This window comes from Furipterus horrens, unplaced genomic scaffold (assembly GCF_987537825.1).
Source record: "Furipterus horrens unplaced genomic scaffold, mFurHor1.1.pri manual_scaffold_7, whole genome shotgun sequence".
NCBI lineage: Eukaryota > Metazoa > Chordata > Mammalia > Chiroptera > Furipteridae > Furipterus > Furipterus horrens.
In genome coordinates this window covers 57,472,794-57,544,882 of record NW_028327177.1, presented here as the reverse complement: position 1 = coordinate 57,544,882, position 72,089 = coordinate 57,472,794, and the positions used below count along the sequence as shown (strand labels likewise).

Genomic DNA, 72,089 nt, shown 5'->3' with positions numbered 1-72,089 from the left:
CTTCTGAAATAAATGTAAGGTTTGAACTCATTCATCAGGGTAAGAATATTATTTTTAAAGAATCAATACATATGTTATATAGCTATAATGCTTAATAGGAAATTTTTTTCAGTAGAAAATTACCCCAGGGGCAAATTATTGGAAGTTTAGATAATGGCTTTTATTTCTACTGAGAACTACTATACTACACATATCAAAAATTATAGCAAGAAACTTTCACCAGGCCATTGACATACTAAATAAAATAATGATGGCAACTGGAATGTTGATAAGATGATGGTTTTCTCTTGCTGTGTAACAAACCATCTCCAACCTTAATGAGTTAAAAAATAAGTCATTTGTTTATCTCATGAACTTGCAATTTGAACTTACAAGGACAGGTCTTGCTTCCCCTCTCTCTCTTTCTCTCTGCCATGTGAGAACATAAACAAGGAAGAGGGCTCTCACCCAGGACTGAACTGGATAGCACCTTAATCTCGCACTCCCAGCCTTCAGAACTGTGAGAAATAAATTTCTGCGGTTTAGCTACCCAGGCTCTGGTATCTTCTTATAGCAGCCTGAACTGACTAAAGCAACTTAAAGTATACACTTCTTTTTCTTGGCATTTTGTGTGCCAATTATTAAAATTATTCCAGAACTGTGATGTCATCCCTGGCACTAGAGAATTCTCACATTATTTGCTCTTATTTAAAAGGATGCTTCACTTTGAATTCACCATCTTGACAATTTTGTTGAACCTCATTTGTATAAAGCAATACTCAAGATGTAAGTTCCTAATCCAATTAAAATAAATTATCCTCATTATAATCCAAGGAATTGGGCAATTTACTTTCACTCAGCCCAAATTCATGATGCATAGACATAACATCTTTTCATCAAACTTTTGCTAATTTTTGGAGCTGCTTAATTCCCTTTCTGTGCTTTTCCTGCCATATCACCTCAGTGAAACCTCTCACTCTGTTCTGTGGAAATTAACACACTATTAACATTGATAGACTAGAGAAAGCACACATCAACATTTTTGTGTGCTTTCTCTAGTTTATCACTGTTGCTGTTGTGCAGCACCAGAATAAAGCAAGTATCTTAGATGCTTATCTTCATATTGATTGGAAGTCTGAAGTTTTAAAACTCCTAGTTTAAGCCCTGACAGATGGTTGGGCATCATCGTGCAAAGTGAAAGGTCATTGGTTCGATTCCTGGTCAGGGCACATGTCTGGGCTGTGGGTTCAGTTCCCAGTCGGGGCACATATGAGAGGCACAACTGATCAATGTTTCTCTCTCACATTGATGTGTCTCTCTTTCTCTTTTTCTCTCTCTTCCCTTCTCTCCAAAAATAAATAAATAAAATCTTTTTAAAAAATCCTAGTTTAAGAAGCAATTGGAAGGAGCAATTTTGTTTTTTAAAGCAGAGCTTAAAGCTTTACCCCAAAATATTTTAAATTATCATTTAGAGGTAGTCCCTCCTACAGCTCTATCACATAAAAAATGTCCTAGACCATTTCCTCTTGACTCCTCCAGTACCACCATGACAACTCCTGGAAGGTTTGGAGGATTATGGAATGTGGGTTTTTCGTTCTCAGTTTCATCTTTATAAAAAAATTTTTAAAGGATATGACTTCATTTAAAAACTTGTAAAGACTTTTCATAAAAACAAATTTTGTGCCTTTGAAAAATAAGGCTAACATTTACTGAGTATATTCTGTGTAGATTATTTCATTGAATGCTCACAACAACTCACTGGGTACTTATAATTATCCCTATGGAACAAACAAGGAAACTTGCCTTCCGTTGCTCATTTTGTCAGTGGAAGAGCCCCAATGAACTATGGGCAGTGCAATTTTAGAGCCCGTGCACCTGACCTATGCGTATACTTAGAGATTATGCAGCTGCTCTATGCCTCCAGCAGTCAAATGGAGTTGGAACCTTGACCACACTGCCAGGCTACCCTTATCCTATGTGCTTGGACTTAGAACTGGGGTGGGAAGCCTGGGAGACCCAGACCAGATGAACTAGCCAAGAGCCAGGTAGGTGAGTAGTTTTTTCTCATTGTTCCTTGCTACACAGAATGCCACCCCAAAACTTAGTGGCTTAAAACACCCACAGCTATTTCTCATGATTCCACGGTTTATAACCAGGGCAGTCCTTCCTGAGCTTACTCATGTGTTCACAGTCATCTGCTGAGAGAGAGATCTAGATAGCTTCACTCACATTTCTGGCTGGAGTACCTCGGCTGTTCTCCACGTGCCTCTCACCCTCTACTGATTTAGACTAGGTTTTTCCAGTATGGAAACCTAGGTTTCCAGGTTCCAAAAGAGTGAGAATTGAAGCTGTAATGTCTCTTATGGCCTAGGCTTTGGAACTTGCAGAGTTTCTTCTGTCACATTCTTTTGTTCAAGGAAGTCACAGGCCTCCATCTCTTGATGGGAGGTATAGTAATAGCACATTGCAAGGGGTCATAAACATAGGATAGGGTGATGTTTTCAGGGCCATTATCATAATCATCGTTACAGTATTTATGTATCAGCTGTATATTACTGTATAAAACATCACCCTTAACTCACGGGCTGACAACAATAACCATTGTATTGCTCACAAATCAGTCTTGAACTTAGGCATGTCTTGATGGGGTAGCTTTTCTCTGCTATACATGGTGCTGATTGGGGCAGCCAGCCAGGCCTGGAGGCCCCAAAAGAGCCTCAGTTGCATGTCTGATACTGTTGGGGACCCCATAACCCGCAGAGATCCCCTGGTGTCACAGATGAAATGAAGACTGCTCAGGGCAGCTTGTGCTAGTGGAGAGAAGGCCGGCAAATGTCTGAGAGACAAATGCTACAATTGCCTTCCTTCAAGGTCTTTTATTGAGTGCAGTAAGCTTAAGGGCTATAGCATGCATGGAAAGCTCATCAATCAATGTTAAACAGTGAGGATTACAGAAAACAGGTATTGTTCAGGGATAACAATTGAAGGAACATTGAGCTCTCCCTCAGGTCAGTGTGTGTTGGACACAAAGACTTCAGATGGCCATAAAATAGGGAGGGTGAGTTCATTTTGAGTTAAAGTTAAAACCTCTGCTGCTGGTACAGTAAAGCAATCAAGAGAGGTAAAAGAACAGGACAAGCTTCAAAAGACATAAAGCATTTCTCATGGCTTGATTCCAACCAGGGCCCACTGGCTATAACATCGAGGCATGTATGCACCCATTTTTCCAGTCAGGTCTCACAGGCTTTGTTTCCTTTGCCTGAACTGCATGGGGCTCCAAGTCTCGATACTTTCCCAGGGGGACCATGGAATGGTCCTTATCAGGGATGGCTGAAAACACTGGGGTCTGGTGGGCTGGCTAGACCTATTTTTTCTCATGATGTCAGATGGACCCATGCATGTATCTAGGTCATTAGTTTTTGTGTGGTCTCTTCTCCCACAGGGTGTCCAGAGCCTGTCTTCATGGCTTCTCTCATGTGGGATATGTTGGAATTCTTTCCAGGCAGGGAGAAAAGAGGCAAAGCAGATACTCTCAGGACTTTGAAGGCCCAGGACCAGACTAGCACAATGACACTTTTTTCATGCCCTTTCCATCAAAGCAAGCCATAAGATCATTCTAGATCCAAAAGTGGATAAGTAGACTTCATCTCTTCGTAGGAAGGGGAACATGTGTGGACAGGAATGAGAAGAACCGTTGAGAGATATCTCTGTGAACAGTGTACCAGAGTGTTGGACTGAATATGGAAAAATGAGAAGCTCGGGTCAAGGGTTAGTCTGGGCTGGTGGCCACCCAAACAGGGTTGTACCTAATAGCCAAATATAAGAGAAGACAGCTATATATGGGAGTAATTCAAAGGTTTCTATCAAGTAGCAAATCAATAGGGGACAACGTATGGACAGTGGTTGAGAAAGTAGGTAGAATCTGTTCTGCATATGGCATTTTCATGCTAGCTGGCTGTAAGATGATCAAATAAAACCTCTGCAGCCAGTGGCAATGTTTAGCTGTGACACAGAAAGCACCATGAGGAGTCCACGTGTCTTCCCCAAAGACATTTTATTGTGGTGAAACTTATGTGGAATTTATCCTCCCACTAAAAAGATATCACAAAATACCCCTTCCATCACCACTTGGGCAGAACCCAGAAACAGATGGCCCAACAATATGGAGGCTCTAATTAGGGAGAGAAAGCTGTAGGGCCACCAAGATAGAAGGAGACATCTTCTCTTGCTAGTAACTAAGCAGTTACAAGCAATTTGCAGAGTAGAAGGAAAATAAAGGCTTTTTTTTTTTTTTGGCCTTGGTGTGTTTTACAATGTCCAGGTGAAACTAGATTACACCAAACACTTTTTTTTAAACCATCCATTCCGTATGAAAGTGTTACAGAACCCCTGGGCTGCTCCAATTGAAAACAAACCCACGGGCTCTTTAGTTAGGGGTCCGATTGCCCGCCGCCAAAATTACAACTCTGAATATTTTATTTGAGTGAAAAGAAAAATTGTTTATTTAACAGTTACACATATCCTTGCCTCCCCTCTACCTAACCAGTTTTTTTGGGGGGGGGTCAGAAACACCGTTTCCCTACTTCCTAGGCACAGTTCAGCTTTACCAGCAGCTGCCAATCACTCAATCTGATTGGCGAGGTCCTTTCTGTGCTGTGGTGTCCTCCAGCTCTCAATGCAGGACCACCTGGATTCTCAGCCTCCTTGCAAACTGTCTTCTTTCTGTAAACCGTGTGGATCTCCTCTCCTTCTCCAGAGCACCTCTGCGAACACTCACCAGCGAGGGAGCCAGCCCCAGAGGGTGCCCCCCCTAAAGTGTTCGCAGCTGCCTATATATCCTTGACTGAGTCCTCTGACGCAGTGGGTGTTGCCAATAGTTCTGACCATTCACAGAAACCTCCGTGTGCTCTCCATACCATCACCTGGTTCAAGACTCCTCCCATCCACCTGAGGCTTTGGATGCATTAAAGCAATTTACATAATGAAAGACACCGGCCATCAGCCTCAGGCATGTGGAGGCATTCTGAAAGCTGCTTCCTTCTCCCCATCCCCCAGCCACAAACTCCGGGGATTTTTGGACTCTCCTGTTTCTGTAACAGTTTCCCCCCTCTCAGACTTAGACCCTTTATAATCTTATAAAGGACAATGGGCGAAGGTCTCATGCTCTTCTAACTGCTTCCTGCTGGATGTGGTCATCGTCCTACCTACCCTTGGGTCTAGAGATCCCTAATAAGAGTGGGGATGTAGGGGAGGGTGGCCTTTCCACATGGGGAAAGATCCTGCAGAGTCCAGGTCAGTTGACTGTTTCTGGGTAGTGGTATGCTTAGTTTCCAAGGGCTGGCACTGCTGGACAAGCTGGCATCCTTGTCGTATTCTGGAGGCAATAGATTTAAAAGGCAACAGGGTTAAAAAAAAAAGAAAAACAATTCAACCTACAACCACTATATACAAAAGGCATCATTAAAACCATAATCACTGGATGACAAAAAAAGCAGGGATTTATCTCTCAATGCCTCACATTACAAAAAGAAATGGCTTCTTTGGAGGAAGGTGTGCAGGGCATGTCACACCTGTCCAAAGCCCTTTTGCCCACTTCACTTAGCTTGGGCTGAGGGGTATACTTTAAGATTTTCCCCCCTCAGACCTCTGGGCCCTTTCTGTCCAAACCACTATGACAGAAAAGACAGACCAGTTTTAAGGTGAAGCCCACAAACCACCCCATACTTCACCAACTCAACCACTCAGTTCAGCCAAGCCGTTGAGTCTCAGGAGGTGGGAATGCAGATGGGCTTCTTAAGTGAGGCCTATATATATGGACAATCACTCAGGTAGAGATCATAGGTTTATGCCCTATGAAAACAGGAAAAAAACAACAAAACAAAACACACACGTTAATCCACACAACACAATTCACAAACCAATCTCTAAATTTGCGAGACTGTCTTATTGGGAAGATCTCCAGTTGCAAGGCACCTGCTATTCTTCTTGCCTGTAAATAAAACGTCCTTTATAATGTCACAGACCTGGTCCAACTTTTTAAATGAAAACAACCTTTAAATGAAAATAAACTTTAGGGACAGTTAGCTGCACTAGTTTATGGCCTACCACTGAGCATTATGATTTTCCTTGAGTCTTGATTTTTCTCCCTAAGATCACCCTCCTTGTCAGTAAAGGGACTGCATTAAGTCCATTTATAATTTAGCCTGTTCATTTGCATAAAAACAACAAGAGCAGTGATTGATCACATATGATCTTTAAGTTTACTTTGCTGGAACTTACAGTAGGAACCTTCATGTTGACTTTTAGTTTGCCCTTCAGGGAACAGGAACTGAGCCACACACCTGCCATTCAGCCTTGTTTTTAAGCACCTGCTTTCCCAAATCCTTCAGGTTTTCCATTATGCCTTAAGGTTCCTTCTAGCCACCTTTCAGGAAACCAACCTTCATTCCTTCCCTGGAAAGATTGCCATGAACCGCACAACCAACCAAGGTGCCAGGCTTTTTCTTCTGGGCTTTCCTTAGCTTCAAAAGTCAAGTCTGGTTCCTCAGGGCTTTCTGGTGACAACCAGAGCCCAAGCATGCCTTCCTCAGGCATGTCATTCCAGCCAAAGTCTTGGTAAAAACCTCTATTAACAACTGGTCTTGTTAGTTTTATGCAAAGAAACCTAATGTCATTACCTAATTCTCCAAAATTGCCAAACTCTGGAGGGATCAGGTAAGGAGAAAAATACACAGTGTGGAGGAAAATCCTTGTCCTTCTATATATGGCCAGTACCAATACAGAGAATTCCAGACCTCTCCTAGGTCTCAGAAAATTCTAACCAATACAGAGAATTCCAGACCTTTCCTAGGTCTGAGAATTCTAGACCTTTCATAGGTCTCAATGGCCAATACCAATACAGAGAATTCCAGACCTCTCCTAGGTCTCAGAATTCTAGACCTTTCATAGGTCTCAATGGCCAATACCAATACAGAGAATTCCAGACCTTTCCTAGGTCTGAGAATTCTAGACCTTTTGCAACATACACAAACTTTCCATATATATTTACCCATTCAGATTTAACCATAACTTATTTTCCAATTCTTGTTCTTTTCCACACTGTAAAGGACTCTACCCAAACTCAGTATTTGGCAGCTAAAATTTTTTTCTAGGTTTGCAAACACATGCCTAAAGCTAAAGAAACATTTTTATTCTGTGTTGCGGTTCACTGTCCTTTTTTGAAAGATTAATTTCAAATCTTCTTCCGGAGTACAGGTCCAGCTTTCCCTTTCGGTGTCAGTCATAGCAGCAGGGTCTGTGTTCTCCTCAGGCAGTGCACGTTTTACCCATGTGTGGTGTATCCAGGGCTTGATTCCTACTAGCTTTAGTGAAGAATGTGTTGTTAACAGAACATCATAGGGACCAGTCCATTGTTCAGCCAGCTGCTGTTCGGGACCTTGCGTCTTCCAGATCTTCAGTAAGACTCTGTCCCCAGGTCCGAATGGGTGCAAGGGTTCATCGGATGGATATACTGATCTGCAATGAGCAAACTTGTGCAAAGCGTTCAGTGTTTGCCCTAAATGTTGTACATATTGTTTAATTCTTGCCTCATGTTCCAAATCCAGAGGAGGTGTTCCTAAACCAGAGATCTGGAGGGGTCTCCCATAAACAATTTCAAAAGGGCTTAATTTAAGCCCACTTCTGGGTGCCACCCTAATTCAGAGCAGAGCAATGGAAAGTACCTGGTCCCACTGTAAATGTGTTTCTTGACATATTTTTGCCAGAGTTTTCTTTATTGTATGATTCATTTTTTCAGTCTTTCCTGTAGATTGAGTTCTCCAAGATGCATGTAATTTCCACTGTATTTGTAATGCCTGTCCAACTTTCTGGGAGATTTCCGAAGTGAACGATGGTCCATTGTCACTTTGAATGCTGCGAGGAAGTCCAAACCTAGGAATTATTTCTTTAAGCAACAGTTTTGCTACCTCAGTTGCCTTTTCAGTTCTAGTCGGGTATGCCTCTACCCATCCAGAGAAGGTATTTACAAAAACCAACAGAAATTTGAAATTGCCCCTGGTCTTAGGCATTTCTGTGAAGTCCACCTGCCAGTCTTCAAATGGGCACTTCCCTTTATATTGTATGCCCTTTTCCATTGGGACACGATCTGTCTTAGGATTGTTCTTTGCACATATTTGACAGGTGTGTGTGATCCTCTGAACAGTCCTTTGTAAATATGGGCCATTTAAATAGGGCCTAATGAAGTTCACTAAAGCATCCCTTCCATAATAGGTCCCATTCATGTAAGTGTTTAAGGACAGGATACACTAGAGCCTCCGGGAGTAAAATCATACCATGGTTGTTGACCTTCCACACAGAATTGGGGTCCATGTTAGTGAATCCCCATTCACGGGCCCGTTCCTCATCCCGTTCTGTGTAATGAGGTTTAAACTCTGACAAGTCTAGATGGGGAACTAAAGCCCCTAGGTGTGGCGGCTCTCTGGCTGCCTGCCTGGCTGCTTTATCAGCAGCTTGGTTTCCCTGGCTCATTTGGGATCCATCTCTCTGGTGTCCTGGGCAGTGCATTATGGTGACCTGGTCTGGTAAATTCACTGCCTCCAACAACTGCAAGATTTCTTCTGCATGCTTAACATCCTTGTTACCTGAGGTCAAGAGTCCCCTTTCTCTCCATATTGCTCCATGGGCATGAACTACCACGAAGGCATATCTGGAGTCTGTGTATATATTAGCCTTCTTTCCTTGGGACAGCATTAAAGCTCTGGTGAGGGCTACTAGTTCAGCCTTTTGTGCTGAGGTTCCTGGTGCAAGGGCTTCAATTACCTTGTCGGTGGTGACTACTGCATACCCAGCTTGTCGCTGGCCATTGTCCAAGAAGCTACTCCCATCTGTATACAGCTCCCAGTCTGGTGCTGCCAGCGGTTGGTTCAGCAGATCTGGCCTGCTGGAATAAACTTGCTCAATAACTTCTAAGCAATTATGCTGAAGGGCTGAGTCCTCCTCTACATCTGGAAGTAGAGTGGCTGGTTTCAGGGTTGTGGTAACCTGTAAGGTGACATTCGGATTGTCCAGCAGAATGGCCTGATATTTCCCCATGCGCCCTGCCGTCAGCCACTACCCTCCTTTTTGTTCCAACAGAGTTAATACCTGATGTGGTACCAGTACTGTAGTGGGCTGTCCCAAAGTAAATTTCTCAGCTTCCTGTAGCATGTCACAAGTAGCTGCTACTGCCCTGAGGCATGGTGGCCATCCCTTTGTTGTATGGTCCAACTTCTTTGAGAGATAAGCTATGGGTTGGGGTATACTTCCCAGAGTCTGGGTTAGTACCCCTAGTCCAATTCCCTGCCTTTCATGAACATATAACTTGAAAGGCTTCTGTAAGTTAGGCAATCCTAGTGCAGGAGACAAAACCAGCTTTTCCTTCAAGGTATCAAATGCTACCTGACAATCCCCTGTCCATCCTAGGGGTTCAGAATCCAATCCCTTCAAGGAATTATACAGTGGTTTCGCTATGAGTCCAAAGTTTGGAATCCAAATCTGACAAAACCCTGTGATTCCTAAGAACCCACGAAGCTGCCTTCTGTTTTCTGGGACTTTTAACATAGCAATGGCTTGCTTTCTGTCTGCCATAAGGCTTCTGGTACCCTGTTTCAGTTGAAATCCCAGGTATGCCATCTCCTGTTTGCAAATCTGGGCCTTGTGAGGTGATACCTTGTATCCTTTTTCTACCAAATGGTTTAGGACTGTAATGGTATTGTGCAAACAGTCCTCATAGCTGCTGCTGGTTATTAATAGGTCATCTACATATTGTAAAAGGACTCCTGACTTCAATTGAACATCACTTAGGTCCTTTGCCAACAGTTCCCCGAATATAGTTGGGGAGTTTTTAAATCCTTGTGGCAGTACTGTCCAGCAGTATTGGAATGTGGCTTTATTTTCCGGATTTTGCCATTCAAAGGCAAATAGTTGCTGAGCCTGTTCATCTATTGGGATGCAGAAGGCGGCATCCTTCAAGTCTAGGACTGAAAACCATTTGCTGTCCCCAGGCAACAGGGTGTAAGGATTAGACACTGTAGGATGGATATCCTGTACAATATCATTAATGGCTCTCAAATCCTGTACAAACCGATACTCATCAGAATGTGGCTTTTTAACTGGTAAAATGGGGGTATTGTAGGGTGACTGACATGGCCGAATTAGTCCTGATTTTAAAAACTTTTGCAACACTGGCTGGATTCCTTCTAATGCCTCCTTCTTGAGGGGGTACTGCTTCTTTCGTGGGACCTTTGCCCCTCCTTTTAGATTAATCTTAATAGGTTGCACATTAACTGCTTTACCTGGGGTTCCATCAGCCCAAACAGTTCTGTTAACCTGCTCATGGATCTCAGGTGGGAATGGTTCACCTCTGGGACCTTCTGGATAGGTCAAAACTGCCTGTAGTCGAAAAGTGTGCTCCAGCGGGACTTCTACACATAGCTGCTGTTTTTCAGGAGAGAAAGTTATTTGTGCATGCAATTTACAAAGTAAATCTCGGCCCAGTAATGGAATGGGACAATCCGGCATATAGAGAAAACTATGTGTTAATTTTTGATCCCCAAGCTGGCATTCCAAGGGTTGCAGGAATATTTGTTTTGTAACTGGCCAGTCACCCAAGTAACTGTTACTTCATCCCGACCTTTCTTAGCTAATTTTGTATTCAATACCGAATACGTTGCTCCCGTATCTACGAGAAAGTCAACTTGCTTATTCCCCACCTTCAACTTTACCCGGGGCTCCCGTGGGGAAATAGTAATAGGTCGTGAGATGTCCAATGGAGCCCCTGGGCCTCCTCATTCATCATTGTCCTTCTTTCTCCTTTCCAACATTGCTTGGCAAGGGTTTTCATTTCTACTTCCCTCCTTATGATTTGGACACTCATTTTTCCAATGGCCCTTCTTTCTGCAATAGGCACATTGGTCCTTGCCTAATGGCTCTTTCCTCCTCTCTGTAGGGTCCTGTTTCTTCCTTTTAAGATTTGGACACTTATTTTTCCAATGGCCCTTCTTTCTGCAATAGGCACATTGGTCCTTGCCCAATGGCTCTTTCCTCCTCTCTTTAGGGTCCTGTCTCTTCCTTTGGCCTCTCCAGCCTGTTTTGAAGAACATCAGGCCCTGTCTTCTCTTTCCTACTCCCCTCGCATGGTACACTTTAAATGCGATGTCCACTAACTGAGAGGTGCTCATTCCTAATACTCCATCTATACGCTGGAGTTTCCATCTAATATCTGGGGCACTCTGCCTAATAAATGTCATGTTTACCATTCTTAAATTCTCTTATGTCTGTGGATCAACATCAGTATACTTCCTATAAGCTTGGTAAATCCTTTCTAAGAACTCAGAAGGATCCTCACCTGCTTTTTGCTGAATAGTCTATACCATATTCAGGCTTTTTGGCTTGGGTACCCCTTTTCTAAGTCCTTCCAGTATACACCTCCTATAATATTTCAAATGGGCTAGGCCTCCACCATGTGGGTCCCAGTTAGGCTCTGTCCAAGGAATTGCCACAGTTGGGTCGGGGGTCCCATGGGGATCCTCTCCATGGAGACGCTGAGCCTCTTCATTAGCCTTATTTGTAACCAGCCGCTTCTCATCCCCAGTTAACAGAATACTTAGGAGAGCCTGTACATCTGCCCAGTTTGGGTTATGGGTGGCAAAAGTGGAAGCTACAAGCTCTGCCATTTTCTGAGGATCATCCCTATATGAGGGGTTAGAATTTTTCCAATTCAGCAAGTCTGAAGTGGAAAATGGAGTATGGGCCCTTTAGTAGCCAGAGGGCTGGCCTTGCTGATTTATTCCACCTATTGGGTACTGCCATAGAGGGAATTGGCCTGCTCCGAATTGGGAAGCCCCCTGACTATACTGAGTTCCTTGGCGGGTTCTGGCAGCGGAGACCCGCTCCTCCTCCTGTAAGGGTGGAGTCATTGACTTTACAGTCACTTCAGAGGCTGGCACCAAAACGGGTGGCTCAAGAGAAGTCCCTTGAGTTTGCAAAGGGGTGGGCACCGCGGAAGCCACACCCATCTCTGGAGGTGGTATGGTGGAAGCAGCCTCCACCTGCAGAGGGGGTGGAGCCACTGCCTCGGTTTCCTGAACCGCCCCCACCTGTGCCTGGTTTGGCACCAAATTAGGGCCTTCGTCTCCCGGATTTAGAGAATTAAAGAGGGCTACTTCCTCATTTTCCCTTTCTTCCGGCGCTTTACTCTCCAGTAAAGGCTTTGTGGCCTCTTTTTTCCTCTGCACCATTATTCGGCCTTCCATTTCTGCTAAGGTCTTATTATGCAACTCTGCAAATGCATTTAGATAATAAACATCTTCCCAATTTCCCGATTGCAGACAGTAACTCTTTAGTTGATTAATCATAAGGTGATTCAGAGAACCATTCACAGGCCACCTTTCCTTACCATCCAGAACATCCTTAGGCCAAACGGTGTTACAGTAATAAATTAATATTTTCCTAGTCATAGGATAACGAGAGTACTTATCCCAATTTTCCAAAATTCTCCCGAGTGGGCTGCCCTCAGGGACTTGCCCAGAACTGCTTTTATTAACCCAAACATATATGACAATAGCTATATTCAAAAAAATCTCAAGGACCAGGAAACATATATACCACTCAGGCATCCATAGTTCTATTACTTCCAGGAATTCTCCTAATCAGACAAGCAAATCTAGTATCCACGATGCCATTATTTCAGAAATGAGTTTTTTAGCAAACAATCTTACTTCTCTAATCCCTTCTCAGTTCTTTTCTTTTCACTCACCAGGTGTTTTTAGGCAGTCGGCGCCATCAGAAGATGTCTTCCAAGGGGGTCGGCCTGCCACGGGCAATTTATTAAAGTCCTATCTGGGTTGCCAAATTGTTACAGAACCGCTGGGCTGCTCCAATTGAAAACAAACCCACGGGCTCTTTAGTTAGGGGTCCAATTGCCCGCCGCCAAAATTACAACTCTGAATATTTTATTTGAGTGAAAAGAAAAATTGTTTATTTAACAGTTACACATATCCTTGCCTCCCCTCTACCTAACCAGTTTTTTTTGGGGGGGGGTCAGAAACACCGTTTCCCTACTTCCTAGGCACAGTTCAGCTTTACCAGCAGCTGCCAATCACTCAATCTGATTGGCGAGGTCCTTTCTGTGCTGTGGTGTCCTCCAGCTCTCAATGCAGGACCACCTGGATTCTCAGCCTCCTTGCAAACTGTCTTCTTTCTGTAAACCGCGTGGATCTCCTCTCCTTCTCCAGAGCACCTCTGCGAACACTCACCAGCGAGGGAGCCAGCCCCAGAGGGTGCCCCCCCCTAAAGTGTTCGCAGCTGCCTATATATCCCTGACTGTGTCCTCTGACGCAGTGGGTTTTGCCAATAGTTCTGACCATTCACAGAAACCCACATAGGCTCCGTGTGCTCTCCATACCATCACCTGGTTCAAGACTCCTCCCATCCACCTGAGGCTTTGGATGCATTAAAGCAATTTACATAATGAAAGACACCGGCCATCAGCCTCAGGCATGTGGAGGCATTCTGAAAGCTGCTTCCTTCTCCCCATCCCCCAGCCACAAACTCCGGGGATTTTTTGGACTCTCCTGTTTCTGTAACAAAAGCATTTTTGGTTTTGAGTTTTGAAGATTTTGAACAACTTCTGATATTCCCAACCTTGGCAGAACTGAAGGTGATACAAACTTTCAATTTTATGCATTTAATATTTTGTGGTCCATATAGACTCTCTCCATTCCCAAGGGCTGGTATTACTAGGACAACAACAACAATAACAATAATAATAAGAAACGTATTTAAGAGAAAGGTTTCCTTTTTAGTTTTTCAGAGCACACTCACATATATTATTTTTATCTTATTTCATCTCACTGGTGGATCTGGGTTTCCAATGGCTCACAGAACTCAGAAGCTGACAAAATGGTGTCACTCCCAGCAATTTCCTTTTAATGATTTGGGCATTTTATTATGTACTTCTGTAGTTTAAAAGTTCACTATTTTTAGTGAAAAGTGAAAGCATCCTATTTGGAAGCTGAAATTTAATTAGAAGCCGTAAATGCTAATTCTGTTTCTTAGCTCATGAGAGTCATTACTTGTATGTGTCCTCATTAACGCACAAAACGAAAAGTGGTGGAGGTATCTGTTTAATTAGGCTTAACATTTAAATTTCTATGTTCAAAGATTATTGAGGTTTGTTGGGAGCCAATGAGTACAGTGCTCTTTGGTCGGTTGTCTCATAGGGAAAGAGAGAAAGGATTGGGTTGGCCACTTCTAACTCTTCACCTACATTTTCATCAAAGTCTAAAATGTAGCTAGAGAATTGCTGCTGATCTTTTTCTATGATTATGACTATAATCCTATGCTGCTTTTATATTTTGCAAAAAATGGCAGCTGACTTCATTTGACCTCTTTGCATCTTGGTTCATCTTAACAAAGACAGCGATTCACTCCTGTTAAAGCAACATTTCCCCACAGGAATCTAAACCTGCCCCATCTTTCTGTTGATAATTAAAATACTAATAATACTTTGGGTCTTAGAATTCTTGGTCTGTTTTTAAATATCACAGCCTCAAAGACAGTGAAGACAATTTCTCAGAGCTAAAGGAACTGTCCTTTCCTGCCAGACACCCTCATTTCCTGGTCTGCTGCTTCCCTTTTTAATGGTATTGTGGTCCTTCTGAGGGCGGCTCATTTATAAAACAGCCACATTCACGAAGTTTCCCAAATGGGCTTTGGTGCTCACAAAAAGGGAATGACTCTTTGGAGAATAATGGTTGATTACTTGTTTGGTGAGAGCAAAGTTTTCCATTTCCACAGAGAATTTTTAGGCTGTTCATAAAATATCTTTCCGTACCTCAATGTCTGGGAACTTCCCAGGGCAATTTCAAATCAGTTTAAGACAAAGTCCAAGGCCCCCAAAATGTTCACAGGAGGTGTTTTTAGAGGTAACCCTGGAACAGAAAGTTCTCAGCAGGAAGGAGGAAGCAGCCAGGATTCTGCACAGTCAGGGTCAGCATGACATGAACTTGTCCCCTTACTTCCTCTGCTCATCTTCCCTTATTTTGTGAATATTTCCAGAGCCTTATTTCCCAACTGTGACCAGCAGCAAGTAGTAGCAGCACTGTGATCAGATTAAAGAAAAGGAAGTGAAGATAAGCCCAGAGTTGCCCTCCCACTTCTGTTCTGTGCGTTTTTCAGATTAGATTACTCCTCAATACCTTGCACTCCAGCTGCAGCCTCTGCTACTGAACTGAAAAATAAATCCAAATAGTACAAAAATTTTGCAGCCAAAAATCTCTCTCCTCCCCAATCCAGCCCTCAACCCCCACCCTCTTTCCCAGAGGCAGCTAAAGATACCGTTTCCTTTGTTCAGTTATATTGATGTAAGACGCGTCCAAACATATAGGACATTTTTATAAAGCTTATTTGAGCCAAACTGACAACAATTGCCAGAAAGCAAGATCTAAAATGCTCCAAGAAGGACAGTTTTGCACCTTCTTTTATGAATTTGGGATTAAGGAGGGAAGATGAGGAAGATTACATGAAGGTAGGAGAAAGCAAAGGTGGGATTGGATTACAGAACAGTTAATAAGAGCCTGGGTCCTCTTTAGGGTGATTATGCTTAGAGGGCTATAACTCCTTGCATTTCAAAGGTGTGTTAACCTAAACACACAGGAACAATGGGCAGTTTTGGCTTAAAATCTTTCACTAGTTATATGCTTGGGGCATGACTATCCACCATGACATGACCAGGTAGGAATTTATGATCAAGTCACCTGTGAGATCACTTTCCCTGAAACCCCTTTATTGCCCACACTAGGCTGTGGTGAACATGCTTGTATACACATATCTTTTTGCTTGTATGGAAACATTTCTTTAAGATAAAACCCTAAAAGATGCATCACAAGGGCAAATCTAATTTTCATTAAAAAATTTGTTTTAATTAATTTTATTGGAGTGACATTGGTTAATAAAATCAGATTTCAGGCATAAAATTCTATAACATATCATCTGGATGTTCTATTGTGTGTTTACCACCCTTAGTCAAGTCTCCTTCCATCACCATTTATCACCCCTTTACTCTCTTCTACCTCCTCCCACCCCCAAATTTTCATCTTTTAATTGATATCCTAAACTTTTCCTCCAAGGGAATGTACCAATGTGTACACTTCCATGTATATGAGAATGCCAGTTTCCTACACAATGGCCAAATGCTTTGTATTGTTATTTAAAACAAATCGTTGCTCCTGATAGGAGAAAAAATGATATTTGATTTTTCTTTTAATTCACATTACTTTTGAATGAGAGTAAGTACGTTCCAGGTTTTTGGAATTTGTTGTTGTTATTGCTTACTATTTTTTCAAGGAGTTTTCCATTTTCCTCTTGGGATGTTCATTTTTCTTACTGATTTGGAAGAGCTCTTTATAAATTAAGTAAATTAGCCCTTTGATCTTGGGATGTCATTACTTAAAGATGAGAGATAAAATGGGACTTTTCTATTTAAACCTCCAGGTTCTTTGGGAAGTGACTTTATAGTAAGCATTAAAAGGCAATTTCTTGCTAAAATCAGGTATAACATAAATGATATTTTCCTGAATTATAGTTAGAAAAAATTTGAATTCTTAAAATAGAAAAATGCCTAATGTTAGTCATTGCTTTTCTTTTTTAAATCAGTGGCATTTCAGATTAGACTATTTCTACAATGAATAAATGTTCATGAAATTACACGCATCCTAAATAAGGCATTTCATCACAAATTAATTTATTCATAAAAATTACACTGATTTGTTTGTGTGAGATTCCAGGACTTTACCTTTGCATCATGTCTAACACTTACCGTCAGATATTTTTGAGAGTAATTCTTTAAACAATATTCATGCTTCAGCACAAAATGTAGACATGTGATTAATAGACGTTTAAAAATGCCTTTTTTCAAATTGCTTGCTTTCATCCCTCCCCTTAACTAATTTGTTATCTGTGTAAGTGGATGTGGAGACACTTTAATGAACACAATTTACTGCAGAGTTTAGCAAAAAATAAATTTGATTTTGGAGCACCACAGATCTCAGAAATGAGAAGGACACTGAAAGGTCATCTGGTTTGTCCTTCTTCATTTGGACAGGTTTGCACTTTCATTAGAGCTGGGCGCAACTCCTAATTGTGAAGGCATCCTGGGAAGATCTCACAGCTCTCTCATTGTCGCTAATGTGAAACATCCATCACTTGTGGAAAATGTGTCTGAAGGACGTCTAATTTCCTCAGACTGGAGTTTATTCCATTTCCTTTAAATGAATCTTCAGTGATGACCACATAAGATTTCTGTTAACTAACCACTTTAGAGAAATTGCAGTAGGTAGTGGGTATCAAGCTCCTAGAATAGGGTCTGGCACAGAACAGGCTCTCCAGGTACATTAGCTGCCATATTATTATTTTCATGATTATCACTGTCATAGTCTTTGTCTGGTGATAAAAGAACATCAAGAAGTTGGGGAATTAGCAGCACTGACTGCATGGTTGAGGTGGGTTTGGGTATTGTATCCTGAGGCTGCATCTGGGCTTAGTGGAAGAATGCATGGTTAATGGTTGACTTGGGTGAAGAGAGGGGCATGGGAGGGATAGCTACACTTCACTTGTGTTAGCTGTTTACCATTCCGGTGGTGATAGCTGCAAGCCCTTTGTGGGTAAAGACCCCATCTCATTAGTTTTGGATCCTTAGGACTTAGCACAGTGCCCAAGCACAGAAAGACAAAATATGAATAAAATACTTAAATGCTGACACCTATAAAAATCACTTAGTAAAATATTTATGTTATCATATGAATATTATTCCTATCTTCCAATATGGTATAATAATTTTAAAAAATTTATCCTTTAACATATTGCTGTTTCTCAGGATAGCCCTTTCTTTTCATCTGTCCCATTGTTTTTTACTTAGCTAGAGAGGTTATTGTGACTTGCCTTTGAAGGTACTTGAAGTTAACCCAGGCTATTTGTGAGTTACAGAGGCTAGGATTAAACCATGTGTCTTGTTATAACCTTGAGCACTGCAATGAATGAATTCTGAGGTTTCATGCTCTGTGCTGATGCTTCCTGCCACCTCACTGGCTTTGTATGTATGTGAGCCATGATGGAGTTCAAAGTTACGTGAGGGGGTCACAGTGTTTCAAACAGTGGGAGCAAAGGCTTCTTTCTGTACAAAACTTTGCCTTGATTGGACCACTATGCAAATTGAGCTCTAAAATTCTTGTTTCGGGGACTTTATAATCTTTAGCTCATAGAAGACTGTCAGAGGAGTCATGAGGGTTAAGAAGTGAAAACTCTGGGGCTGGAGTAAGGATGTGCTCAGTTTTGGCTCTAGCACTCTCTCTGCTATTCTGCAGCTGCCTGAGCCACACTGTTAAACCCATCTGTTGGCATGAGGTTGAATATGGGAGAAGGTGGGACGGGAGGAGGAAAATCTTTTTTTAGTTCTCTTAGAGGAGATGCTATGCTATTAGCTCCCTCTCACCTCCATCTTTCTGGTGGCCTCAATCCTGAGTACACTATAGAATCTAATGGTGGAGGATGAAAAGGGCAGGCTGGAGCAGAAAGAGGGGACCATACCAAAGGGATGAGAATTTTCAGTTCAACCTGGTCAACAAAGGGAAGGATATAAAGGCTGTGCTTTTATTTCATTTCTCTTGGGTTAGATGGAGTTCAAGGAATGGGTAATTTCTCCAAATTATTTTCTCTCTGTGCTCTAAACTTTTAAAAAAGAGAGCTTGGGAAATGGGGTGTGGGAGAAGGTTTATGTCCTCTTTTGAGGCTAGATCACCCCTACCCCAGGTGCTGCCGACCCTCTGGGATGACTAGAGAATCCTATGGGCTTTTTAACAGGCATGGCTGCTCCTGGGTAATGCAGTTAAGCCTGGAAGGTGTGGGTGCCATAGACTTTAGGGGATCCTTCTTTCCTCATCTATGGCTTTTGACTTTGAGCATTAGCCTTTAGCAGAAGGGCTCTTAGAATGGACAGTAACCATGTTGCTTCTTGTGTAATTCTCAGATAGAGCACTGAATATCTCTACAACACCAGCCCCAAACTCTTATGTACATAAAAATGCATCCTTTATGTGTTTTTTTCTCTTTTATAAAAAATATTTTATTTATTTATTTTTAGAGAGGGGAATGGAGGGAGAAAGAGAGGGATAGAAACATCAATGTGTGGTTGCCTGTCATGCACCCCCAAGTGGGGACCTGGCCAGCAACCCAGGCATGTGCCCTGACTGGTATTTGAACTGGCAACCCTTTGGTTTCTAGGCTAGTGCTCAATTCACTGAGCCACATCAGCCAGAGATATGTCTTTCTTTCTCTTTTAAATGAAATGATGACCAAGATGGTGCCCGTATGCTTTAGGAAGATGCCTGGTGCTATCTGAGCTATAAAGGAAGAGAGAGCAAATGGAGAAAAGTGTCAAAGAGCCAAGAACAGCCCCTTGTCCTTGTCACTCCTTTGCCCTCTGTCATCAGTGCAGGAGTTGGGTGTAGAGAGTCCAGGCACTCTGCAGTCATATCATAACTGTGTTGGGCCACAAATACACTGGCTACATTTTACTTACTATTCATAGCCAGCTCTTATTAATTTAATTCAGGCAAATGTCCTTGGCCTGAAGAGCAGGGAACTGCTGTTAAGAGTTGCAATTTCTCTGAAGGTATCCTTGAAACTTTTCAATGACTAAGCAAAGGTCTTTAAGATAAAGACTGTAATGCACATCCCAGCACTTTATTAATGAGAGGGAGAGAGAGAGAGAGTAAGAACTTTCTTTGATGGAAAACAAGAGCCAGCATTGACCTAAATAGTTAGGTGTCCAAACTCTGTAGCCAGGCTGCCTGGGTCAAAATCCTGGCTTTACTAGCTGTGTGATCTTGGGCAAGCTACTCAACTTCTCTGTGCCTTTATTTCTTCATCTGTAAAATGGAGGATAATAACACTTGTATGAGGATTAAATGAGCAAATATGTGTGTAGGATTTGGTGCATGGTAAGTCTTGTATAAGAGTTTGTTAAATAAACAAGCCTCTCTCCTCACTATCTGCTAACCTCTTACTTTGGATAGCTTGACCAAATTGGCAATCTTCTCATTTGCCTCACTGGTCAGACAGGACTGGGCATATAATTTGTGACCTAAAGCAAACAAAAAATAATTAAGAATTTCAAGATGGTGACACCAGGGCATTAAATTAAGTACAAGCTATTCTGCACACCTGCATTTCTGTGTACCTGCACAGGTCACATATCCAAGAAGCTGGCCCTGTGTTCAGGAGTTAGGACTTGATTTACCCAACGAGGACTGTCCTGAATTGGTTTTAGGAATGACAGTGGTACACTATCTCAAAATTCTTTGATGAGCACATCCCAGAATTTTGGCAAGGTGGTCTGCACTGAATTTTTAGAAAATATAAACCAAGTGACATCCATCTGTAGGCTGGCTTAAGAGGTTCATTTAAAAAGAAGAGTACTTTGAATGATAATGAATCCAATTTTCAGTTTTTTCAGACTTAGAAGTTTTATCCTACACTTCCTCCAAAAGCTCCCTGCTCAACAGTCAATAATGCAGCATCAAGGAACAGTAGATGTTGGGTGGTGGGCACGGGTGCCATGCTTAATGTGAAGTGGCTTCATGCAGAGAACTGAAATGACACAGATGATTCACTTACACATTTATTTTCTATCTTGCTTATTCTACCAGACTGGAATGGAGAACAACACCAGCAATTTTATAGACATTTTGACATAAAGTAAACAAGTATTTTGATGTTGAACACTTATACAGACTACCACATGCATTTAAGTATGCTGATTGATACAGAAATATCGAGTTGAGCAGCAAAACTACTATTAAAAAATCACATTTTCTTTTTATGGAGTCAAAATGTGGCAGATATGGGGACATTGGTACAAACACCATTAAATTGGAGAGAAAGGCTTCGTATTAATGGTGCAGGATGGACAGCTGAACACACACCAGTATGCTAAATTGTATCCTCTTTACAAAACTGAAATAAAAACACTTTGCTTGCAAATATAATGAGATATTCAGGCAGATGAATGGGACTAGACAAGACTTACCACTTATGAACAAGCTGTAGCTTCTATTGAGGATTTGTATTGAAAGTATTTCAACATAGCGTAAGATGAAACACTAATGCTGTTATATGAGTGGTCAGGACAGGATAACTCAACTGAGAAACCTTAAAAAAATAAAATACTTATTGTGCTTCTTTTCCCCTGCAGCATTCGGAGCATTCACAGAGTAATATGAAAACCCTCTCAAACATTAATAAAAGTGAATGATACTTCATGTAACAGTACCTATAAATCTAATACAATATGTAACTTAGAAACATGAAATTATATTATTTAACATATATAGCAAGTTTAAGAGCCATTAATTTAACTTTTAATTTCTGATACTCTATATTCCCTATGTTTTAAAAATAGGCTTAAGTGCTTTTAATCTGGAAGATGTTAGGGATTTAATAGAAATTATCAAATCTCTACAACTTGAGAAAAAAATAGGTTGTATATCAACCAGTTCTATAGAGAAATCACCCATGATTATTCCCAGCAAGTCTTTTAATGTACATCAGTTACTCATAGTTTTATAGTTTCACCATAAGTTTTTGTAAAGTTTGTGAATATTCACAGAGTTTTCCTGAGTTTTACAATAAGGTTATAATTCTAAAGTTAAACATTGAATTAATGAGTTTTGGGAGTTAGGCATAATTCTTTTTAATAATACATGACTCTAGTTAACCAAAAAAGCAGATCATTCAGGCCCCCCCTCCTGATCCCAAACACACTCATGTCTGCACGCACACATACAAACATGGCCCTCCTAAGCCAATCAACTTAAAAATGCAACTTCTGTTCTCCATTTAGCTCACTTGGAAATTTGTCTTTATGAGCTTTACTTTTTCCTTTCTCTTCCCCTCTCCCTTCATCACCGCCTCCCCCCCATACACACCCCAAGTGCTAGCCTTAATATATATTAATTTTGTTGATAACCCAAGTTCAGTTTTTGGAGACCAGGATGAAAATAAGGTATAGTTTGACAACAGGACATAACTAGATGGGTCACTTCTGAGGGACATACATCCTTTGACTAGCAAACAGAGCTCATGTCAGGCAGGTAAGCATTCACCACCATACCCTGTGTGCATTTTACACAAAGTAGTGGTAAAAGAAACCACTTAAAGTAGGTCTACTCTGGCAATGGGAAATAATTTCAGCCACTATCTGGGGAAACCAGTTGCTATTTCTATGCACTTTGCTAATAAGCAACATCTTTTATATTGATTACCTGACATATTTAGATTGTAGATGTAATATAGAGCTTTGAAGTACCAGTCTGAAAAAGCAGTTAAAAAATACTATGTCTGTACTTATGGTGAAGAACACACAGATAAAAATGACCCAGAGAGTGAGCTGTCTGTGCTGAAGTTGTGACTGCACTGCCTCAGACTTCTTTGGGGGCTAGATATGACGTAAGCAGTTCATAGTCACTTTAGTACCATGGTCTATGTTAATGAATGATACCGTAACATACTATGTTGACAGTAAGATGAGATAGTGACATTGGTAGCTTTTAAATGCAGCAGACATGAACAGTCAATGTTGAATTTTCACATAAACTACATAGAGACAGGTAATAAATACATGTAGTGAGCTGGGTGAGGAGCATAATGCTTTATCTGAGTAGTATTTACTAAGTTAGGAACTTTATTTTTTTTGAGAAATTGAGTAGAAATACAGTATTTGTTAGGCTATAACTAATGGTAATAAGATCTAGACTATCATGCAATTATGCTTTAGAACACGAATTATTTTTTAAAGCAAAAGTTGATTGAAACCCCAAAATATATTATACTAGTTTTCATAAAATTCCCAAACAAAAACAAAAATAAAAAATCAAAACCCAGAAAACCCTTATTAAAATCAAAGTCTAATTTTCAGTTTACCAATGATACATACTGGATGTTGTAAAGGTAAAATTTTAGTATATCTTGGAAACTACTTTGCAGATTCAATGGAAGATCTGCCCAAAGCCAGTCTGTCTTTAATATCATAGCTAATTGCACCCCCAGGCTCCACAGTGACCTCCTAATTGGTTAAAGCAGTTGCCTTTAGTCAGTGTAAGGAGTCTACAGTGGGCTGCATTAGAGACAGTCCTGGGTCATCATCCAGTTCCAATGCTTCCTTAGGAAATAAGGCCTCTATCTAAATTTTTGTGACCTGGCATTTTACACAAATTGAAATAGGAAATGAGCCTCTTCCTTTTCTTGGTCAATAATATTTTTTTAAAAATTATGTAATCACTTAGAGAGAGGGGAAGAGAGGGAGAAAGAGAGGGGAAGAGAGGGAGAAAGAGAGGGAGAGAAAGATCAGTGTGAGAGAGAAACATTGATTCTCTGCCTTCCACATGCACCCCAACCAGGGAGGATCAGGCCCACAACATAGGCAAGCACCCTGACTGGGAATTGAAACAGTGACCTTTTTTTACTTTGCAGAATGATGCCCAATCAACTGAGCCATGCCAACCAAGGCTGGAACACTTTTAAAAAGAAAAAATACTTCCTACTTTTTAGGTGTCGTACTAGGTGCTTTACCATATAACATCTCATTTAATTTAAAAGTCCTTTAAAAAACTTACATTTATAGTAAAATGACAAATATCAGTTTCAAATTAACACCTAAAGATATTTCTATAAGAAAGAACTTAAAAAAAAACAAACTAATCCAAATGCAAATTATTCCTAACTGGATATAAAGCAAAGTACAATTTTTCAATATGACCTTCTTTTCATCACTAATATCTTTTGCTAAAGTTTTGTTTAAGTTGCTATTATAGTTTTCACCATGACCAGGCCACTTCCACAAATGATCTCCATGGTACCCCCTGGCATAGTAGATAATATTAATAAGTTGTCTAATAACTGTGTTCTCTAAACACATTCACCCACTTACCCTCACTTCTTCAAACAAAACAAAGCAAGCAAGCTGACACACAGCAATGATATAAAACAAAAAAGCTTTCAGATTGAAAGCAAGGTGTGAAGAAAAGGCATAATAATCACCCAGTTAAATGCAAGGTTATTAAGAGTGCTTTGGTGTGCTAATGGAACCTCCTATTTGCTTAATAAAACATTTTTTATACATTCACTGTTGAATTTTTAATGGTTTAATATCATACCTTTAAAATTGCAGAAGTTTGAAACTTGGTTATTGTATGACAAACCTAGTGCTTTATAAGTTGCAGATTTTCTCCCCCCCCCCCTTAACTTGGAACTAAATATGAAGAGCTTGTCGATTCTTTAGTAAGATTTTCATAGCATACATATTTGTTAATTCTGGAAATAGTGTCTTGCTGGATAGATAATTCGGGTAATATTAGTATGTATTACTTTCTGTGTATCTGTTTTCTTTATAAAAATTCTCCTAATTTCAATTAAATATTATGAATATGGTTATTATTTTCAGGTTAAAACTACAGCCTAACCTATATGCTGCAAATAAGAATGTTAGAAGCATCTTGGTTTAAAGATGGTAGAAATTCGACTTTAATAGAGTTTCTGGCTAGCACCCACAGACATCTCATGGCAGTTTAGGAACCATCTGCTGTTTGTTTGTTTTTTCCAGGGTCAATTCAGGGGCATTTCAGCTTCCACTTGTAATCTTCAGATAGAATGGAGACTGTGGGTTTCGTAGTTAATTAACCCAATAGCTTTGTTTTGACAGGTACGCGATTCTTTTTATTTTAAATCACTATTTTGAGTTCTCTTCTAGTTTCCCATTAATGGAAAGGTCAAAATAGCATATATTGTGATCCAGAGTACAGAATAGGGCACTGTTAAATATTGAGCTAAAAATGTGATTTTGTTTTAATGGAAGCAGCAGGTAGGAATATTGTGAAAGTGCTGTGTGGAGGGTAGCAATGGTTTTATTAGATATTTTGGAAAAAGAAAAAAAACGGAAATGATCACTGAAAAAAATACTCTGAGATGTATGTGTGATTTTGGCTGCATGCAGGCATAATGGGAGGTGGGAAATGGTAGAAAACTTTCAAGTTCTTGTTACCGTATCCTTTCTCGCCAGAGATTTCCACTATCTTTCAGGCTGACCACTAGAGGACGCTCAACATGGATCATAAAAACGGGATGGAGGGCTCCTGACACGGTTTCTGAATCTGTGCGTTTGCCTTTTCTCCGTTGCCACTATTCTGTGTGTGTTTTCCTGAGTCTCGACTTTGAAAGTCAATTTTTATGGGCTTGTATGCTATCGCAAATCCTTTTCAGCTTGAAACAGAGCAAAAATATAAAAAGAAACACTACGCAGCCATATCATCTGACAGCAATGCCCACAGTCGACGTGAGATAAACTGCATGGGTCAGATTGGCATTAAGCTAACAGCTGGCTGTCATGGCTTCTATCACAGCCCAGAGGCTAGAATTTTAAGAAACGCAACGCTCAGTTATGGGAGTATAAAGCGGTTATTTTCAACATCATTTTTGCTAGAATCATATTTCTTTTGGTTGAAGTCAGCAATATCTACACTGAAATAAGTGTCACTAGATTTCAGACAGCTACTGTAATTTTAAGCATGGATATTTAGAAATCTTATGTGGTGGTCATTCAAATTCTAGATTAAGGAATTAAAATAAATCAGTAGAGCCTGAGGAGGGGGAAAGAATGGTTTATAGAAATTCTCAGACAACAAACTCAAACATATTGTCATACTATTTCAGTTCACTCTGTGGAATTGGATTTCACTTTGGAATATAATCTCTTTAAATATAAAAGCTCTGTTAGATTGTAAAATTGAGGGGATGAACTGTACAGAAATTAATTTCTGGAACTTGTTAAACAAACAACAAATGTTTGCTGAATGAAATATTTTATCGCAGCAACCTAGAAGTATCTGTTAGATGACAGAAAATAATTTCTTCAGGAGAGAAATTAAAATTGGAATTATGGCCTTAGTTGTAAACTTCATATCAATAACAAGTATTTAGTCTAAATTTTAAACAAGCATATACAAATTCCTAATATGTTTCTCTGCATAACAATATGTTTAATTTACTAACATATTTTTTAGTCTTTCTTCCTTTTTTTTTTTTTTTTTTTTTTTTTACTTTTTTTGCTGGCCCCCACCCTCCTTTATTTTTAAGTATGTTTATAAGTTAAACCCTTTTACACTTTAACAAGGAAGAGATTACGTATTAATAGCAATGGCAAATAAAGATTTATGCAATTAAGTCAGACCATTTTCAAAAGGCCAGTAGAGAAAAAGGTTACTAAAACCACTAAAGGATAGCATTATATTACAATAAGCACTAACTTCAATAATATAGAATGTTCACTAAGATTCTGAAGTTGGGACCTTCCCTTTTTCTTATTAGGAATGGGACTTTAAATGTTTAAAATTTTAAACTTAGATTTTGTAAACTTCCTTTCTTCCTTTCTTCCTTTTTTGGTGAGGATGGTGGCAATGGAAAAATACCCAATATAGTTTCAAATTCACATGGATCTAATAAATAAATCCCTTGAGTCAAGCTAAATTATTTTTGGATACTGAATTTTAAACATTTTCCATTTAAAATTCAGAGGACTAAATAGAAAATAGTGTTACATTGCTAAAAGATTGCCCACAGTCAATAGCAAGTAAGAAAATCTATTAAAATGGTTTGTTTTTAACCACATAACCATCAACAGACTATTAAAATATAAAGTTTGTTATAGGGTTTCATTGGAATTAAACTTCATTCTAGTTATTAGTTATAGACTATTACTAGCTATTTGACAAGCAACATATTGAATTCAAAAATTACTTTTCAATTTATCAGAGAATAAAAAAAAAGACAACATATAATCTCATTCAGCCAGACTAACAATTTGTTATCTCAAGTGTAAATCTAAACTGTGATTCAAAAATAATTATGGATCAGACTTCTATTTACATCACCCATCGTTTTCTTAGGAAAAGTTCATTGGGAAAGCACTTCACTTAGTTCTGTTGTGTGCTTTACTGGTTTGATAATTGAGTGATTTTTTCCATACTCAGAAGAGATGTTTTTCAGTAACTGAAATGATCTTTAGGCTGGTTTTAAATGAGACAGGCAAGAAGCCCCATGAGGCTGGGGTTGTACCTTAGCACCAAGCATAATACCTTCTGTAGAATATAGGGGTGTTCACCTAGTGTTTAGTAATATAGGGGTGCTTAATACTTCCTGAGTGAATGAAGAGTGAAATGGCAAATTTGATTATTTTTGAAATTAGACTAGAAGTAGTTCTAAAGTCTACTATTTTTTTGTTTCAGAAAATCAAGTGGCTTTCTTTATTCCTCTACATAGTGTGCATGTCATGTTACATCTTGAGCTATGAATTCTCTTCTTTCAACAGTAATGTGTACCTTATGACCAGAATTCTAAAGAGGCAAACATATGTGCTAACGATGTATTTATCTTCAGTCATTACCACTTGGTCTGATCCATTGTTGCTTTAAACAAACTGTTGGACTATAAATGCACCTCTAGTTTTATTTATATAATTTCAGGTATTAATAGACAAAAAAACCTAATCAAACATACTATGGTATAGTGGAATGCGTAGCTTGAAGCCAGACGATGTGGATGAGGCTAGGTTCTACTATTTCTAAATGACCTGTGTGAACTTGAGCAAGATACATAACATCTCTTGTCCTTCATTGATAAATAATATTATATGTATTTCAGGAGGCTGTTATGAGGACTAAGAGCAACAAGAAACTGTAAAGTACTTTACAGACATAAAGCTTTTCAAATTCCAAGAGATAATAGTTGAATTGATGACTTTACCCAGCCTGTGTCTATATGTGAGACTGTTTTGACAAGAAATTAGTAGGAACAGACACTTAGACCATATTCCCATATTCCCCTTATTACTATATCTAGTGACATCAGGACAATGGTTATCTAAATGCTTGCTTCAAAGGAGTTAGTTGTGTCAGAGTGGAGACGTTTCTAGTGAAAATATTTATAGACTTACTAGGTCAACTCCAGGGACTTAGTATGTCACTCTTGTATTTGTGATCCAACCAAAGACATTTATCCATGCACTCATTTCTATCCTTTCAAGACTGATTGTAGTCTTTGAGCTAAAACAATCTTGTAGCAATTTGTACTGGTTGTTAAAACAACTGGAAGAATCAAAGTAACCATTCCTGAGACTGTATTATTTTGAGGTCATTCAAATGGTCTCTATTCATTCACATTTGTCCCTGCTCATTGATGTAAGTATTGACGAGTACAATTTTCTAGCAGCAGAAACCTTCAGCCCCTCAGGAAACCAGTCTATGTTCCCCCCATTCAGGCAGTGTTCCCCAAATTGGGGATATGATACATTTTCCATGGGGTACAAAAGAGATATATGAAGTTATGAGTATCAATTTTACTAGATGATAAGTAATATAAAACATTATTTATTTTATATTGAAACATATGCTGTAGAGCAAAAGGCAGCGTTTCCATGAATTTTTAATGTAAAACATAAGCACAGAGTTCTCTAAAAGAGCTTGGTACATTCCCAGACTGTCCCAGGCATTCACGTTCATCATCTGTGTCAGGTGCAGTTTGTAGACAAGGTTTAGGAAGCGCTGCCCTAGTGCATTCTGGGAGCCCTCAGTTCCTGAACTGCCTCCCTGTAAAACACCAAAATCAAAGTGTTTTAAGAGGAGCATTTTATTTTTTTCCTAGCTGAAGACCTTTGTCTCAGAGTGGCTAAGAATTGAAGGTTAGGCCTTCCATAGGGTATTCTTGACAATTCTTTAAAACTTAAAAAATATTAAAGGGGAATAAGTTTTCAACAAGAAATGCTTCCAGAGGGGAATGCCTAGGATTTCTAATGTAGGGAAGATTTCTAATATGAAGCATTCTGGAGGGGTTCTCAGGAGAAGGCTTAATAGACACATGAAAGATGGGCATCAGTGAATTGTCAGGGCAGTAAGACAAGTCCACTTGTGCAGACAGATACATTTTTAAAATTTGAGATACAACAGTATGACATTAGAAAATAATTGCTTCAAGAGATTTGATATAAAAACTATTTACATAACTTATTTGTGATTCCTCTAACAGCAGATATACCTGTGTAACTTGAAAAACTATATATAAAATTCAAACACTCTAGATTTACAAAAACTGACCAACATTTAGTTTTAGACACTGAAATAAGTATGAGTAATTTAAATATCAATGATTAAGGACCATAAACTCTTAATGGTTGTGGTTTGAAACAAACATGAAAGCCATTAAGAAATTCTAAGCACAGTAAAAAAAAAAAAAAAAAAATTTAAAATCCTTTTTAGCAGTAGAGCTGTTTGGATTTCAACTAGGATCAAGACTTGCTTTCTTATCTGAGATAATGACCAGATTCTATTAATAAAGAAGTGTCATTCCATAAGTTAGATTCTAAATGTTTGGGTTGTCTTTTTCTAGTGCTTTTTAAAATTTAAAAATAGAATAAATTTTACAATATCTTCTTTCTTTAAACAAAAAGTTGTGCTTTAAATTTGGCCCAGAATTTTCCCTACTGTTTCCCTGCACCACACACACACAGACACACACGCAATGCATTATAATGAGGCAACACTTGGACATTCCTGAGACATCAACGAATCATATTAATTTGAAAATTTAGGGAGCTTAGGAATAATTTTGTCTTAGTTTTTATTGGGTCAAAACTGAGACAAAAGGAGGTTTTGAGGCTCATCCAGGATTACACTTCTCGTAGTTGCATATCGGGAGCCTGAGCCTTGGTTTCCTGTGAAGCAAAGTGGATTCCAATGACCTGGGTCCTAGCACAGACTTTACCAGCAAGACAACTATCAGCAAGAGCCATACTCCTCTGAATCTCACTGTTCTCAGTAGAACATTCTGAAAGTGGTTTCCATAAGGGTAATCCTGACCTCCCTTGGAGACGTTAGAAATGTGGAGGGGTGTTTCCAGTTCCCACAATTACTGGAAGGTGCTGCTGGCATCTGTGGCTCTCCCAAAGTGGCAGTGTACCCTCCCCGCACTGGTAAAGACTGGGTGACCCATTACCAGGTCAGGGTATTTTTTATGGTAACTTTTTCAAATCCAACTCTACCTATGGGGGGAGGGAGTTGGCACTCTCACTTAAATAGCTCTTCTTTAGTTTGCTAAAAGTCATTTTTTGGGATTCTCCTGTGGCATATCTACATGCTATCTTTAGATCTTTAGATAGAAAGGATTATGTTAGACACAAGTGGAATATACAGTCATCTTTAGATGGCCAATATACAATTAAAAAAAAAAAAGAAACCAAAACTGATTTCCAAATGTGGGGTGCCATTAAAAAAGAAGTTTAGCTGTATGGTAGAACCTTTTCCATATTTTCAGGTTTTTAAAAAATGCATTTCTATAACAGGCTATGGCATGATATACAACTAATTGGCAAAATTTCAAGCTTAAATTCCAAAAGTTTTGATATCTGGTCATTAAGTCCTTCTTATGTTCATGATTTATAAATAAAACCACAAAAGCAGGAGCAGAAAATAAAAATGTGCTCTGGGAATTACAGTATACCACAAGGAAGTAAAAATACTGTATTCCTTTCAACAGATGTATTTAGAAGAGCTTTATAACCCAAAGCAAGATATGGAAGATGGTTTAAGAAGAGGTTGCAATTTTGCGACAAGAAGTCTGTACAGCTCCTCCAGGCAGTAGCTCTGAAGGAAGCACCTGCATCTCAAAAACTTCATCCCAGGCCCCAATTTTCACAAAGTTAGGCATTTTGCAAGCTCAGAGCACCTTGCTCCTCATGATTATGAATACATGCAATGACATTTCATCCTTTCATGTGCAAATTCTAAAATTCATCATAACAGAAAAGTTGAAAGTTGAAAATTTGTCTACAATTTGAAATGAAAGGATCACAAATGTCAGACATTGCAGAATACTGGTTCTTAACAGAACCTCTTTATTTGGTAACTGTTCCTCAGTCATTTTTGTTTGTTTGTTTGTTACAAAATGCAATCTTGACTCTTTGTTTAAACAGTACTTAAACTAAACTGCCCATGCCATGCAAAAATAACATTTTATGCACTTTTTGGGGGGAGGGGGAGCTTCCCGTGTTTTAATTCACAGGCATTATTAGCTGCATTTTTAATAACCAAGTTTTTTTATTTTATTGCTTTTGTAACTAGTCACATGCTGGTTTCACGTGTGGGACAGTAACCTGTATCTCCAGGGTTGGAATGAATTTCTGGGGCAAACAAGTGGTTTTCCATCTTGCACCCTTCTTGACTATTGTCTTTTTTAACTTCAGCCACAGCATGGTAAATGTCTTGCCTACAGTTGTGACTTGTGTTCTGAGGAGAAGAAGAGCCTGCACAGGCCTCTTCTCTTAAAGGGTCTCTCCCATCACTAGGCTTATCTGCAAAGCCATTGGAGCTGGAGTCAGCCTGCATGTCTTGTCTGGTTCCGTGGAGCTCTAAGAAGTCATTGTCTTCCCCAGTGTCCACTTCTGTGAAGCTCCTCCTTTCTCTTGATGAGAAAGGAAAGAGTTTCTGCTTGGGAAACCAAGGGGATGGCCCTCTGGAAGGTCCCTGACAATGTGCCAAGACCTCAGCACCCAGCAAGGGTCTGTCCCCCTGTGGGGGGGTTTCTTCTAAGAGGATAGTACTGATGAGCTGTGGGGTGGTGTTGGGAAAGTCAGCTGCCGTAACTGGCAGTGGCCTGGCTGTGCTGGGCGGGGTCTGTGGGGCACTGCCTCTGTTTTCCTTAAAATTCACTTTGAGTGACCTGGATTTCAGCGGGTGGCTGCCTTTCAGAGAGCTCTTAGGGCTCTCTGAGGCACTGTCAGACAGCCCAGGGCCATGGAGCCCACTTTGGGAACTGCTGGTATCCAGGTTTCCAGTTATATCGACTGGGGCATATTCTAGGGTCGCATCCCGGGCCACAGGGCCTTTTTCTCTGGTGAGTGTTAGAAAAGGGGGGCCCCTGGCTCTTTGGTGCTCCTCTGTCCCTGTGAGATCGGGCGGGAACTTCATCTGCAGGTGAGAAGCAGAGGGTGGTGGCAGGGGTGATCTCTCAGTCTCGGTGAAGTCGGTGGCACAGCTGGTGAAGCTGTCGATGCTAGAGGTGCTCTTCATGTCCACGATTACCTCGGTCTGTGCCACAGCCAGCTGCTCCTGCGGGCAGACCACCTGCTCCATCTCGATCTCTTCTTCGTAGGCAGACGGCCTCTCAGGCTGTTCCTGGCTGTCCGTGTTGGGGTGACAGTGAGGCTGTGTCTTGGTGATCTCATTGTATAGCATCTCCAGTTTCTGGGCACTCAGATGTTGTGGGCTGGAGGCAGAAGTGTTGTTCAGCTGCTCATGGGAGTCTTTTTGGCTAATCTCCTGGTACTTATTTTCGTAAGATTTGTTGGAGCTGGTTTCTGACAGAGCCTTCCTAGCCCATTTCCAGCGGCTGGGAGACAGGTGGTTATCATTAGCAGAGTCCTTCGTTTTGGCCGATTCTCCTGCCTTCTCTACAGCCACATCGATCAATTCCATACTTCGAGTGAAGGCATCTTTTAAGTTCATAGAGACGATGCTTCCATTCCTTTTGGCCCGCTCAAGAGCCTCTCTCCTTTTAATTGCCTTCTCCTGGCGTTTCTGCTCCTTGTAAAACTCAGAAAAATTGTTCACAATGATTGGGATGGGAAGGGCAATCACCAGAACCCCAGCAATACAGCAGAGGCCACCCACAATTTTCCCTAGTAATGTTTTTGGGTAGATGTCACCGTAGCCTACAGTAGTCATGGTGATGGTGGCCCACCAAAACGATGCCGGGATACTGGTGAACTTCGTAGCATCTTCATCTTTCTCAGCAAAAAATACCAGGCTGGAAAATATCATTATCCCCATGGCCAGAAACAATATCAACAAGCCCAACTCATTGTAACTCCGTCTGAGGGTGAAACCCAGAGACTGCAGGCCCGTGGAGTGCCTGGCGAGTTTCAGGATCCTGAGGATCCGCATGATGCGGAAGATCTGAACCACACGCCTCACATTCTGGAACTGTAGTACACTTTTGTTGGACTCTGTGAGGAAAATGGTGACATAATATGGCAAGATGGCCAGCAAGTCAATGACATTGAGTGGACCTTTAAAGAACTTCCACTTATTTGGTGAAGAGAGGAAGCGTAAAAGGTATTCCATGGTAAACCAAGCAATGCACACCGCCTCCACGTGTGCCAGTTGGGGGTTGTCGTTGGCTTGTCCGAATTCATCTGTTTCCTGAAGCTCTGGTAGGGTGTTGAGAGACAGAGCAATGGTGGAGAGTACAATGAACAGGATAGACACGATGGCCAAGATCTGGAAAAGAGAAGAAAGCCCGAGTGAGTGAATTCTTCTGGTTGCTTAGGCAGCTAGGACACATAGATTTACTATTCTTTAAAGAATACGGATTGCTCAAAGATATTCCAAGAAGGTAACTTTACAACCTGAAATTCACTAATACCAATACATTCACTTTTTATAAGTCCATTTCACTCAGAAGCTTAATGGAGTATATACATTTAAATTCTGGGGCCTAAATGATTTGAAAAAAATCCATTCTTCCCTTCCATGCCCATTGTTTTTAGGCACATTTCTAGCAATAACCACCACTCGGAAAAGTTTGGGGGGAGTAATCATCTCTCCTTTATTAGTTATGGGTAATTTTTTTCTCTTAATCCCCTGGTTTGTGCTTTCTTAAGTGAATTGCCATACATGCTAACTAAGCTAGAAGGAATTCATGATTTCTATAAGTTTTATTCTACAACTAAAAACACGAATGCAGACCTACACACGGAGAGAGAACAATGGCACTTGGGACAGCAGTGTTTCTATTAGAACAAACCCTATTTATGTGGTTAGCACTGATGGCACAATTGAGTCAGGAGAGCCTTCATCCTGTGATGTGTGGACTCTGGGCAGCCTCATGTAGGGAAGCAAGATTATGAGCCAACTTCATTTAGTCCAGGAAGGATTCATGAAGAAGAGCTTGAAGACTGTCCATGGTGATCTGGGTGTGGGGCAAACACTAGGCAAAGGAGCAGCAGCTGGAAGTCCGATGTGAAAGGAAGAAGGAGGGCTTGAGAATACAGAAGATGAGGGTGCAGTGACTGGATTTTAGAGTCAGACATTGCTGGCTTGAAGCCTGGCTTTACCGCTTACTTGGGCAAGTTATTCAACATTTCTGTGTTTCAGTTTACAAATCTATCAAATGAAGCCAACAATCATAGATATTTCATGGTTGTTGAGAAGATTACATGGCACACAGACATTGTTAGATAAATCAAATTTCCTCCTATCAATAGAAGCTGAAATGAACAGGACTTCAGTCTTGAAAGATGAATGCCAAGAACAGGTATGTGGGAAATCTGTAAAACCATGTAAGATTCAGATAGCCCTAGTTGGATTTCCTCAAGGGAACCCAGTGTTCCAGGTTGATAAGGCAAGCCATGGAGATTAAGGTTTGAGGGCAGTGGAAGAAAGCACTTACTTGCTTAGTAATAAGATTGTATACCTAGAGCACACAATTCTTAGAGATGGAGGAAACCTGACACCTCCCTTATCTATGCTAAGTCTGGCCTAGTTTCATCTGACTTTTGCCAATGACTTTGGGAGGTGTCACTGGTCTCAGTTATTATTTGTACCTCTGACAGTGACTTCTTAAAGAGTCAGCATCTAGTACACATTTCAAAAGCCAATGATTAAATATCTTGAGGTCACACAGATCAGTAAACATCAGACTGAAAAAATTAGTTTATCTCTAACTGACATCAGAATTTCTGAACATCTCTTGTTCTTTCTCCCTCTTCTTGTTATCCTTCTGATTTTCTCTACGTCCGGCCATTCTTCTTACCTTTCCCCTTTTCTTCTCTTATGCTTTCTTTATAGCTTTCATTTTTTTCTCTCCAGCTCCTAACTTACTTTTTAAATTGCTATAAAGTAAAACCATGGTATAATATATTTTAGAATGTGTTGCAGATATTAAATAAAGATTTATGGTTCCTTAACTTAAAGAACAGCATTTAATATTAGTTCTTTTATATTTTTTCTCAAACAAAACTAAGTTAAGTACTTTTTACTTGAGTATAACTCAGAGTTTCCTTTACAAATGCAGATCAATGGATTGCAATAAAGGTTCTCTTTTCTACTTACCCTAGGAGACTGAAGGTTTAGGTAAACCCATAGATAATGGACTCAGGTTTTATTAAGGGCAAGTTAGGAATACTGACCATGGATCTCTACCTTCAGGAGCCAATGGCAAGGTGACATTTACAATATTCTGTCACTAAAATACTCCTTAGGAAACACTGGTCAGATCCCATCCACTCTTCAAGCTCTTACCATAAAGAACTAGATCCCTCTGTATTGTCTAGGAGGTCACATTGTCACTGATATACCTTTGGGCATTTTAAGTACTGGGATGACTACCATCATTCTTGTACTGATAATCCACATTTTAGATTTTCCATATCTTCTTATCTATTCACCTGCCTGTTTTGAATGCATTTTACTAATGTTTATCACTTCACAGAGCAAGGAGAAAAGTAGAAATACAAATGAAACCATTTTATTACATTCCAACCTTTTGGACAAAAACCAACGAGGATGGTCCAAGGTGGACCTTCAGATTCCCTTGGTTCCACAATCAGAGCTAGACTGTAGGTCATTTTACTTTGGTAGCTAATTTTGGGAAATAATGAAGCATTATATTACTAATGCAGTCTGTGGTCTAGTTGGTGGCAACTTAACAAATATGGATGACTTCAACACCTGAAAATGTACTGGAGCACATTCTTGAAGAAAAAGAATTGCTAAAGAAAAAAGCCCAAATACTCCAGCCCTTAGGGACCCCACATTGATGTTAAAGAAATAATATGGTATTGAAGTGCATTACTTTCTGTCTCATGCTCACATTCACTCTGTCAAAATACATTTGCTCCCAATGTAAAGAAATGGCTTATTTTAAATATCTTGTGAAACTTGGAGTTCTTCCAGAAAGACAACCCCTTAGACAGATTTTTCAATATATACCAAGGATGATATGTGATGCAATAAGCCAAATGCAAGTTTATTGTCTTATTGCAGTTTTTTAAAACACAATAAATATAATAGATGTGAATTTTTGCTCTAAGCTGCAAGATATACTTGCAAACATAGATATTTACTTTAGTACAGCAAACTCTTATGGCATTTAGGTATTGCATCATTTATCATCACTATGCAGGAGTTAGGTTTTCAATCCTGTTACCTCCAACAACTGGCCTCTAGAGCTGGTAGTTTCTCTCAGTTGAAGCAAATAGACTTGTGATTGTACATAGAAAATGAGGCAGAAATTCCAAACAATTATCTGTGTGATCCTGGTCAGTCCCATTGGTGATCTGGATTAGATCATCTCCAAGGTTCCTTTCACCTCTAATATTTGGTGATTCTCTTTCTAAACTAAAACATTTGGCTAATTCCAGTCATGTCTGCAAATCAAACCAAGGACAAGTCACACCTAGCCCTGTCACTAAGATTAAATTGCCAAAATACAATTTCATTGCTTAAGAAATTCAAATGGGAAGGTTTTGAAAAATATCATACTGTGTATATTCCAAGTAATTAGTTACTGGGAATAGGTGCTATTTCTAGATAAAATGTTTATTTCCTTTTTAATTGTCTGGAGAATGGTTTTGACTTTTCACTTAGACACAGGCATTTCTGATCACGTAGGGTTAAGAATAGGGTCCCCGTACTTACATTAAGAGGTACCAAAAGTTGGTTGCATTGATTTCTGTTTATGACACAAAGTCAGGCGATAGGAGACTTGCCTCAATTTACCAACTTGTTGATTTTATTTCCTTTAAATACAATGGGTATTTTGTGGTGGAAGGAATGAAGGACAAGGAACTAAAACACATGCTCTCCATCACTGGCCACCAAGACCAGCTAACTCCCACCTCAAGCCTCAGTGACCGCATTCTCAAAATGAGGTGCCTCACATTTGCTTCCCTGCCTTTGAGGTTGTTAGGGACCAAACCAGATCCTGCACATGAGGTGTCTCAGTATATGGAAGGCAAGATGAGTGTAAGAACAGCTGGGAATGTATCTGGAAAAGAGTTGGGCCATAACTGGGACAAAAATAAAGAAAACAAATGGTTTATTCCCCATTGAAATACAATTTCAGACCTCTTTAATGTTCATATTTTCAACACTTTCAAATACATTCTCTCACCTAAGCAGTGGTTTCCATGACAAACCTAGATTACTATAGCTTATTTACCTTAGTTTGAACAATCTAGTTTGCCAACAGTATTTAAGAATTGGACTGAGGTTGAGTGTGTGTGTGTGTGTGTGAAATGGGTAAAGGGGATCAAAGGGTACAAATTTCCAGTTACAAAATAAGTCCTTGGGATGTAATGTACATCACAGTCCTAGAGTTAACAATACTGTGTTATATGTTTGAAAATTGCTAAGAGAGTAGGTCTTATAAGTCCTCATCATAAGAAAAAAAATTGTAACTGTGTGGTGATGGATGCTAACTTATTGTGGTAATTATTTCACAATATATACATTTAGGAACTCATTGTGTTATACACCTGAAACAAATACAATGTTATCCATCAATTATATCTCATTTTAAAGAATTGGTTGAGGTTGCTTCAGGTGAACTTGACCTGCCTTGAGTCTTAACACATGCAGAAAGTTTTCTAGCTTGGGCCTCCCATGTAATGATCTGCTTTATATTCACTGACATTCAGGACTCCACAAAAACACAAGGAAACTTCTGTACCTTGCAGTGAAAGTCAGTGAAGATACTTTCTCTTACCCTTCTCCCCTAACTGCTTCCTCTCTCTCTCTCTCTCTCTCCTTTCATTTCTTCACAAATACATGCTGAGAGGTGAAAGTGAGTGAGTTATAACTCTTAACAATTCAGCAATTCCTGCTTTATCTTCTTAGTGGGATATAATATGTATTTAAAAACAAAAACAAAACAAACAACAACAAAAAGAATCCTGATTAGCAATAAAAAACAACATGGGGAAATAAGAAGACAAGAATTTTCAGAAGAAAATCAATTTATTTAAGTTGACAGGAAGGAAAGGGCCTGTGAAAAGCATCATGTCTACCTTCAAAAATAAAAAGGACAAAGCAACTTAGGACTTCTGGCCAAGATGGAGGCCTAGACAGACACACTATATCTCCCTCCACAACTAAGAAGAAATACAACTACTTCAAAACTAGAGACAACCAGAAGTTCCAGAAAACTGAGCTGCATGGAAGTACAACAAACAAAGACATAAAGAAGAAATACTCATCCAGACAGGCAGGAAGGGTGGAGCCGGGGCGGAGAGGACACGGTGTGGTGGCAAAGGCAGCAGCAGCAGCAGCAGCAGCAGTGGCAGCAGGCCGGCGGAAAGCACAGTCATACGTTTTAAATAGTTGGGAGGGACACCTGGGGAGTGCTCCCAGCACTAGACCAGACCGCTCAGCTTACAGTCACAGCGCCAGGGAAAATAAAGCCTCATTGCTTTTGACTGTCCAAAACAGTGGGGGTTGGGGTGGAGGTGGAAACTGCCAGTCTCTCAGTAGAGTCTGCTTGTTTAAAGGGCCCCCACAGTCCTAGAACTTCTGCAGACCACCCATTCTGGGAACGATAGCCAGGGCAACAACTAGAGAGGCACCAGTCCCATACGAAGTGAGAGAAGTGCCTGGAAAAGGGGCGAGTGCTGAGCAAGTGGCATTGTTCCCTTTCATACCCCTCCCCCACATACAGCTCCAAAATGGGGTGAAATGGGTTTCCCTCTACTGATGAGAAACCTAAGGCTCTGCCCATTACAACATAACAGGAGTGACAGTCCACCTAAGACAAAGAGGCAAACAAACACAGGAACCTGTCAAGATGAAGAGACAGAAAAGTATGGCCCAAAAAGGGGAATGAATCAAGGTTCCAGTGGGAGAACTAAGCAACACGGAGATAGACAACCTAACAAATGAGGAGATAGACAACCTAACAGACACAGAATTCAAAACATGGGTGATAAAGATGCTCACAGGCTTGACAGATATGCTTAATTACAGCAAACGCATAAGGAAAAAAGTGAAGGCTATGCTAAATGAAATGAAGGAAAATCCACACAAAACCAACGGTGAAGGGAAGGAAACCAGGGTTCAAATCAATGATTTGAAACATAAGAAATAAATAAACAGTCAACCAGCACAGAATGAGGAAACAAGAATTGAAAAAAATGAGGACAGGCTTAGGAACCTCTGGGACAACTTTAAATGTGCCAATATTCAAACCACAAGGGTGCCAGAAGGAGAAGAGGAAGAGCAAGAAATTGAAAGCTTATGTGAAAAAATAATAAAGGAAAAGCCCCTGAATTTGGCAAAGAAAATAGACATACAAGTCCAGGAAGCACAGAGAGTCCCAAACAAGCTAGACCTGAGGAGGACCACACCAAGACACATCATCATTAAAATGCCAAAGGGTTAAGATAAAGTGAGATTCTTAAAAGCAGCAAGAGAAAAGCAGAGAGTTACCTACAAAGGGTGCCTATAAGACTATCAGCTGATTTCTCAAAAGAAACTTTGCAGGTAAGAAGGGACTGGCAATAGGTATTCAATGTGATGTAAAGCAAGGACCTACAACCAAGATTACTCTATCCAGGAAAGCTATCATTGAGAATGGAAGGGCAGATAAAGTGCTTCCCAGACAAGGTAAAGCTAAAGTTCATCATCACCAAGCTATTATTATATGAAATATCAAAGGGACTTACTTAAGAAAAAGAAGATCAAAGTTATAAACACTGAAATGACAACACTCACAACTATGAACAACTGAATCTAAAAAAGAAAAACAAAATCCAATTAAGCAAACCAGAATAAAAACAGAATCATAGGTATGGCGATGATTTGGAGGGTTATTAGCTTGGAGAAAGAAGGGGCAAAAAGGGGAAATGGTGCAGAGATTAAGAAGTATAATTGGTTGGTACAAAATAGACAGGGAAAGTTAAGAATAATATAGAAAAGGGTGAAGCAGAAGAACTTATATGCACAACCAATGGACATGAACTAAAGGGAGTGAGATTGCTGGAGGGCAGAGAGGAGAAAAGGGTAAAAAGATCGGGACTACTGTAACAACATAATCAATAAAATACACTTAAAAAAAAAAAAAGACAAAGCACAGTAGTGTTTCTGAGCCTATAAACCAAAAGCCAAATCAATTGTTAAAGAAAGAAAGGAGGAGCTGAGGGAATATTAAGTGGTGAAGGGATTGAACAAAATTGAAAAAGGACCATGGACATAAACAACAATGTGGTGATTGCTGGGGGAGGGGCGGCGAGGGGAGTATAAGGGGACTAAATGGTAATGGAAAAAATACAATAAATATTAAATAAAAATTCCAGTCAAGATGGAGGCGTAGACAGACATGCTGCATCTCCCTCCACAACTAAGAAGGAATTCAGCTACCTCAAAACTAGAAACAACCAGAAGTTCCAGAAAATCAAAGTGCATGGAAGTCCAGCAAACAAAAATATAAAGAAGAAATACTCATCCAGACAGGTAGGAGCGGCAGAGCCAGGGCAGAGAGGACACATTGTGGTGTTAATAGCAGCAGCAACAGCAGCAGGCCAGCAGAAAGTGCAGTTACACGTTTTAAAAAATCAGGAGGGACACCTGGGGAGCATTCTCAGCTCCTCACCAGAGCAGCTCACTGTCCCAGCACCAGGGAAAATTAAGCCTCATTGCTTCTGAGTGTGCAAACCAGTAGGGGTTGGAGCAGAGAAAGAAACTGCCAGTCTCTCAGCAGAGTCTGCTTGTTTAAAAGGACCCCACGGTCTTAGAACACCCGCGGACCCACCCACTTTGGGAACCACGGCTGGGACAACAGCGAGAGAGGCTTCAGTCCCATATGGAAGTGGGAGAAGTGCCTGGAAAAGGGGCAAGTGCTGGAGAAGAGCCATTGTTCCTTCTCAGACCCCTCCCCTGCATACAGCGCCACAATGTGGTGAAATGAGTCACCCATTACTAACGAATTCCTAAGGCTCCGCCCCTCACAACATAGTAGGATTGACAGCTCTCCCTGGGACATGGAAGCAAACAAACACAGGTGACTTCCGGCCAAGATAGAGGCCTAGACTGACAAGCTCCATCTCCCTCTGCAACTAGGAAGGAATACAACTACCAAAAAACTAGAAATAACCACAAGTTCCAGAAAATAATGGAAGTCCAACATATTAAGTTATAAAGAAGTGATGCTCATCTGGACAGGTAGGAGGGGTGAAGTCAAGGAGGAGAGTTCAAGCTGTGCTGTCTGCGGAAGCAGCAGCTGCAGCAGCAGCGACAGAGGCAGGACAATGGTAAGTACAGACACCTGTATTTAGGGGAGGCCAGAAGCACCTGGGGGGCACCCCTGGCTGCAGACCAGACCTGTCAGCTTGTGATTCCAAAGCTGGGGGTGGCAGACCTCCATTGCCTGGACTGTGAGGCGCGGAGGGGGTGGGATGGAGGAGGAGGCTCCCAGTCTCTCAGCCGAGAGTGAACAACAGGAATCCATCTTGGACCACCACCCCTGCAGAAAATGCCACAGGGTGGTGAGACGGGTCACCCTATAATGTAGGAGGTGTGACAGTCCTGCCCAGGAAACAAAGGTAAACACAAAACTGTCAGGATGGCACATATCATGATAGAGATCCCAGTGACGCAGCTGACCAGACAGCAAATATCTAATCTAACGGAGCAGCAGATAGGAAATCTTTCTAAGGCTCAGTTCAGAGCTATAGTCATAAGGCAGCTTACAGACCTAACAGCATATCTTAAACAAGAGAGGGACAGAATGAAGGCTAGTCCTGCTGAAATGAACAAACACACATACGAAACTAGTGGTGAGGACAAGAAAACCAGGAATCAAATCAACAAATTGGAACATAGGGGAGGAACAAACAGTCAACCAGTGCAGAAAGAGGAAACAAAAAGTGAGGAATATGAGGAAAGGCTCAGAAACTTATCAGACAGCTATAAGCAGGCCAACATCCGAATCATAGGGCTGCCAGAAGGTGAAGAAGAACTAGAAATGGAACAATTATGTGAAAAAATAATGAAGCAGAACTTCCCGAACTTGGGGAGGGAAATAGACTTACAGGTCCAGAAGCACAGAGAGTTCCAAAACAACTGGACCCAGGGAGAACCACACCAAGACACATTACAATCAAAATGTCAAAAATTAAAGATAGAGAATCTTAAAAGCAGGAAGAGAGAAGAAGAGAATTACATACAAAGGGGTCTCAATTAGACTATCAGCTGATTTCTCAAAGGAGACCCTGCAGGCAAGAAGGGACTGGCAAGAAATATTCAAAATAATGAAAATCAAAAACCTATAGCCACAAATACTCTATCCAGTGAAACTGTCATTCAGAATAGAAGGGCAGAGAAAGTGCTTCCAGGACAAAGTAAAACTGAAGGAGTTCATTAGATTCAAACAACTATTATATGAGATATTAAAGGGACTTGTTTAAAAGAAGGAGGATCAAAATTATGAACATTAAAATGAAAACTGCATCACAACAACCAACAACAGAAGTTAGGAAATTGAAACAAAGGTAAACTAAGTAGGCAACGGGAGTGGAAAAAGAATTATAGGTATGGGGAACATACTGGGGGGAGGTCAGCAGGGAGGGGGAAGGGGGAGAGGGAGGGAGATGGTACAGGAATTAAGAAGCATAATAGGAGGGAGTGGAGTAGATGGGAAGATGTTGAGAAGAACTATGTGCACAACCAATGGGCATGGACTAAGGGGGGGGACAACTGGAGGGAGGGGTCACTGGGTGGAGGGGAACAAAGGGAAAGGAGATTGGGACAACTGTAATAGCATAAACAATAAAGCATATTAAAAAGAAAAAAAAAGATTAAATAAAAAAAGAATCTTATGATTTTCATCCACCCATCTTCTATTTCTAGCTACTTCCCAGAGGACTTCTGGATGCAGCAAACCAGAAAATAAATGCTTTAATTTCACCAAAGGAAGAACCATCTTTGACTGTAGTTCTAGCATCTGGATTCCTTGAACATACATGATTTCCTTTACAGCTGGTGGCCCTTGGTTCACCACTAGTCCTTTCTTCTCCCAGATGTTACCTTGGCTATCTCAGGACAAATGAGATCCCATGCTTAAGAACTCTCAGCTGATTTGCATAACCGGACATATGTGAAGAATGACTCACTGAAAGGTTCAGCTGACTTTTAATTATTCTGGCCCTATGGGCAACAGGAAACCAGGAGTTCAATTCTCCCCCCACCCCATTTGTGGGCTGTTGTATGAGGGGTTTGCAAAGACTTAGTCATCCACGCACAAGTTAATTCAGCCCTAAGCCTGCATAATGCCTTTCACTGTGGAGGAGAGGGGGTGGGAGAAGCAACCCACTTCTGCATATTGCCATATTCTTCTTTTGGATTTTTATTCTCACAAAAACAATTCTTTGAGAAGAGAGCTTCTGGTTATCTTATGGCTAAAGATAATATTTTGATATTTTCTCAGTATCTCCTGAAGTAAGCTTTGTTTCACTACCCATGATATATTTCTGTATTTGAAAGGATTCAATTTTAAGAAGCAAGTCATTAGGCAGAGACTGGTGAAGGGAGCTTTTTTAAAAAAATATTTTATTTATTTATTTTTAGAGAGAGAAGAAGGAAAAGAGACAGAGAGGAAGAGAAGCATTGATGTGTGACAGAAACATCAATTGGTTGCCTCTTGCATGCCCCTAAATGGGGATGTGGACTTGACCTGCAACCCAGGCATATGCCTTGACTGGAAATTGAACCTGCTTCCTTTTGGTTCATAGGCTGTACTCAATCCACTGAGCCATGCCAGCCAGGGTTGGTGAAGGAAACTTTAATATTTATAGTAATTCTGCCAAGAAAGGAGCAACACAGGGATGGAGAGACTTTTAATCTTACACCCACTCCTTTGACCAGGCAACCTCTTTTTAGTTAATTTATCCTTAAGGAAGTCTTCAGGAGCAAGAGAGCAAAGAAACAGAGACTAGGCCAGCTTGGAGGAACATGAAATCACTGCCTCTGCCAGCCCCTGAAGGGCAGGGACCATGGCTCACCTCTCTGTGGACTGCTTAGCCTCCCTCCCAAGAAAACACAATATAAATGCTTAGACTCTTCTCTTCATTATGCAAATGATAGATTTGAGGGGAGGACACAAGTAGGGAATGAATGGAGTGCATCCTTTGAACAGAATTTCATTTAAATTGATAGTTAGATCATAAAAAATCATAGAGCACTCAAGGTAGAAGAAATCTTGGAAATACTCCACTTATCATTTTATAGATAAAGAAATGAATCTTCAGGGGGTCTAGTAAGTGCTGGTGGGAGGGTGGTTATTGTAATATGGGACTTAGTTTTTCTGGGACTTAGTATTCCCATCTAGATAACGTGCACAATTAATACTATATAGCATTATATTGAGAACTGTGAATGTTAATTTTAGGTGTCAACTTGCCTAGATTGTGGTGTCCAGTTGTTTGATTAAACACATCTAGAATTTATTGTGAAGGTATATTTTTGATGTCATTAACATTTCAATAAGTAGACTTTGAGTAAAGCATAGTTCCCTCCATAACACAGGTGAGCCTCATGGAATAGTTGGAGGTCTTAAGAATGAAGACAGGTTTCCTAAAGAAGAGGCAGTTCTGCCTCAAGACTGCAACACAGTGACCCTCCCTGACCTTGCAGCTTGCCTGGCCTGCTCTGTGGATTTTGGACTATAGATTATTACAACATCAAAGTTACCTGAACTTCCAGCCTGCTGTCTTGCCCTGTGGATTTCAGACTTGCCAGCTCTCACAATTGCATGGACCAATTCCTTAGTGTCTGTGTCTCTCTCATTCTATACACACATCTATCTATCTAGATGAGGCAGCCACCTTCCTTCCCCCAGACATAATGAAATGTCCTGCGTAAAAGTTTGTTCATCGGACATAATAAAGTGTCTTGGATAAAAGTTTGTTCCACTGTGGTCACGAAGACTCTGCTGGACAGAGCAGCTTCCAACCAAGCCTAGGGTGTGTGAGGCACATCCACCTCATCTGGATAGGTATCTACCTACCTAGCTTATTTTATTTATGTATATATATGTATATATTATATATTCTATTGATTCTGCTTCTCCAGATAACTGTAATACAATAATAAAATACATGATAACACTTTGCAAGCTATAAAGTGATAAAACTATTAATTATTAACTTATCTGAGAGCTTCTCATATCATACATCTTTTCCTGTTGGGCTATAAGAAGAATCCAGTTCCTTCTTTTGTGTGATCTCAATGCCTAGATGGTGGTTGTCTCAACATCCTACATTCATGTGTATGGAGTCATTAGGAGGGCCATAAGGACAGACAGTTCTCTTGGTGCAAATGAATTGAGAATTCAAGTTGGACTTTTCTTACCAGCTGCCTACCTTCTAAAAGGCTGCCTCTTCTACTGAGCTGAGCTGAAGTGAACTCAGCAAGGTGAGCAAAAGGAAAATAAAAATCAACACATATTACTTTCTAAAGCCATATATAAATAGTTAACTTACATCAATTATGTCCCTGGCTGGTTTGGCTCAGTGGATTGAGCGTCGGCCTGCGAGCTAAGTGTCGCTGGTTCGATCTTCCAGTCAGGGCACATCAGAGAAGGAAACTCTGACTCCAAAAAACCTCCGCTGCCTTGCGGCATACCTCTTCAGGGGAAAGGCTAAGGGAGTAAACCCCGACAGAAAATCCGGAGCCGGAGTCCCTAAGGCGGTTTGACGTTGTAGTCAACACCGGCAACTCCTGCGGCGCACCTGAAGCCAAGCTGTATTGACTCCGTCTTTTCCTTGGACCCTTCAGCTGCGAAGAGAGGGGGGGGGGTCTGCTGCATGGGCAACAGCAGACCCTCCATATCACCCTGCCCAGGCTCTGTAGCTTCAGCTTCACTGGAGAGGACACTCCAGCGTCATCGCAAGATGTCGATTCAACACGGGAGGAGACAGATACCGTGTCACTCCCGAGTCGGACTGCACAGCCATTCTCGGCGGTGCAGATAGACTCTTAAGAAGCTACACCATCGTCTCTCGAGACGGACGGCTGCCGACGACGACGACATCAATTATATGCCATCTGGATCCATCCTCAATGGAGTATGGGGAATTAGTAACTGCTTCTGATTGAGACCCTTGTAAAGATTGTTTTAGTTCCATGTGTTTTTCAGCTAGTTTCATCATTCTATTCCTTATCACTCACTCTTGGTGGTTTAATTGACTTGAACTTTCCCTCCAGCCAGGCGGGGACCCTTGTTGCTTCCCAGGCATGGTGCTCCTAATTCCCCTTCACCCCAACAGTCACTATCTGTCTCATTGTCTTCCACCTGCCCACATCCTGCCACTGTTCATGCAACCCTCCCTGGGCCTCCAGATACCATGGTGGCCTGTCTCCTCTGGATGCTTGTGGCCTTTATTTCTTGGGTTGATTAAATGCACAGAAGGTGTCACTGACACTTCTTGCAGTTACTGAAACTCACACAGTCTCCCCTGGCAGCCTTGCCTGTGCTCAGCTGCCTCCTTGAAGGAGTGCCAGATTTAGGAAATAAAAATAAAGATGCCTAGTTATATTTAAATTAATTTTTTTGAAGGGACAAGCCTATACTAAAAATGTATTTGCCGGTCCTATGAAATTCACCAGGCATTCTGTATTTGCTCTGCCAACCTTACCTCCATGGCATGTTGATCCAAGGGACAATGCCTGTTTCAGGCTGGCCCAGGAAGATACCCCTCCTCCTGGAAATCTGCAGTTTGAACTCAGAGACCTGGAGATTTGGAGTTGCTGGGATGGTGTCACATTAATGGCAGTGTTCCAGAAGGATGAGTGACAAGCTCTCATTGTGGGGAGTCTCAGTTTCTGCCCAAACAGTACCTCCCAATATGTTGTCTCTCACTTCCCCCCTTTCACTTAAGTTGGTCAGAGTTTTGATTAGGTTCTGTTCCATCCATAAAACCTTACAACTGTCTTAAATAATAATTTGACAATTTCATAGCAACTGTTTTTGTTTCTCATACAGGATTTTAGGATTATTGAAGGCAATGACTACATCTCTTCTACAGAATTTCTTACAATGCCTCACACAGAGCAGGCACTCCATGAATCTACTTTGAATAAACAAACAAACAAAGAAAAAATCAAAAAGGGAGAAGTCCACAGAACTGGAGAAAATGAGAATAGACTTTGAAGAATCCAAATATTTTTTAATCACCCAAGAAAAATAATAGAGGTTTTTAGTCATTTTCTGCTGCTTCCAAACAGCCCAAAGTTAGCCTAAAAGGTTTAGCCACCAATAGAAATATTTAACAATAAAAATTTATATTATAAGTCGCCCATTTTGTGATAACAGACCAATGACATAGTCTTTTCAAGTCCAATTCAGTAACGTAATCTTTTCCAAGGTTTAAGCTCTATACTGTTTCTTAATCCTTTCTTTTTTTCATTATTCTGAGAAGATTGCTTCCCACCCCCCTTTTTTTACCTTACTCTTTGAGAATCCTGCTTTTGACTGCATATAAGCTTGAGGCTTCACCTTCACAGAAGGATGCATTTTCTTAATAAAAAGTGCTGTAGTCCTGACAGGTGGCTCAGTTGGTTGGAGCATTGTCCCATACAACAAAAGGTTGTGAGTTCGATTCCCCATCAAGGCACATACCTAGCTTTGGGGTTGGATCCCTGATCAGGGGACATATGGGAGGCAACTGATCAATGTTCCTCTGTCTCTGTCTCCCTTCCTTTCTCTCTGATATCAAAGGATATCCTCAGGTGAGGATTTAAATAAATAAGTAAATAAATAAATAATGGAAAAATGCTGTATTCATTCTATATCAGTTTTTTTTTCTGAGTATGATTTGGAACCTGCAGTTAATCCAACCAAAGAAGAAAGTGGTAATGCCACGTATACATATGGGTAGACTCAAGTTTGTTCAATAAAATGTGAAGCCTCTGAAAATAATAATGTAGGTTATCTATTAAAAATTACTTACATACATGTGCACCCCACACACATAAAAATATACACACATATCACTCTTTGATGTAGCCAGAATTAAAGCATCACAGAAAAATAATAAAGTCATTAAAGTATAAACTTAAGACAAAATAGATTTCACAATAAAGACCATAACCAGAGATAAAGAAGGACATTTCGTAATACTCAAGGGAACAATCCATCAAGAAGATATAACCCTGGTAAATATATATGCATCCAACATAGGATAACCCAAATATATAAGGAAAATCTTGGAAGACTATAAAAAGTATAGCAATAGCAACACACTCATAGTAGGGGACTTTAACACCCCATTGTCAACAATGGACAGATCTTTGAAGCAAAGAAACACCAAGTGTATTGAGACACTGAACAACACTCTAGATCATATGGACTTAATAGATATATATAGAACTTTTCACCCCAAAGAAGCAAAATACACATTCTTCTCAAGCGCACATGGAATATTTGCAAAGATTGATAACATGGTAGGACACAAAATAAGCCTCAACAAATTCAGGAAAATTGGTTTATATAAAGCATCTTCTCAGATCACAATGCCTTAAAACTGGAAACCAACCTCAAGAAAAAAACTCAAAAACATTCAAATTCATGGAGAATGAATAACATGCTATTGAATAATGAATGGGTTAACATTGACATCAAGGAAGAAATCAAAAAGTTTATGGAAACAAATGATAATGAACATCCAACAGCCCAAAACCTATGGGACACAGCGAAGGCAGTCCTGAGGGAATTTCAAAGAAATACAGGCCTACCTAAAAAAGGAAAGATGAATCTCAAATAAAAAATCTAACATGACAGCTATGAGAACTAGAAAAACAACAACAAACAAAGCCCAGAATGAGTAGAAGGAAGGAAATCATCAAGATCAGAGCAGAATTAAATGACATAGAGACTAAACAAACAATTCAAAAGACCAATAAAACCAGAAGCTGGTTCTTTGATAAGATAAAATCAACAAACCTTTAACCAGGCTTATCAAGAAAAAGAGAGAGAGGACCCAAATAAACAAAACCACAAACGAAAGAGAAGAAATCACAACCAATACCACAGAAATACAAAGGATTATAAGAAATTACTATGAACAACAGTATGACAAGAAATCTGACAACCTGGATGAAATGGATAAATTTCTGGAAACATATAATCTTTCACAACTGAATAAAGAAGAAGCAGAAAGTCTGAATAGACCAATAACAACCAGTAAAATTGAAGCAGTAATCGAAAACTTCCTGGCATACAAAAACCCTGGATTGGATGGTTTCACAGGCAAATTTTACAAAACATTTAGGGAAGAATTAACTCCTATCCTTCTCCAACTATTCCAGAAAATCCAAGAAGAGGAAAGACTTCCAAACTCTTTCTATGAGGCCAGTATAACCCTAATTCCAAAACCAGGTCAAGACACAACAAAGAAAGAAAACTACAGGCCAATATCACAGATGAACACAGATACTAAAATCCTCAGCAATATATTGGCAAACTGAATCCAGCAATACATAAAAAAGCTCATACACCACAATTAAATGGGATTCATCCCAAGGATGCAAGGATGGTTTAATATTTCCAAATCAATAGACATAATACACCACGTAAACAAAATGAAAGACAAAAATCACATGATCATACCAATAGATGCTGAAAAAGAATTTGATAAAGTACAACACCCATGTGTAATGAAAACCTTTAGCAAAATGGGAATAGAGAGAGCATACCTCAACATAATAAAGGCCAAATATGAAAAACCTGTACCCAGCATCATACTCCATGAGCAAAACTGAAAGCATTCCCCCTGAGGTCAGGAACAAGACAGGAATATCCTCTCTCTCTACTCCTATTCAACATAGTCTTGGACGTTATTGCTACAGCAATCAGACAAGAAAAAGAAATAAAAAGCATCCAAATTGGAAAAGGGGAAGTAAAACTATTATTATTTACAGATGATATAATAGTGTACATAGAAAACCCTATAGACTCCATGAAAAAACTATTCAACCTAATAAGTGAATTGGGCAATATAGCAGGGTACAAGGTCAATATTCAGAAATTGAAGGCATTTCTGTACACCAACAATAAAATTGCAGATATAGGAACTAAAAGAAAAATCCCATTTACCATAGCAACAAGAAAAATAAAGTACCTAGGAATAAACTTAACCAAGGAGGTGAAATACCTGCACTCAGAAGTCTACAGAACACTGAAGGAAGAAATTAAGGAAGATACAAATAAATGGAAGCATATATCATGTTCATGCATGAGAAGAATCAACATCATTAAAATGTCCATACTAGGGGAGAAGATGGCAGAGGGGACGCTGCGTTTTCAGGCTCCCGAGACCCGTCTGCAGTTTGGGCTAATTGCAGACAGAATATCTCAGTGAGCAGCTGGACACTGACAGGAGTCGAGCCATGGCACTGCTGGATTAGAGAAAATCCATCTGGGAACAACCTGTTTAGTGAGGATAGCGGAGGAAAAGGGGATGAAATGGGATTCCTGACTGGGGTGGCTGCCTGAGCTGCGGCTGGAAGTACACAAAGGTTTTTTGGCGACCACAGGCTACCCCGGAGAGGAGTCGGGAGGAGAGTGGATCTCTGCCCACTGGCAGAGACAGGACTCGACCAAGTAGCATTGGCACTGAAGGACAGGAGACAGCATGCTCCCGGGCAAGTGAGAACATAACTCTCTTTTGTATTTTTCTGTAGTGGACGGTGGAGAGGGGAGGAAAGTTTGGGGGTGGTAGGCCATTCTTGAGGAGTGCAGGTGCAGAGGCACACTCATCCACTCCCCAACCCTACCCTTGGGTTGCGGGGGAGTGCATAGGGAAGTGTTCTCATTCACTGGCCCAGGTGTGTGGGGCAGTGAGTCCAGACGTCCCTTGGACACTCCCCAACGGACATAAGATCAGTGCCCCAACGGGCACAGGGAGGGCCCACTGAATGTGCAGAGGACCATGCACAGACACCCCTAGCCAGCTCCCGTGGGCACTGGGCCCCAGGCCGGAAAGCAGACCACTAGCTCAGGCTCTGTTCGTGCCCACCCAGATGGGTGAGGGAAGGCGGGTGGCTGTAGCATGGGAACAGCGGGCGGCAGGGACTCACAGAAGCTCACTTGCACTGTGCACAAGTCTCCAGGGCCCCGCCCTAAGAGGCGAGAGACCAACCCCTGGAGCTCGGCTCAGCGGGACTAAGGGCATGGGCGCGCTAGCGGGAAAACACCCAGCTTGGCAACAATAGGCGCCAATCGAGGGGCAAGCTCTCGGCTGCCCACATGTGCAGGGACGTGCGCACGGGGACACCTCAGCGCGAACGCAGAAACACCTTGGCCCAGCAACAATAGGCGCCAATCGGGAGGCAGGGGCGCACGCGCAAGGACACCTCAGCTGGCTCCAGCAGGCAGCAAGGGAATGCGCCGTGCTGGCAACTGCGGGCGCACACCAGTGCTGCAAGAAACAAGAACCTCTGAACCGCCACACTAGACCAGCTGCAGATGCAGAAAAAGAAGGCGACACGCCAAGGCTAAAACGGAGTATAAACATCCCCCCTTTTTTTTTCACTTTTTTTCGCTCTTTCTTCTTTTTTTCTTTCTTCTTTCTTCTTTCTTTCTTTCTTCTTTTCTTTCTTCTTTTTTTGTTGTTTTTTTTCCCTTCCAAAAGAAAAACAAACTTTATCTCAAACGTGTTGCATATAACCTCTCCTTCTCATCCTTTCTCTTCAATCATTGCTTATTTGTTTGTGTGTCTAGTTTAGCCCCCCTATCACTCTAAATAATAGAATATAATTACTATATAAACCCAAATACAATACAATCCCACTTTCTTACTATATTATGCATTATTCCATCCTTTTCTTCTATTTTTATTAACATACAATGTAAATATTACCAACTGGCTTGCATAGTCTCAACTATTATTAATCTATCACCCCCTCTATCAAAAATTATATTTTTCCTCCCTAAAAACAACTCTTATCTATTCTTCTTATAGTATAAAAGCTCTAATCTCTTTACATTTATATTAATATGGGCTCGTTGGCAGATGATAGCGGGATAGAGGGTGGGGGATATTTTTTGAGGGTGTGGGCCTCCTGCCTGGGCTGTGTGTTTATGTTTTTAACAGCATCTCCACAAAAGAACTCAAGACAAAGTGGATAGAGTGACTCCCAACCAATTAGCCAGAAGGAAGATCCTAGCAAAGAACATCTGAAATATAACCAGACAGCATAAACAAATGACATAAAGTGTAGCTCAAGAACATCAGGCTCAGGATATCAAAGAGACTGCACCACTGAAACCCCCAGATCTCCCATAAAGAATCTCATACCACAAAGGAGGGAAGTCAAAGCAGACCGTCACCCCCGCAAAAATAAAAATAAATAAATAAAAACACAAAAAAGAATCCAACATGGTAAGACGCAAAAATAACCCCTCAATGAAAAGAAAAGAGGAATCCTCAGAAAGAGAGATAGATGAAATAGACATACCCCAACGGTCAGACATGGAATTCAAAACAATGGTGGTAAAGAAGTTCAATATACTCAACATCCTTAAAAACAACTATGACAACCTCCAAGGAAGTTACCAGCAGCTCCAAGAAAATTACAGGGAACTTGCAGAGAACTACACCAGCATAAAAAAAGACATAGAAACTGTTAACAAGAACCAGGAAGAAATGAAGAATTCAATCTCTGAACTGAAAAACACAGTTGAATCAGTCAAAAGCAGACTAAACGAAGCAGAGGATTGGATTAGTGAGTTAGAAGATAACGTAGAGAAAAACTCCCAGATAATACAGCAAAATGAAAAAATATTAAAAGAATATGAACAAGATGTAAGGGAATTACAGGATAGCATGATAAGAAGTAATATCACAATGATCGGAATTAGAGAGGGAGAAGAAAAGGAGCATGGAATTGAAAAACTGATAGGAGAAATAGTGACAGAAAATTTTCTGAACCTGACGAGAGAAAAAGTTATACAAGTTCAGGAAGCACAGAGAGTTCCAATGAAGAGGAACCCAAAAAAACCCACTCCAAGGCATATCATAATTAAAATGGCAACATTTCAAGACAAAGAGAGAATCCTAAAAGCAGCAAGAGAAAAACAGCAAATAACATACAAGGGAGCTCCGATAAGGCTACCAACTGATTTCTCAACAGAAACATTACAAGTCAGAAGGGAAAGGTCAAAAATATTTCAAGCAATGAAAAACAAAGACCTACAACCAAGAATACTCTACCCAGCAAGGCTCTCATTCAAAATGGAAGGCGAAATAAGGAGTTTCTCAGACAAAGGAAGACTGAAAGAATACATCTCCACCAAACCAGCATTACAAGAGATGCTAAAGGGAATATTCTAAGAAAAAGGAAAAGAAAAAACAAACAAAAAAAAAGAGTAGAGGAACAGAGATACAAAAGGGAAATGAATAAATACATGTCAATAATAACATTAAATGTAAATGGATTAAATGCTCCAATTAAAAGACATAGGGTAACAGAATGGATAAGAAAACAGGACCCACATATTTGCTGTCTACAAGAAACACACCTCAAAACAAAAGATTTACACTGACTGAAAGTAAAGGGATATAAAAAAATATTTCAAGCAAATGGACCTGAAAAAAAAGCTGGGGTAGCAGTCCTCATATCAGACAAAATGGATTTCAAAGCAAAGGCAATAAAAAGAGACAAAGAAGGACATTTCATAATACTTGAACAATCCATCAAGAAGATATGACATTGATAAACATATATGCACCCAACATAGAAGCACCCAAATACATAAAGCAAATAATAGAAGTCCACAAAAAGGATATCAACAACAACACACTCATAGTAAGGGACTTCAACACTCCATTATCAACAATAGACAGATCATCCAAGCGAAGAAATACCAAGGATATACAGGCATTGAACAACACACTAAACCACATGGACCTAACTGATATATATAGAACTTTCCACCCAAAAGAAGCAAAATATACATTCTTTTCAAATGCACATGGGACATTTTCAAAGACAGACCACATGATAGGACACAAAACAAGCCTCAACAAATTCAAGAAAATTGAAATCATATCAAGCATCTTTTCAGATCACAATGCCTTGAAACTAGAAATCAACCTCAGAGAAAAAAATCAAAGACACCCCAACTCATGGAGATTCAATAACATGGTATTAAATAATGAATGGATTAGCAATGACATCAAAAAAGAAATCAAGAAATTTCTAGAAACTAATGATAATGAACACACAACAGCCCAAAACCTATGGGACACGGCAAAAGCAGTCCTGAGAGGGAAGTTCATAACAATACAGGCATATCTGAAAAGGATAGAAGAATCTCAAATAAAAACCTTAACCATAAAGCTACAAGAACTAGAACAACAACAACAAACAAAGCCTAGGGCAACAAGAAGGAATGAAATCATCAAGATCAGGGCAGAACTAAATGACATAGAGACTAAACAAACAATCCAAAAGATCAACAAAACTAGGAGCTGGTTCTTTGAAAAAATAAACAAAATCAACAAGCCTCTAGCCAGTCTAATCAAGAAAAAAAGAGATAAGACCCAAATAAACAAAATCAGAAATGAAAGAGGAGAAATCACGACTGATACCACAGAAGTACAAATGATAGTTAGAAATTACTACAGACAACTGTATGGCAAGAAATTTGACAATCTAGAATAAATGGACAAATTTCTAGAAACATATAACCTTCCAAAACTGAATCAAGAAGTGGAAAGTCTCAACAGACCAATAACAAAGAAGGAAATTCAAACGGTAATCAAAAATCTCCCTGCACACAAAAGCCCTGGACCGGATGGCTTCACAGGCGAATTTTACAAAAAATTCAGGGAAGAACTAACTCTTATCCTCCTCAAACTGTTCCGCAAAATCCAAGAAGAGGGGAAAATCCCAAACTCTTTCTATGAAGCCAGTATTATTCTAATCCCCAAACCAGGTCAAGACACAACAAAGAAAGAAAACTACAGGCCAATATAACTGATGAACATAGATGCTAAAATCCTCAATAAAATATTGGCAAACAGGATCCAGCAATACATGAAAAAGATCATACATCACGATCAAGTGGGCTTTATTCCAGGGATGCAAGGATGGTTTAATATTCGCAAATCAATAAATATAATACATCACCTAAACAGAATGAAAGACAAAAATCACATGATCATATCAATAGATGCAGAAAAAGCATTTGATAAAATACAACACCCATTCATGATGAAAACAGTCAGCAAAATGGGAACAGAAGGAGCATACCTTAACATAATTAAGGCTATATATGAGAAGCCTGAGGCCAACATCATACTCAATGGACAAAAACTAAAAGCATTCCCCCTGAATTCAGGAACTAGACAAGGTTGCCCACTCTCTCCACTCCTATTCAACATAGTGTTGGAAGTCCTAGCCACAGCAATCAGACAAGAAAAAGAAATAAAAGGCATCCAAATTGGGAAAGAGGAAGTAAAACTTTCATTATATGCAGATGACATGATAGTATACCTAGAAAATCCTATAAACTCCACTAAAACACTTCTCGATATAATAAGTGAATTTGGCAAATAGCAGGGTACAAAATAAATATACAGAAATCTAAGGCATTTCTGTACACCAACAATAAAATATCAGAGACAGAGACAAAAAAGAAAATACCATTTACTATAGCAACAAGAAAAATAAAGTACCTAGGAGTAAACATAACCAAAGAGATAAAAGACCTGTACTCTGAAAATTACATAACATTGAAGAAAAATATTAAGGAAGATACAAATAAATGGAAGCAAATACCTTGTTCTTGGATGGGAAGAATCAACATCATCAAAATGGCCATACTACCCAAAGCAATTTACAGATTCAATGCAATCCCTATTAAAATACCAATAATATATTTCACTGACCTAGAACAAATACTCCATCAATTCATATCGAACCAAAAAAGACCCCGAATAGCAAAAACAATCTTGAGATGGAAGAACACAGCAGGAGGAATCACACCACCAGATATCAAACAATAGTACAAAGCCACTGTAATCAAAACAGTCTGGTACTGGCATAAGAACAGACATATAGATCAGTGGAACAGAATAGAGAGTCCAGAAATAAACCGAGGCCTCTATGGTCAACTAATATTTGATAAAGGAGGTAGGAACATAAAATGGAGGGAGAAGAGCCTCTCTAACAAATGGTGCTGGGAGAACTGGATAGGGACTTGCAAAAAAATAAAACTAGACCACCAACTTACACCATACACCAGAATAAACTCAAGATGGATCAAAGACTTAAATGTAAGCTGTGACACCATAAAAGTACTAGTGGAAAACATAGGCAAGAAAATATCTGATATCTCATGTAATAATTTCTTCACGGATACATCTCCTAAAGCAAGAGAAATAAAGGAAAAAATAAATAAGTGGGATTACATCAAACTAAAGAGTTTGTGCTCAGCAAAAGAAAACATCAGCAAGATGAAAAGGAAACCAACCATATGGGAAAACATATTTGCCAATGACATCAGCGACAGGGGACTGATTTCCAAAATATATAAAGAGCTGATACGACTCAACATCAAGAAAATAAACAACTCAATTAAAAAATGGGCAAAGGACCTGAACAAACAGTTCTCCGAAGAGGACATACAGAAGGTCCATAGACATATTAAAAAATGCTCAACATCATTAGCCATCAGGGAGATGCAAATAAAAACCACAATGAGATACCATTTTACACCAGTCAGAATGGCCATCATCAACAAATCAACAAACAACAAGTGCTGGCGAGGATGTGGAGAAACGGGAACCCTACTGCACTGTTGGTGGGAATGCAGACTGTTACAGCCACTATGGAGAACAGTATGGAATTACCTCAAAAGATTAAAAATGGAACTGCCTTTTGAACCAGCGACTCCACTGCTAGGGTTATACCCAAAGAATCTTAAAACACCAATTCAAAAGAACTTATGCACCCATATGTTCATTGCAGCACTGTTTACAATAGCTAAGTGCTGGAAACAGCCTCAGTGCCCATCTGTAGATGAGTGGATCAAAAAACTGTGGTACATTTACACAATGGAATACTATGTAGCAGAAAGAAAGAAGGAACTCCTGCCATTTGCAACAACATGGGTGGAACTAGAAAGAATTTTGCTTAGTGAAATAAGCCAGGCAAAGAAAGAAAAATACCATATGATATCACCTAATACAGGAAACTAAAGAACAACACAAACAAAAGAACTAAATAGAACAAAGAGCAGAATAGCAGTCAATAGGGGGGAGGGAGGAAGGAGAGCAGGGGGATAAGTAAGGGAAGGGTTTAGTCAAAGAACATATATAAATGACTCATGGACATGGACAACGGGGAGGGATATGATTGCAGGAGAGGGGGTGGGTTGGGTGGGGGAGAGAAATTGGGAGAAAAGGGGACAACTGTAATTCAAAAACCAAAAAAAAAAAAAAAAAAAAGTCCATACTACCCAAAGCAATTTATAGATTCAATGCAATCCTTATTAAAATACCAATGACATTTTTCACAGACATAGAACAAATACTTCAAAAATTTATATGGAACCAAAAAAGACCCCAAGTAGCCACAGCAATCTTGAGGAAGAAGAACACACCAGGAGGAATCACAATACCTGATATCAAACTATCTACAAGGCCACTGTAATCAAAACAGTCTGGTTCTGGCATAAGAACAGATATATAGATCAATGGAATGGAATAGAGAGCCCAAAAATGAACCCAGGTTTCTATGGTCAACTAATATTTGACAAAGGGGGAAGGAACATAAAATGGAATGAGAAGAGCCTCTTCAACAAATGGTGCTGGGAGAACTGGACAGGGACATGCAAAAAAATGAAACTAGACCATCAACCCACACCACTCACCAGAATAAACTCAAGATGAATCAAAGACTTAAATGTAAACTGTGATACCATAAAAGTCCTAGAAGAAAATATAGGCAGGAAAATTTCAGATATCCCACATAGCACATAGTGACATTTTCACTGATATATCTCCTAAGGCAAAGGAAATAAAGGAAAGAATAAACAAATGAGACTACATCAAACTAAAGAGTTTCTGCTCAGCAAAAGAAAACATCAGCGAGATGAAAAGGGAACCAACCATATGGGAAAATATATTTGCCAATGATACCTCAGACAAGGGATTAATCTCCAAAATATATAAAGAACTTATACATCACAAGACCAAGAAGACAGACAATCCAATTAAAAAATGGGCAAAGGCCTGAACAAACACTTCTCCAAGGAGGAAAAAAAGAGGGTCCATAGGCATATGAAAGAATGCTCAACATCACTAACCATCAGAGAGATGTAAATAAAAACCATAATGATATACCACTTCACATGAGTCAGAATGGCCATGATCAACAAATCAACAAACAGCAAGTGCTGGTGAGGATGTGGTGAAAAGGGAACCCTACTGCATTGCTGATGGGAATGCAGACCAGTGCAACCACTATGGAATTACCTCAAAAAGCAAAAAATGGAACTGCCTTTTGATCCAGTGATACCACTGCTAGGATTATAACCAAAAAACCATGAAACACCCATTCAAAAGAACCTATGCACCCCTATGTTCACAGCAGCACTATTTACAGTAGCCAAGTGCTGGAAATAGTTTAAGTGCCCATTTGTAGATGAGTGGATTAAAACACTGTGGTACATTTACATAATGTAATACTATGCAGCAGAAAGAAAGAAGGAACCCCTACCATTTGTGACAACATGGATGGAAGAGTGAGAAATATGCTTAGTAAAATAAGCCAAGCAATGAAAAGACAAAACAAAAACATATGATATAACCTGATACAGAAAACTAATGAACAATACAAACAAACAAGCAAAATTGAACCAGAGACATGTAAGCAAGGAGCAGACTAACAGTGACCAGGGGGGATGGGGAGAAGGGGGGTAAGAACGGGAAGCATCTAGTTAAGGAACTAGTATAAATGACCCATGAGAGAAAGAGTGGGTGGTGTGGGGGGAGCAATGGGGGAAAATGGGACAACTCTAATAGAAAAACAATTAAATAAAAATATTAAAAAAGTATAAACGAGAATGTTGCACATTCCATTTAATGATTATAAGTGTAATTTGTTAAAATACCTGTCTATATAAATACACGTCTTAGATTTGTGCAGACCCAGGACAAAAGAAGCTTCCCTCATTTTTCTTCTCCTTATCAATTTCAAGTTCTTTAAAAAGGTCATTTATGAAAACCTCAGGGAGAAAAAGATTTTGAAAACTTAGTGTTTTGAACACTAGAGTATTTACAGCTTTACCTAGATTTCACAACAATCGTCTTCCTTTTCCTCTTTAACAAATGTTTTTTTTGCTCTAAGGAGAATTCAAATCCTAAATCATTTTGAGAAGGATACCTTAAAGGATGGGTAGAAGTTTCCACACAGAAAATGTAATTAAGGCCAAAAGAACAGGCGTCCAAAGACTTCAAAGCCCAAAACATGGTTTGCTCAGCAAGTTCCAAGTAATGTTGCATGACTGGGGCATCCATAAGGAGGCATGGCATGGAGGAGTCCATGGTTATTTAAGGTTTAACTTCAGAGGGAACCAGGATAGAGAGAAGAACGTGAAGGATGCCTCCATCATTTGTGCAGTGCACAACTGTCACAACCTCATTAGAGCCCTGATTTCAGGGAGTCCAGTAGCATGATATGATTAGATGCAGGCAGAAGCACAAAGATGAGGGCCTTCCTAAAACTTGAGGAGTCAAAGCCACCAATGTATTTTAAGCAAGGGAATGGCCTGCTCAGATCTGCATTTTGGAAAGATCACAAAACACAACGTGTGGGACTGTTTGGGGTAGGGGTGCAACAGAAGACGAGAGATGCTTCTACTGCAATGGCAGGAGTCTCCAATTTTGTGACTAAATTTACCAAAAAGATTGACTAGCTCTTATGTATCTCCTTTGCTATGTCATTCAGATAGAAATCTCAAAGTGATCCTTGACTTGCATCATCATTTATTTCTGACAGTAATATTTCTTCATATTATAGACATTCTAATAATAAGAACTTTAGGTGTTTTAAAAAATATTTATTTATTCATTTTTAGAGAGAGTAGAAGGGAGGAAGAGAGAGAGGGAGAGAAACATCAATGAGTGGTAGCCTCTCACATGTCCCCAACTGGGGACCTAGCCCACAACTAGACATGTGCCCCGACTGGGAATTGAACCAGTGACCCTTTGGTTCACAAGCCAGCACTTGGTCCACTGAGCCACACCAGCCAGGGCAGAACTTTAGGTTTTGAAATAGAAATAGAGATATTTATTTCTTGGAGCAAGCAATAGTTTATTATACATGAAAACATCATGAGACACACACTCTATTATTTGCCAGAACTACTTTATAAATTTTACCTTAAGTACATATTCAGAAATCACATGGGCCAAAGACAAGTTTAACAGCCCATTTATACTAGCTTCTCCCTGAAAGTGTGCTCATTTGTTGAATTATTTCTCTAATTCACTCCAACTTCCACTTTCTGTAAGGAAATAAAGTGCCATTAAAAACTGGCCTTGTTTCTTGGACACTTAGTTGGCCTCATCAGCTCATCAATCACCATTAACAGAGAATTGCAAGAATTTATTTCCACTACTACCTCCATATCTAAAAACTATGTCTCAGCAGCTTCAACAAAGGAAAATAACAAAAGCACTAATGCGATAATCAGTTTTCCTTTTAATGAATCTTTGCAGTAAACCTCTTCTGAAAAGTATTTTTGAGGTGTCATTAGGGCCACATTATAGAAATGTCAGCAAACAGAAGACCCATGAGGGGCTCGCTGAAATGCAATATATCTGCCAAGGGAAATGTCTGATGGAGGCCAAGCTCAGTGGCTATGGTGGAGGTGCCACACACACCCTAGGCTCAGTTAAAAGTTGCTCTGTCCAGCAAAGGCTTCGTGACCATGGTGGAACAAACTTTTACCCAGGACACTTTATTATGTCTGGGGGAAGGAAGGTGACTGCCTCTCTAGTGGAGACCAGCAGCCAAACCTTAATCCCTCATGCCTTTTATTGAGGAGGATACATATGAGAGATACAAGGCTAAAATTCGTAAATCGTCAATAGTCATTAGGCGTTTGACAGTAACAGATTACACATACCAGTACAGGGGTCGCAGTATCAGTGTCTATAAAACATCTTGACCAGGTGCAAGGTTTCATACACTCCTTGCTAGAGATTGTTTATGTTACATTACTGATAAGGAAAGCAGAGCAAGTTCTAAAATATAATGAGCATAATGAGCATCCTTTGATCTAATTCCCATGGCAACCCTCTGAGTGGTTGTCAGTCATGTTCCACACACAGCCTTATTTTGAGACTTAGAAGCAAGCATGGCCAGAAAGCTAGCAGCTCATCATGCTCAGGCCAGGGCTACAGTTCCTTAAACCATGAGGAGTGGTTTCCCACAAGTGGCCACTGAAGACAACTTGTGATTTGCTTTACATTGGCTTATTGTCCCAGGTCCAGCTAGCAGCCATAACTCAGTGAGGGCTTCTGTTGCACACATGACAGGTGTTCTTCATGGCAGGAAACCAAGCATGGTTTGGAGTCAGGTTTGGCTCCTTTTGACAGCAGCAATTGTAGACCATGATTTTAACAGGTTCCAGTGCTATTGTACTTCGTAGGGACTGAGGAGGTGTTTACTAGACAGAGGGGTCCTGCTTTTTTACAGCTGTATGATGGGGACATTTTTTACAATCACACAGACACAGCCCATTATTTGAATAGAGTCACTCCTGACTATCATGAAGTCTACTTAATTAAGGTCTTGTCAATCAGAGTGTGGTCCTCGAACCAGCAGCAGCACCTGGGAGCTTATTGGAAATGCAGCATCTCAGGCCCATCTCAGACCCACTGAATCAGAGTCTGTTTTCACAAGATTCTTGAGGGATTCTTATGCACGTTTAAGTTGGTGGAGCTCTGTCCTCAGACACAGATGCATGCCATCAAAAACAATCAGTTTTGGGGGCTCTTCCCTAGATTTTTAACCAGTGGATATCAGTTCTGGAAATGGGGTAGGTTGTTAGGCCTTGTTGGGTTTTTCATCACTATTCAGAGGTTCTGGGTGGGTGGGTGCAGTTAGCTAAAAAAGATCTCACAGGTGATGCTGAAGTGGTCTCTAATCCCACACAAACCACCTCTCCCAGACTCGGGTTGACAGCTATTGCTTTAAACACCTGTTCATAAAACAGTTCAACTTGGCAGTACAAAGAATGCTGGATTAGGGACTTTCAGCCAAGATGGAGGCCTAGACAGAGAGACAGGCTGTGCCTCCCTCCACAACTAAGAAGGTTTACAACTACCTCAAAACTAGTCAACCAGAAGTTCCAGAAAATTGAGCTGCATGGAAGTCCAACAAACAAAGATATATAGAAGAAATTCTCATCCAGACAGGTAGGAGGGGTGGAGCCAGGGCGGAGAGGATGAGGTGTGGTGGTGGCAGCAGCAGCATGCCAGCAGAAAGTGTAGTCACATTTTAAAAAGGTGGGAGGGACACCTGGGAAGCGCTCCCAGCACCAGACCAGATTGTGCAGTTCATGGTCCCAGAGCCAGGGAAAATTAAGCCTTGTTGCTTCTGACTGTGAAAACTAGTGGGGGCTGGGATGGAGGAAGAAACTACCAGTCTCTCAGCAGAGTCCACTTGTTTAAACCATCAACCAGTACAGAATGAGGAAATAAGAAATGAAAAAAAATGAGGAGGGGCTTAGGAACCTCTGGGACAACTTTAAACATGCCAACATCTGAACCATAGGGGTGCCAGAAGGAGAAGAGAAAGAGCAAGAAATTGAAAACTTATGTGAGAAAATAATAAAGAAAAACCCCCTAAATTTGACAAAGGAAATATACATATAATTCCAGGAGGTACAGAGAGTCCCAAACAAGCTAGACCCAAAGAGGACCACATCAAGACACATCATCATTAAAATGCCAAAGGGTCAAGATAAAGAGACAATCTTAAAAGCAACAAGAGAAAAGCAGAGAGTTACCTACAAAGGATGCCTATAAGACTATCATCTGATTTCTCAAAGGAAACTTTGCAGTCAAGAAGGGACTGGCAAGAAGTATTCAAGGTAATGAAAAGCAAGGACTCACAACCAAGATTACTCTAACCAGCAAAGCTATCATTTAGAATGGAAGGGCAGATAAAGTGCTTTCCAGACAAGGTAAAGCTCAAGGAGCTCATCATCATCAAGCTATTATTATATGAAATGTCTAAGGAACTTACTTAAGAAAAAGAGGATCAGAATTATGGACATTAAAATGACAAAAACTCACAACTATGAACAATTGAATCTAAAAAAGAAAAACAAAACTCAATTAAGCAAACCAGAATAGAAACAGAATCATAGGTATGGGGATCATTTGGAGGGTTATTAGCAGGGAGGGGGAAGAGGGATAAATTGGGAAATGATGCAGGGATTAAGAAGCATAATTGGTTAGTACCAAATAGACAGGGGGAATTTAAGAATAACATAGGAAAGGATGAAGCCAAATAACTTATATGCATGACCCATGGACATGAACTAAGGGGGATGGAATTGCTGGAGGAATGGGGGGTACTGGGAAGAGCGGAGCAAAGGGGAAAAAATTGGGACTACTGTAATAACATAATCAATAAAATACACTTAAAGAAAGAATGCTGGTTTAGGAGTCAGAAGACTTGACCTTCCTGGGTCTGTGGTACGAGTTCAATGCATGACCTGAGTCAAGACATGGAGTCACAGTTTCTTCATGTATGACTGACTGGGGCTAATCATGATTTTATTTACATGAGTAGACTGTAGTGATTAAGTTATTTTACATGTGAAAGAGTTTTTTTAAGTTGTATGATTCTATATAAATGTTAATATTTTCATATGAATTACAGTTGGGGCAGAATTATTAACTAGTATATAATTTTAGAGGTTGAAGAAATTTATTCTTACAACTTCCTGTTGAAAGTTAGTGCATTCTTTCCTCTGAAATGTCCATTAAGCTAATTTCTGTGGATGCAAGTGACTGATCTACAGGTTACATTATTAGATAAATGCCTAGTCCTTTTTGAGAGTCAGCATTCTGGATTGACTAGTGCACCCCAAAATTCATGTACATCCAGAACCTCAGAATGTGACTTTATTTGGAAATAAGTCTTTACAGATGTAATTAATAAAGATAAGGTCATATTTGATTAAGGTGTATGCTAATCTGGTGTCTGTATAGGAAGGCCAGTAGAGGCACAGAGACACACATAGATGGAAGATGTGATAACAGAAGCAGATTGGGTGGTGCCCCTAACAGCCAAAGAATTCCGGGAATTGACAGTAAGCACCAGAAACTGGGAAGGGGCAAGGAAGAATTCTGCCTTAGAGCCTTTGGAGGGGGCATGGTCCTCCTGACACCTTGACGGCCTCCAGAACTGCAAAAGAATACATTTCTGTTGTTTCAAGCCATCCAGTTTGTAGAATTTCATTACAGAAGTCCTAGGAAACTAATTCAGTCAGGTTGTATAATTCAATACAGGGTCTGGTCTTTCATGAGGGATAAAGCTAAGAATACTCAGAACCAATGCATACATGCTCTTCAGAAGTAAATTTAATATGATTTGAAAAGAAGAGGGAAGTCATAGAGGTTTGGAACCCTAGTCAGCAGGAAAAACAGTTTAAATTGGGAGAAACTAAATTGTATTTACTGTTGGAAGTAGCTATGATTTGTTAAGTAGGTAATTAATACCTGCATTCTAAATAGCAGCCCAGTACAAGTTAGAATATGTGGGTCCATGAGCTGTAAAAGTCACTTATACCAGTGGTATGTAGGAGAAAGATAAGTAAAGAAATACTACAAAATAACAGATTAAAATGGTAAAGTTAGCAACAAGAAAGTTCTCTGATATTGGCAAATTAAAAAACCCAAATTTAAAAACACTTCCTCTGGTGGTAGATTATAAATTAAAAGTGTTAGGGAATTCTTTTGCTGTTGTCTATATAAATAAATTATTACATAAAAAGCACCAGTGAATTTATTATGTATCCCAGTTTCTCTGTTATTCAAGCCCCTAGGTCCTACCTAAACTTGGTGGCAGCTATCTATGAAGAGCTCCTTAGAACAGTATTTTTCTTAAAAAATTTTTTTCTAACTTTTCAATTACAGTTGACATTCAGTATTATTCTGTATTAGTTTCAGGCATATAGCATAGTGGTTAGATAATATATACTTTACAAAATGTTCCCCCCAATATTTCCAGTACCAACCTGGTGCCATACATAGTTATTGCAATATTATTGATTTATGCTGTACTTTACATCCCCATGACTATTTTGTAACTACCAATTTACACTTCTCAATTCCTTCACCTTTTTCACCCAGTCCCCTAACACCCCTTCCCTCTGGCAACCAACCATTAGTCTATTCTCTCTATCTATAAGTTAGAATAGCATTTTCCAAACTATGAGTAACAACCCCTTTGTGGATCATGAATCAATTCTGAGAGTCATCATCAGTACTTAAAAAAAATTTTGGAAAAGAATAGGTGAGATTAGAAAAGAAAATACCAGGAAGGATAAGTAATGTTTTATTAAAAAGTTTCTTGACATATATATACACTGGACTACAATTTCTATGCCCATATAATGAGAATAATAGTTGTTATTATTAAATTGTAATTATTATTTTACTTTGATGATCCATACAATGGTCACTTGATCCTAATGTTTCCCAAGTTAAGCTTTGGATATTTCCATCAACGGAAGAGAAGGTAGGCTACCTTCCATATCCCCCACAAAGGACAGAACTGTTTGTCTTTAAACATTACTCTGACTTACGCTTTGATGAGTTACCTGTCTACATATAGCTTCTGTTTATCTTCACATTGATCTTTTCACATTGATATTTTCTCAGTTCTGATATTTGGATTTCTGACCTCTTGTTTACTATGTTTTGCAGGGCTGTTGTTATCTGGGTTTTGAATGGATTCATGGTATTTCCTATGATATAAGCTGGAGTGATAAAGTTTCATTAATTACTAGCAAATCTACTTAGCAAATCTTTGTTTTAAGTTTATTAGCCTTTGTTATAAGAAAATGCCATATATTAAATTATGCTTAGTCATTACTGCCATTGTACATTTTAACTAATTTCTGAATTAAAATATTAAAAATTTTATAGAAGTAGTTATTAGAGAAATACAAATTAAAACCACAATGAGATATCATCTCACATATGTCAGAATGGCTACCATCAATAAATCAACAAATAACAAGTGCTGGAGAGGATGTGGAGAAGAGGGAACCCTAGTGTGCTGTTGGTGGGAATGCAGATTGGTGCAGCCACTGTGGAAAAGAATATGAAATTTCCTCAAAAAATTAAAAATGGACCTCAGTTTATCTGAAGAAAACTGAAAACTAATTCAAAAGAATGTGTACATCCTTACGTTCATCGCAGCATTATATATAATAGCCAAGATTTGGAAGCAGCAGCTGTGGGACATTTATACAATGGAATACTACTTGGGTATGAAAAAGAAGAAAATTTTACCCTTTGTGACAGCATGGATAGACATGGAGAGCTTTATGCTAAGTGAAATGGCCAGTCAGAGAAATACAAATACCATATGATTTCACTCATTTGTGGAATCTAATGAACAAACTGAAGTAAAAAGCAAAATAGGGACAGACTCATAGATAGGGAGCAGGCTGACAGCTCTGGGAGGAGGTTCGTGGGTGGAGGGATCAAGCAAAAAGGAAAAGAACTCATGAATGCATACAAGAGTGTGGTGATTGCAGGGGCAGAGGAGCGGGTAGAGGTGGAAGAGGGTATAAGGGGAATAAATAGTCATGGGAAAATACAATAAAAATTATTAAAAATTTAATAGTAGTTAACATTATTGATAGACCATTAATTGATAATGGTTTCTAAATGTTATGTAGGATTTTCAATTTTATGATCTGTCTCAAAATAAAAGACTCAACTTTGGTTAGGTTATGTTTATTTATCACATAAGAGTTATATATGACAAATAGTTAATGTTAAAATAATTGATTCTATCTTTTTAAACCACAACCTTATTTTGTAGGTCACATTTTCTCTTTTTTGAAGTTAATGGTCTTTTCTTTCTATGTTACAATATGTTTATTGATGAAAGAGAGAGCAAGAGAGAAACAGAGAGAAGCAGACAGAGAGAGAGAGAGAGAGAGAGAGAGAGAGAGAGAGAGAGATCAATGTAAGAGGAAAACATTGCTTGGTTGCCTACTGTAGGCGCCCTGACTGGGAATTGAACCTCCAAACCAGGTATGTGGCCTGACAGGGAATAGAATCTGGGACCAACTAAGCCTCCCAGCCAGGGTAAATTAATGGACTTTTTACTGGGAAAAACAAAAAAACAACTAACATTTACAACCTGAAACGGATATAAATTGTAATTTCTTGAACAGCAATGTTGATGGTTGTGCTGAGGTCCACAGCTGTTGTCTACCTCTGCTGGCTCCAAGTCATAGTTCAGAAGGTTTTAAAAACAGAGAGTCCAAAGATGTTCCCTTGGTAGAAGTTTCTTTTTAAAAACTTGTGTAAATGGTGACAGCCTGACACTCATATTGCTCTACTACAATAAAGACAACACTAAACCAACACATGTGGACATGCTATCAGAATATGTCAGCGTCAACATGGGTCAGGGTGCATGGAAGCACAAGAGGACCATCCTGCTAGTAGGGCTATGTCTAGACAGTTTATTCTTCACCTATTTTTCTATACATATCCTGAGGTAAACCAATTTTAAATGTGTTTGCTTTCTTTCTTTTCCTTTTCTTTTATTGATTATGTTGTTACAGTTGTTCCAATTTCTTTCCTCCCTGCTCCCCTCCACCCTGCGACCCCTCTCCCTCCAGTTGTCCCCTGCTTAGTCCATGCCCATTGGTTGTTCATCTAGTTCTTCTCAACATCTTCTTGTCTCCTCCACTCCCTCCTACCATGCTTCTTAATTCCTGCATCATCTCCCTCCCTTTTCCCCCTTCCCCCTCCCCACTGACCTCCCCGCAATATGTTCCCCATAACTATAATTCTTTTTTCCCTCTCATTGCCTACTTAGTTTGCCTTTGTTTCAATTCCCTAGCTTCTGCTGTTGGTTGTTGTGATACAGTTTTTTAATGTTCATAGGTTTGATCCTCCTTCTTTTAAACAAGTCCCTTTAACATTTCATATAACAGTGATTTGGATCTGATGAACTCCTTCAGTTTTACTTTGTCCTGGAAGCACTTTCTCTGCCCTTCTATTCTGAATGACAGCTTCACTGGATGGAGTAATTGTGGTTGTAGGTTTTTGCTTTTCATTACTTTGAATATTTCTTGCCAGTCCCTTCTTGCTTGTAAAGTCTCTTTTGAGAAATCCGCTGATAATCTAATTGGAACCACTTTGTACACAATTCTTCTCTTCTCTCTTGCTGCTTTTAATAGTCTCTCTTTATCTTTAATTTTTGACATTTTGATTATAATGTGTCTTGGTGTGGTTCTCCCTGGGTCCAGTTGTTTTGGGACTCTCTGTGCTTCCTGGACCTGTAAGTTCATTTCCTTCTCCAAGTTAGGAAAGTTCTGCTTCATTATTTTTTCACATAATTTTTCAATTTCTAGTTCTTCTTCACCCTCTGGCAATCCTATAATTAGAATGTTCATTCGCTTATAGCTGTCCCATTGGTTTCTGAGCATCTCCTCATATTTCTCATTTTTTGTTTCCTTTTTCTGCACTGGTTGACTGTTTGTTCCCTCCCTATGTTCCGGTTTGTTGATTTGATCCATGGCTTTCCCTTCCTTAACACTTGTCTTGTATTTATTTTTGTTCATTTCAGCAGGACTAGCCTTCATTCCTTCCCTGTCTTGATTCAGCCCTGCTGTTAGGTCTGTAAGCTGCCTTATGACTATAGCTCTGAACTGAGCCTCAGAAAGTGTCGCTATTTGTTCATCGGTCAAGGACTTTATTTGTTTTTTCATTAGCTGTGTGATTGGTATTTCAATCATTAATTCTACCATTCTGACCGTTTTGTTTATCTTTCCTTCTTGGGCGGGGCGGTCACACCTCCTACGCTATATTGGGCGGAACCCCGTGTGCTCGTCACAACCTGGCAACCTTTCTCACCACACTGTGGCGCTTTGCGTGGGAGTGGTGGTCCAAGATGAATTTTTGCTGTTACTCTCTGCTGAGGAACTGGGAGCCGCTTCCATCTCCACAGTCCAAGACAATGGGGTCTGCCTCCCCCGGCGTTGGAATCGTGAGCCAATGGATCTGGTCTGCAACCAGGGCCAGCTCTCAGGCGCTCCCCTCCTCCCCCCAAATATGGGTGTCTGCTTACTGGGTACTGCTGTTTGGTGCTGCAGCTGCCACCTCCAGCACAGTTTGATCTTTCAGCTGCGGTTTTGCCCTTCCTACCCATCCGGATGAGCATCACTTGTTTATGACTTCATATGTTGGACTTCCATGTAGCTTTATTTTCTGGAACTTCTTATTATTTTTGGTTTTGTGGTAGTTGTAGTCCTTAGTTGTGGAGGAAGACAGAGCGTGTCGGTCTATGCTTCCATCTTGGCTGGAAGTCTCTACCTAAATGTGTTTGCTTTCAATAAACCAGTTATGACAATTGATACTAAAAAAATGAACTAAAACCCATTTGAATAGGTTTTAAATTTTTTTTTCATTTTTTTTTTTAATACAAATGCTTGACTCTATTCAATTGTCAAGCTGCATTCATGAGAAACTGGCCAGCTCAGTGTATTAATCATTAGCAAATGAAACTGGAAGGAGCCCACTAAGTGTTTCCTGATCATTAAAGTGGTACAAGTATTTATATTATAAAACTGATGTGTAGCTTGGTCTTTAGGGAATAGGACCATCAACCAATATATGCAGATATTGTGTGTGTGGATACAAGGTATTTTTGACATTCAGTTTTGCTATATAGAAACAGAATGAATAACTGATTTTTTTGCAAGAGTTAAGTAGAATACACAATTTAATTCTTTTAGGGGGGGAAATATTTGAAAGTAGGTCTTCCTGTGGCAGTCACCATCTGTACAAATTCTCCATAGTTGACTTGTCCATCTCCATCAATATCTGCTTCTCTGATACAGTGGAACATATGCATACATACAAACACATGCATTCATCAACTTCATCTGTTAGTTTTTCTCCTAAGTTTGTCATGGCATGAGGTAGTTCTGCCCCACTGATATAACCATTGTCATCCTTGTCAAAAACTTGGAATGCCTGGAGGATTTCTCCTTCATTGTCTGTATCTTTCATTTTTCTAGGCATCATAGTAAAAAATTCTGGGAAGTCGATGGTGCCATTTATGTCAGCATCCACTTCACTGATCATAGTGCCATTTGGCTTCCGTTGGGTTCTGACCCAGTGATCTCATGACAGTGTCAAGTTCCTTTGTTGTGATGGTACCATAGCCAACTTTGTCAAATAGGGAAAGAGCTTCCTTGAATTCAGCAATATGTTTTTTAGTCAGTTGGTCAGCCATGGTGTAAAGGAAGGGAAGAAGAGAACTTCCAGCCAAGATTGAGGCCTAAAAAGACATGCTGTGTCTCCCTCCACCACTAAGAAGGAATACAACTATCTCAAAACTAGAGACAACCAGAAGTTCCAAAAAACCAAGCTGCATGGAAGTCCAACAAACATAAATATAAAGAAGAAATACTCAGCCAGACAGGTAAGAGGGGTGTAACCAGGGGAGAGAGTAAGCAATGTGGTGGCGGCAGTGGCAGGCCAGTGGAAAGTGCAGTCACATGTTTTAAAAACTAGGGAGGGGCACCTGGGGAGCACTCATAGCACCAGAGACCAGACAGTACAGTTCATGGTTCCAGCGCCAGGGAAAATAAAGACTCATTGCTTCTGACTGTGCAAACCAGTGGGGGTTGGGGTAGAGGAAGGAACGGCTGGTCTCTCAGCAGAGTCCTCTTGTTTAAAGGGCCACCACAGTCCTTGAACATCCACAGACCCATCTACTTTGGGAATGATGGCCAGGGCAACAGCCAGAGAGGCACCAGTCCCATACTGGAAGCAGGAGAAGTGCCAGGAAAAGGGGCAAGTGCTGAGCAAGTGGCATTGTTGTTTCCTCTCAGACACTCCCCCACATACAGCGCCACAAGGTGGTGAAACGGGTTGCTCTGCACTGACAAATACCTAAGACTCTGTCTCTTACAATGTAACAGGTGAGACAGCTCTACCTAAGAAACAGAGGCAAACAAACATGAAATATTCTCAAGATGAGAAGACAGAAAAGTATGGCCCAAAAGAGAAAATGATCAAGGTTCCAGTGATAGAACTAAGCGACAAGGAGATAGCCAAACTAACAGACTCAGAGTTCAAAATACTGGTGTTAAAGATGCTCACAGATTTGACAGATATGTTTAAGTATGGCAAATGCAGAAAGGAAGAAGTGAAGGTTATGCTAAATGAAATGAAGGAAAATCCACACAAAGCCAATGGTGAAGGGAAAGACACCGGCATTCAAATCAATGATTTGGAACATAAGGAAGAAAAAAAAAACAACAAAAAACAAAAACAGTCAACCAGTACAGAATGAGGAAACAAGAATTGAAAAAAAAAATGAGAGGCTTAGAAATCTCTGGGACAATTTTAAACATGCCAACATCCGAATCATAGGGGTGCCAGAAGGAGAAGAGGAAGAGCAAGAAATTGAAAGCTTATGTGAAAAAATAATGAACGAAAACTCCCCAAATGTGACAAAGGAAATAGACAAAAAGTCCAGAAAGCACAGAGTCCCAAACAAGCTAGACCCAAGGAGGACTACACCAAGACACATCATAATTAAAATGCCAAAGTTTCAAGATAAAGAGAGAATCTTAAAAGCAGCAAGGGAAAAGCAGAGAGTTACTTACAAAGGGGTGCCTAAAAAACTATCAGC

General features: G+C 40.0%; 1 protein-coding gene across 1 annotated transcript; it reads right to left on the bottom strand.

Annotated features, from left to right (window-relative positions):
* Positions 1-31,232: 31,232 nt before the first annotated feature.
* Positions 31,233-70,682, bottom strand: LOC150004498 (potassium voltage-gated channel subfamily B member 2-like). Its single transcript, XM_090284908.1, is given in 4 exon segments — positions 31,233-33,389; positions 70,221-70,275; positions 70,311-70,538; positions 70,540-70,682. Coding segments are annotated over 4 exon segments (2,583 nt in total).
* Positions 70,683-72,089: the final 1,407 nt, after the last annotated feature.